The sequence below is a fragment of the Carcharhinus amblyrhynchos genome, chromosome 35 (assembly GCF_965287045.1).
Source record: "Carcharhinus amblyrhynchos chromosome 35, sCarAmb.v2.hapA, whole genome shotgun sequence".
NCBI lineage: Eukaryota > Metazoa > Chordata > Chondrichthyes > Carcharhiniformes > Carcharhinidae > Carcharhinus > Carcharhinus amblyrhynchos.
The window spans coordinates 17,573,621-17,645,709 of NC_137358.1; the positions used below are offsets into that span (position 1 = coordinate 17,573,621).

At 46.9% G+C, this 72,089-nt stretch overlaps 1 protein-coding gene across 2 annotated transcripts; it reads right to left on the reverse strand.

Moving 5' to 3' along the window:
- Positions 1 to 2,540: 2,540 nt before the first annotated feature.
- xrcc6 (X-ray repair cross complementing 6) lies at positions 2,541 to 40,592 on the reverse strand. 2 transcript variants are annotated; one of them, XM_080217621.1, is made up of 13 exons: positions 40,509 to 40,592; positions 36,725 to 36,822; positions 31,814 to 31,923; positions 31,046 to 31,184; positions 28,233 to 28,487; positions 22,242 to 22,425; positions 19,621 to 19,807; positions 14,980 to 15,148; positions 10,665 to 10,826; positions 8,960 to 9,089; positions 8,315 to 8,415; positions 5,851 to 5,967; positions 2,541 to 4,035 (listed from the first exon to the last, which is right to left on the reverse strand). In XM_080217621.1, exons 2-13 carry the CDS (start codon positions 36,792 to 36,794, stop codon positions 3,833 to 3,835), a joined length of 1,827 nt encoding a protein of 608 aa, XP_080073747.1. In that variant the 5' UTR covers positions 36,795 to 36,822; positions 40,509 to 40,592; the 3' UTR covers positions 2,541 to 3,832. The 2 variants fall into 2 exon arrangements, with proteins under 2 accessions (XP_080073747.1, XP_080073748.1); XM_080217622.1 differs by lacking the exon at positions 40,509 to 40,592 and adding an exon at positions 39,731 to 39,774.
- Between the last annotated feature and the right edge of the window lie 31,497 nt (positions 40,593 to 72,089).

Sequence of the window (72,089 nt, forward strand, 5' to 3'; positions counted from 1 at the left end):
GGCAATTTCAGCATGGCCAATCAACCAAACTCACACATCTATGGGCTGTGGGAGGAAACCGGAGCACCCGGAGGAAACCCACGCAGACATGGGGAGAACATACAGTCTCCACACAGACAGCGACTCAAGCCAGGAATTGAACCCGGGTCCCTGGCGCTGTGAGGCAGCAGTGCTAACCACTGTGCCACTCTCTTACCAAACTTTACAGAGTCCCTCACATCCTTTAATACTAAGAGATTGAATATTTGTGGGGATTCTCTGGACTGCCCTCTGTAGTTTTGGTGGGAGTTGCTTGGAACCTCAGTGTGAGGGTGGAACTTCTGCTGTTGTTATGCAGGATAATCGACGAACAAATTCATTCCCTAACTATCTGCAGTGCTCAGTAACGCAGTGGACTGTGTAGCACCTAAACCTCCGCCCTAAACGCAATCTCTCGGTCTTAGTTTGCAGTGTATATTTACCTATTCCCACCAGTGCCATCTGCCCAACACAGAAATACTTGTTTACATATTTATGTAGCTATAAAAAGACAATGAAATCTACAAACATTTTATAAATACACATTCGTAAAAAGCATCGCAGGTTCTACCAAACAGCAGGAATTTAGGTTGGTCAGATGGGAGGTTAGATTGAACACTGTCCCCCCACCACCACCCCCCCCTCAACCCCGACCCCCCTACACCCTCCCCTTCCCCCACCTCTTCCGCCCAGCCTCCATTAGGACAGTAGCTTGGTCAGCTGTTACATGGGGGTCAAAGCGATGTTTTCCTGTTTGTCCAAACTTTGGAGCATTGCCGAGTGGTACAGTGGTTAGCACTGCTGCCTCACAGCTCCAGGGACCTGGGTTCGAGTCCCAACTTGGGTCACTGCCTGTGCGGAGTCTGCACATTCTCCCCGTGTCTGCGTGGGTTTCCTCCGGGTGCTCCGGTTTCCTCCCACAGCCTGAAAGACGTGCTGGTTAGGGTGCATTGGGCCGTGCTAAATTCTCCCTCAGTGTACCCGAACAGGCGTCGGAGCGGGTGACTGTGGGATTTTCACAGTAACTTCATTGCAGTGTTAATGCAAGCCTACTTGTGACATTAATAAATAAATAAAGTTCAAAACACTGCAGGAATCTTAAGAAGTCAGTTTCAGATGAGCTGAATTCAGATCCGACGCCCCTTGGTACCCTGTTGGTCTGGAGGTTTTGACTGCTCCGCATGGGACATGTCCTGAAGGCACACACACATTAGGTACATCAGCACAGAAACAGGCCTTTTGACCCAGCCAGTCCATTCTGGTTCTCTCCTCAAGGGAGAACAAGTTATATTCCACTGGGAAAGGTGCTGATTTGTTTGGCAAGTCAATTCTGATTGGTCAGGGCATTACCACGGAGAATGCACCAGGGAAGTAATGACCTGCCACCACCATGCCCCTCACCCGCAATGTTTCTGTATAAGAGGTTCAACGCCTGGATCTTTACCTGCAGAGGACAGGTCCCTGTGTAGCTTCCAGCAAGTGTGAGTCACAGTGCGAGCCTGAGTGATAATCTGGGAACGGTCATTCGTGTAATTCTTAGAGCGTTCAGGATTGTTCGATAAGTGCTGCCCAATCAGAGGACCACATCTAGCGTCAGGCACTAACTTCTGGGCTTTGCAAGCAGGGGTTGGCTGAGTATGGTCAGTACTCTCTCCGCCTATTACGATTCGCAAAGGGATGTGCTGTTTGATACGATCCACCGGTCATTGCAATGTACAGACAGGCTTAGCACGCACAGCACTGGCAGTAAGATTCACAGGCTATGTTCTTCGTTTCCTGATGATTTATCCGAAAGTGGAAACAGTGACAGGGTTTCAAGCAAGAATTTGTTTTAAAAACCCTGAAAAGAAATGGAAGTATGGGGATAATTTTGAGACTTTCCCTCCCAAGTTGAAAGCAAACGTGATGAGATTTTGGCACCAATTCACTGTGAAGTCTGTCAATGAAAGACAACGGAGGGAACTGTCCCGTCCTGCCCACCACGGGAACTGTAGCGGGTGGGGGAGGACCATGCAAAGATCCATTGACCTTGAATGGGATTTTCCGGTTTTGGGGCGAGCGGGCTGGATAAAACTGCCCAGTTGATGGGCAGGACGAGGCTGGTTACTCCATCAGACCTGTCCCTCACTTTGGAGTGTGACGATACTGCTGCGAGGGAGCTGCAGTGAAGGGGCTCTGAGAGTGGTGCTGTGGAACTCAAGGCAACTATGATGGAGCTCTGAGGAAGCTGCAAAAAAATGTTTAAGAGTATGGTTCAATTAAACACTGAGCGAGCGATGGTGGTGGTCTGCGGATGGTGATGTGGAACTCTCAGGAGGCTGAGGTCTGAAAGAGGAAGTGAAAAAATAAAGGGCGGGATTTTATAGACTTGTCCTAAAATTCCGTCCGAGGTCAACGGACCTTTTCGTGTTCTGCCCCTCGCCCGCTCCGATTCCTAAACCGGGCAGGAAAATTCCGGCCATAGAGTATCGAGAAGAAAAACACACAGGAGCAGCAACAAAACAGGCAGGAAGTATCCAAAAAAAAATCATCCACATTAAACTCTTTATTTTTGTCACTTATATAAAAATACAGACAGCCAAAATCAGGATTGGAGGTCGGTTAGTGAGCTAGGGAAGAGATGGTTTGTGTTTGATTTGAATTTTTCACCAGAGAGGAACCCTAACTGCCTTCACCCGGAACAGGCTCGAGGGGCTGAATGGCCTGCCTTCTGTTTCTGGCGAGAGATTACGATAACTGTTCCTATCAAAGCAGGGTCCCAAAACCTCATTAACACTTTGTACTATGCTTAAAAAAAAATTATAGAATCCCAACAGTGCAGAGAAAGGTCTTTCGGCCATTGAGTGTGCACTGACAACAATCCCCCCCAGACCCTATCCCTGTTACCCTGCGTATTTACCCTGCTAATCCCCCGGCATTATTTAGTACGGCCAGTCAACCTAGCCCGCACATGAACCTTGCGTGTTTAGGTTAACCTTCACAACTCTGTGCTGGTGCACCCAGTTGCCTATTTCTCTCTCCACACACTCACTAGAACCACAAGTGTAAAGAGTGCAGCCAAGGGTCATTGTATTACTCTTGCACGGTGCCAACTGGTTATTAACAGGTACCTTTCTGCTGTGACCAAGTCCGAGGTTTTCTCACCAACCCCCGGTAAAAATAACAGCTGGAAATTAATATTCAGACACGGCACTGACTTATCCCAAGATTGGGTTTTGTTGGATGTGTGTAGGTTACAGGTGGACTGTAAAACACAAAGTATAAAATAAACTTGTGACAAATTCAGCAGGTACGAAAATATCCCGGGCGGCAAGGTTTCTGAGTTTCTTGTCAGCGAGGGCTGGTATATCCTGGAGGCCTCAGAAGGAGTGTCTGGGCTTTCCTCATTAACAAGTCTCACAACACCAGGTTAAAGTCCAACCAGTTTATTTGATAGTAAACCCACAAGCTTGAAGTTTACTATCAAATAAACTGGTTGGACTTTAACCTGGTGTTGTGAGACTTGTTGCTGTGTTTACCCCAGTCCAACGCCGGCATCTACACATCACGTCTTTCCTCGTTACGCAGTTGGTCGGACTCACGGAGTCAGAGCGAGTCCCGGTTCTGTTGTATTTGGATAAGTGCTGATTTGGCTGTTTGCTGCCGGGTGGGGGTGGTTGCAGGTTGAAGATTCCTGTGAGGTTTCCATTTGGTCGGGAAGGCCTGCTGGGTCTTTTCCCCAGCTAAACCCGACAGCGCTTCCGCTGCTCGTACAGGACACACCTCCCCCCCACCCCTCCCTCCTTCCAAGGCCATGGCCTGAATTCCGCCGCGATCAGTTCTCAGCGAAGTGACTGGCGATGGCATCGATCAGCTCCTGCTTCTTGCTGCCCCTCAGCCCATACTGTTTACAGATTTCCTTCAGCACTGGCACAGTCAGCTTGCCCAGTGTCCCGCTCCGCAGGTACTGCCTGACCTCCTCCTTCTCCAGCGACGCCTCCACTTTTGGCTTCTTCTCGGCTCCCCCGGCTGCGACGCCTGATTGCAGAGAACAGCAGAGTTCATTCTTCAGACGGTCACCGTGAGAATTCTCAGCACCGAAGGCAAACAACGTTCGGCTAATGAGAAACAGAACCGCGTAATTCCACTTCAATTAATTATGGCTTGGGTCACTGTCTGCGTGGAGTCTGCACATTCTCCCCGTGTCTGTGTGGGTTTCCTCTGGGTGCTCCGGGTTCCTCCTACAGTCTGAAAGACGCGCTGGTTAGGGTGCATCGGCTGTGCTAAATTCTCCCTTCGTGCACAAACAGACGCTGGAGTGTGGCGACTAGGGGATTTTCACAGTAACTTCATTGCAGCGTTAATGTAAGCCTTACTTGTAATACTAATGATAAACTTTATTTTTAAATTTACTTTACACCTGTTCATTGTTTATAAGGGACAGTAAAACAATCATTCTGGAGGAGTGGCATCGCTGGCATTTATTGCCCTTCCTTAGTTGCCATGAATAGGGCAGTTTTGCGTGACTTACCAAGTTAATTCAGAGAACATTCAACTGTCAGCCACATTGGGGCTGGAATCACCAGGCAGGCAGGCTGGTAAAGACAGCAAGTTTAAAGTTTATTTAATGTCACGAGTAGGCTTACATTAACACTGCAATGAAGGTACTGTGCAAATCCCCTAGTCGCCACACTCTGGCACCAGTTCAGGTACACTGAGGGAGAATTTAGCACAAGCAATGCACATAACCAGCACGTCTTTTGGACTGTGGGAGGAAACCAGAGCACCCGGAGGAAACCCACGCAGACATGGGGAGAATGTGCAGTCTCCACACAGACAGTGACCCAAGCCGGGAATTGAACCCAGGGTCCCTGGCCTTGTGAGCTGTTGCCATGGTGAATGTGCCAGGGAACTATTGACCCCCATGCTATCATTTAATCAAAAAAGGCAATGCCTGGACATGTTCCTTTTGCCTGCAGATGACAGGTCCCTCCGTATTAATACATGTAACTTCTGGCCACATTGCAAGCTTGATTGATAATCTTTAATTGCTGCTCTTTGAAATTTGATATTCTTGCATCTGCCCTGTTATAATAAAACAACTATTTATTCCCTGGATTATCTATAGTGATCCACCCCAGAACGTTGAGGCCAAAAGCAGTCAACAGAATTGCGTGGAAGCTCTGAGGAGCTAGTTGGGTACCTGCCAACTACCAGAACAAGGAGCTGAGCCTCCACAGTTGTGTGGTGTTAAATAAAACTTGGAAGGTCGCTGAACCAAAAAGCTTTGGGCAGGATCCCCATAAAATCTTACCTCAGGAAATAACTAACAGGGAGGAATGACAAAGTGAATTCTGGAGGGCTGTGGCATACCTCGCAGGCTGGTTTCTACATAAGTGAAGGCACCTTCAATATTCTTGCCACATATTGGGGAATTCTTGGGCAGGAAGCACAAAGTGGAACTGAGTTCAGAGGCATGAGGAATGATAAGCTGTGGTGTTGAGTTAGTAGTGGTTGTTTGTTTAAATCTAAAATACAATAAAGTTTGTTTTTATTTGAAAAAGTGAAATCTAGTGACGTAGTTCTGTCAGTTAATTATGGGGTATTTGGATTTCTCTATAAATGTTCCTAACAGGGCTATAATAAATTACAGCAGCCACTACGCTTCACTGACTGTAACATTTTACAATGTCCTGAGAAAAGGCGCTAAAGAAATGCAATTCTTCGTTTGTCTTGGTGCCCAGCTGGTTCAGTTCTGAGAGAATTGGGCAGAGATTTCCGTGTCTGTGAGGCTCACGTATCCTGCATTTATTGACCCGATGTTTAATTGGCTCCCCTTGCTGGAGTACTCACCAAGCTTCCTCTTCTGTTGGTTCTTTGCATCTGGGTTATAGCCCGGGGGATAAACTAGCTCCAGGAATTCCTCTGCCAGGTGTCCGATTCTCCTGTCCATAACATCATTCTTTGGCACTGTGTGGGGAAAAGACCATTTCCCCTCTTACGTTCCTCTATCAAAGTCATTTATTTGCACCTCTCCAGCTCCCTCTCCCACCCCTCCAGCTTCTCCCCCCTTCCCCGGCTCTCCCTCTCCAACCCCCACCCCCCCCTTCTCCACCTCCCCCTCTTCCCCCAGCAGCCCCCTCCCTGGCTCCCCCCCGCCGCCGACTTCTCCTCTCTTCCCCAACTCCCCCTCTGTCTCCCAGCTCCCTCTCCCCCAGCTCCTCCTCTCTGCCTCCCAACTGCCCCTTTCTGCACCCCCCAGCTCAGAATCACAGAATCCTACACTGCAGAAGAGGCCCTTTGCTACACTGAGTCTGGATCGATGCATGAAATGCTCTGACCTGCCCACCTAATCCCAGTTGCCAGCCCTTGGCCCATAGCCCTGAATGTTATGGTGTGCCAAGTACTCATCCATTAAAGGATGTGAGGCATCCCACCTCCCCCACCCTCTCAGGCAGCACATTCCAGACCCTCACCACCCTCTGGGTAAAAATGTTTTTCCTCAAACACCCCTTTAAACCTCCCACCTCCCACTTTTAACTTGTGTCCCTTCATAACTAACCCTTTAACTCAGGGGAACAGCTGCTCTCTGTCCACCCTGTCCCTGATAATCTTGAACATCTTGATCAGGTCGCCCCCCCCTCAGCCTTCTCTGCTCCAGAGAAAACAACCCAATCCTATCCAACCTCTCTTCATAAATTAAATGCTCCATCCCAGGCAGCATCCCGGTGAATCTCCTCTGCACCCCCTCTAGTATGTTCACATCCTTCCTATAATGTGGCGACTAGAACTGCACACAGTGCTCCAGCTGTGGCCTCACCAAAATTCTATACAGCTCCATCATAATCTCTCTGCTTTTGTAATCTATACCCCGATTGATAAAGGTGAGTGAGCCATGTGCCCTTTTCACCACCCTATTAGCCTGCCTTTCCGCCTTCAGGGACTTTTCGACAAACACACCAAGGTCCCTTTGCTCTTCGGAACTTCCGTGTCAGACCTTTCACAGTATACTTCCACCCTCTCCCCACCCTCAACTCCTCCTCTCTATCCCAATTTTCCCTCCCCCCTCTCAGCTCCCCCTGTCCAACCCTAGGACCCCTCTCTCCCCCCCCCTCCAGCTTTCCCTCTCCCCTCCACCAGCTTCCCCTCTCTCCCCCCCAGCTCCCCTTCTCCAACATCCCCATTTCTCCCTCCCCGTCAGCTCCCCCTCTCTCCTCCCCAGCTCCCCCTCTCTCCTCCATAGCTCCTCCTCTCTCCCCTCCAGCTTCCCCTCTCTCCTCCATAGCTCCCCCTCTCTCCCCCCCAGCTCCCCCTCTCTCTCCCCACAGCTCCCCCTCCCTTCCCCACCAGCTCCCCCTCCCTTCCCCACCAGCTCCCCATCTCTCCCTCCAGCACACGCCAGCTCCCCCTCTCTCCCCCAGCTCCTCCTCTTCCCATCTGCCCCTCTCCCCAGCTCTGACCCCTCCTCCTCCGAGCTCTGCACCCCCCCACCCCAACCCTCTGAACTCCCGCTTATTAACAATGGAGGAATAATACTGCAGCCGCTCTTTTTCCTTCAGCAAGTTTATTCTACATACAGCTCAGTACAGATACAAGCTCCTTTGATTGCCCCACAGTATCTGTTCCCACTGTGTCCAGTTATACTCTTTCGGAGGACGAGTCAATAACCATCGCCTGTCTTTAATAAGGCAATTACTGTAATTGCCACAGTATGCATTTGCTGATACACTGACTCTCATCTCTGCATTCCTCAGCTCCCCCCCCACTTTGCCATATTTCTCCCCTCTTCATGCCTCCAGCAACCCCTCTCTGCTCCCCCCATGGGACATTACAACTGGATTCAACAATTACCCAATATTCATACCGCCTTGGGTCCCTGAATCCAATGGGAAATATTCCCAATATACTGCTCTGTTACAGACTACGGGCTTTTTCAGTCTTTACGATCACTATCACCATTCCTTATCATAATCAAGGACCCCACGCACCCCGGACATTCTCTCTTCCACCTTCTTCTGTCGGGAAAAAAATCCGAGGTCACATACCAACCGAGTCAAGAAGAGCTTCTTCCCTGCTGCTGGATGGACCTACCTCGCATTAAGTTGATCTTTCTCTACACCCTAGCTATGACTGTAACACTACATTCCGCACTCTCTCCTTTCTTTCTCTATGAACGGTATGCTTTGTCTGTATAGCGTGCAAGAAACAATACTTTTCACTGTATGCTAACACATGTGACCATAATAAATCAAATCAAATCAAACTAATTCCTTTTGCTGCTGGGCAGTGGGTACGAGCTGTACAGCAGGATACTCACGGGTCAAGTCTTCAACTTCTTCTGGTTCCTTCAAATCGAGGGCCAGTGCCTCCAGATTACGGAAATGGCGCTGAATAACCGGATTCTCAAAGCTCTCAGGCCTGATCCAGAGGAATAGAAACGGTCACCATTTTATTTTAAGGAGAATTTGCAAAGATTTCCTATTCATCTGCATGGGGGAAATCACAGAAATCCTCCAGTGCAGGAGGAAGCTATTCAGCCCATTGAGTCTGCACCGACAACAATCCCATCCTAGGTCCTATCCCCATAACCCAATGTATCTACCCTGCTAGTCCCTCTAATCTACACATCTGGGTCGCTAAGGGGCAAATTAGCATAGTCAATCCCGCAGACTGTGGGAGGAATCTGGAGCACCCGGAGGAAACCCATGCAGATATGGGGATTATGTGCAATCTCCACACAGTAAGAAGTCTCACAACACCAGGTTAAAGTCCAATCAGTTTATTTGATAGTAGACCCACATTACTATTTACTATCAAATAAACTGGTTGGACTTTAACCTGGTGTTGTGAGACTTCTTACTGTGCTTACCCCAGTCCAACGCCGGCATCTCCACATCACAATCTCCACACAGACACTGATCCTCTAACGGTGCAGAAAGTGTAGCTCAAACCTCCGACTGACCTGTATTTAAACCGGAGCTTCTGCACCACCGATTTCATCTTCTCGATCTGATCCTCGCTGGCCACTTGCTTCTCTGTAACGTCGATCTTCCTGATATCGTCGGCGTAAGACAAAAAAATCAGGTGGAATCCTGATGGGAAAATGATGGAAAGGTTTTGTTTGTACCAGGAATCAGTGAGCATTTCACACGCACTCTCTGTCCGAGTCAGTAGTTGCCTGGCCTGGGATGAACATTCACGTTTTTGCAGAAATCAGGTTAAAGTTATGACTAGTAGAGAGTTTTAAAGTTTATTTTATTAGTGTCAGAAGTAGGCTTATGTTAACACTGCAATGAGGTTACTGTGAAAATCCCCTAATCGCCACACTCCTGTTCAGGGGCACTCAGGGAGAATTTAGCACGGCCAATGCATCTAACCCACATGTCTTTCAGACTGTGGGAGGAAGCTGGAGCACCCGGAGGAAACCCACGCAGACACGGGAAGAATGTGCAGACTCCACACAGACAGTGACCGAAGTTGGGAATTGACCCAGGTCCCTGGGTGGGTGTGTGGGTGCACGTGTGCATGCGTGGGTGAGTGCGTGTATGCAGGGGGGGGGGTGATGGTGATTGCAGCTCTGCAGGGCGTTTGGATTCTTTGCGTACTTTAATGCTTTTCAGACATGACAGGAAACTGTGGTCCCCACGTCCCTCTGAGGCGGACGTTAACGATCCTGTTCTGGAGAACAGCAGTATTCATCCCTCAATCAACATCGCTTAAAAAACACTCTGCCTATCGTCAGGTTACTGTTCCCAGGGAGGAAACCACAAGTGAAGACCCACATCTAAAATCACCGCACTGCCAATGCAAAGCAGGGCTACAGCGATGGTAAATGATTCACTGAATGACACTGCATAGAAGCCATTCAGCCCATGGCTATACTGGCTCTTTTAAAGAGCTTATCCAATGCAAATAAAGAGCTTTCTCTTTCCCCCAGCCCTACAATCTTTTCCCCTTTATCCCCTGGATCAATTTCCTCTCAGCAGTTATTATGTAATCTTCAATTTTCATCCATCCACTGTAACATCACTGTAACACGTACCCGCTGTAACTCTGAACTATAGAAATTTGAAGTTAGTTCATCTGCGTCCAAACCCAGGCTGTGGTGCTATCTTTCTCTTAAGTTGATCTTTCTCTACACCCTAGCTATGACTGTAATACTACATTCTGCACTCTCTCCTTTCCTTCTCTATGAACGGTATGTTTTATCTGTATAGAGTTCAAGAAACAATGCTTTTTACCGTATACTAATAAACATGACAATAATAAATCAAATCAAATATCTGGTTTCAGTTCCTCTCTGTATTGGAGCTGCACACAAGCAGCCAGACTCCACTGTGTGTGTATATGTGTGCATACGTGTGTGGAGTGTGTGTACGTGTGTGGAGTGTGTACGTGTGGTGCATGTACACATGTGGTGTGAGTGTGTGTGTGAGTGTGTGTGTGTGGGGAAGGTGAGTGGGGGTAGGTTAGGCAACAGCTATGATGCCTTCCGTAGACAAATAGTGAGTGAAGAGTTATCAGCTGTACCCTCGCAGAAAAGGTGCTGGAGATTCTGTGGCACTGGTGTGACCATAACTCAGATAGGAGAGACTGAGGGTAGAAAATTGCAAGTCAAATGTACTTACCCAGTCAGTGAGCGATCGGAGAGAGACAGTGTCACTGACCTGGAGGGATGGTCTGCACTTTCTGATCATCCAGCACCTCCTCCTGTGGGACCAACGCCACAAATCGGGGCGGGGTGTTCCTCCGGGGAGTGTAGCGGCAAACAGCATGCACATCCTTCTCCAGGCACTTGGTGAGCAGTGCGCTAAATAACGTGGTGCTTCCTGTTGGGAATGTGAACATAAACACAGCTCAGAACAATAAGTACCTGGCACCAGGGCTGGCCCAAAGGCTGCTGGAAAGGACCAGAGAGACTGACCTCTCTGAGCTGCTTAGCAAGTGGCAACGATAGAGTCAATTTGTTACTTCATCACCTATAACACGATAGAATTCTTCATCAAGCTGGACAGTCAGGTAGTTGATTTTGAGACTAGGGGTCCTGAATCTTAATAAAGGAAACTACGATGATGTGAGGCACAAGTTGGCTTTGATAGATTGGGAAATGTTATTTAAGGGGATGATGGTGGATAGGCAAACATTCAAAGAGCGATGACTTAATCCTGTCTGGCACAAAAATAAAACTAGAAAGGTGGCCAATTCAAGGCTTACAAGGGAAATTAGGGATAGTATTAGATCCAAGGGAGAGGTGTACAAATGAGCCAGAAAAACTACAGACCTCAGGATTATAATTCAGCAAAGGGACTAAGTAATAAGGGAAAAATAGAGTACGAGAGTAAGCTAGTGGGGAACATAAACATTGACCATAAAAGTTTTTATTAGGTATGTGAGGCGAGAAAGATTGCTAACGACAAACTAGGTGCTTTACAGTCAGAAACAGGGGAATTTATAATGGGGAAACAAAGAATTGGCCGACCAGCTGAATGCTTATTGTAGTTCTGTCTTCACAAAGGAGGATACAAATAATGTACCAGAAAAGTTGGGGCCTATAGGGCTTAGGAAGAGGGAGGAACTGAAGGAAATCAATATTAGTAGAGAAATGGTGTTGGGGAAATTGAAATTGAAGACTGATAAATCCCCAGGGCCCGATAAACTACACCCCGGAGTACTGAAGGAAATGGTCTGAGAAATAGTGGGTACGTTGGTATTCATCTTCCAAGGTTCTACAGACTTTGGAACAGTTCCTATGGATTGGAGGGTAGCTAATGTAACCGCACTATTTAAAAAAAGAAGCAGGGAGAGAACAGGGGATTATAGACCTGACGTCGGTAGTGGGGAAAGATTTAATAGCAGAGCACTTGGTAAACAGGGGATGGACAGGATGGAGGCAGCATGGATTTGTGAAAGGGAAATCATGCTTGATAAATCTACTGGGATTCTTCAAGGATGTAACTAGTAGAGTTAATGAGGGGCAGCCAGTGGATGTGGTTTATCTGGGCTTTCAGATAAAGCCTACATAAGAGGTCAGTGTGTAAAATTAAAGTGGGATTAGGGGAAGTGTACTGGTTGGCAGGCAGGAAATAAAGATAGGAATAAACATGTCTCTTTCCAAATGGCAGACAGTGATTAGTGGGCTATCGCGGGGATCAGTGATTAGTGGGTTATCGCAGGGATCAGTGATCAGTGGGCTATCACAGGGATCAGTGATTAGTGGGTTATCGCAGGAATCAGTGATTAGTGGGTTATCGCAGGGACCAGTGATTAGTGGGTTATCGCAGGGATCAGTGATTAGTATCGCAGGGATCAGTGATTAGTGGGCTATCGCAGGGATCAGTGATTAGTGGGTTATCGCAGGGATCAGTGATTAGTGGGTTGTCGCAGGGATCAGTGATTAGTGGGTTGTCGCAGGGATCAGTGATTAGTGGGTTATCGCAGGGACCAGTGATTAGTGGGTTATCGCAGGGATCAGTGATTAGTGGGTTATCGCAGGGATCGGTGATTAGTGGGTTATCGCAGGGATCGGTGATTAGTGGGTTATCGCAGGGATCAGTGATTAGTGGGTTATCGCAGGGATCAGTGATTAGTGGGTTGTCGCAGGGATCAGTGATTAGTGGGTTATCGCAGGGATCAGTGATTAGTGGGCTATCGCAGGGATCAGTGATTAGTGGGTTATCGCAGGGATCAGTGATTAGTGGGCTATCGCAGGGATCAGTGATTAGTGGGCTATCGCAGGGATCAATGATTAGTGGGTTGTCGCAGGGATCAGTGATTAGTAGGTTATTGCAGGGATCAGTGATTAGTGGGTTATCGCAGGGATCAATGATTAGTGGGTTGTCGAAGGGATCAGTGATTAGTGGGTTGTCGCAGGGATCAGTGATTAGTGGGTTATCGCAGGGATCTGTGATTAGTGGGTTATTGCAGGGATCGGTGATTAGTGGGTTATCGCAGGGATCAGTGATTAGTGGGTTATCGCAGGGATCAGTGATTAGTGGGTTGTCGCAGGGATCAGTGATTAGTGGGTTATCGCAGGGATCAGTGATTAGTGGGTTATCGCAGGGATCAGTGATTAGTGGGCTATCGCAGGGATCAGTGATTAGTGGGCTATCGCAGGGATCAATGATTAGTGGGTTGTCGCAGGGATCAGTGATTAGTGGGCTATCGCAGGGATCAGTGATTAGTGGGTTATCGCAGGGATCAGTGATTAGTGGGCTATCGCAGGGATCAATGATTAGTGGGTTGTCGCAGGGATCAGTGATTAGTAGGTTATTGCAGGGATCAGTGATTAGTGGGTTATCGCAGGGATCAGTGATTAGTGGGTTATCGCAGGGACCAGTGATTAGTGGGTTATCGCAGGGACCAGTGATTAGTGGGTTATCGCAGGGATCAGTGATTAGTGGGCTATCGCAGGGATCAGTGATTAGTGGGTTATCGCAGGGATCAGTGATTAGTGGGTTATCGCAGGGATCGGTGATTAGTGGGTTATCGCAGGGATCAGTGATTAGTGGGTTATCGCAGGGATCAGTGATTAGTGGGTTGTCGCAGGGATCAGTGATTAGTGGGTTATCGCAGGGATCAGTGATTAGTGGGCTATCGCAGGGATCAGTGATTAGTGGGTTATCGCAGGGATCAGTGATTAGTGGGCTATCGCAGGGATCAGTGATTAGTGGGCTATCGCAGGGATCAATGATTAGTGGGTTGTCGCAGGGATCAGTGATTAGTAGGTTATTGCAGGGATCAGTGATTAGTGGGTTATCGCAGGGATCAATGATTAGTGGGTTGTCGAAGGGATCAGTGATTAGTGGGTTGTCGCAGGGATCAGTGATTAGTGGGTTATCGCAGGGATCTGTGATTAGTGGGTTATTGCAGGGATCGGTGATTAGTGGGTTATCGCAGGGATCAGTGATTAGTGGGTTATCGCAGGGATCAGTGATTAGTGGGTTGTCGCAGGGATCAGTGATTAGTGGGTTATCGCAGGGATCAGTGATTAGTGGGTTATCGCAGGGATCAGTGATTAGTGGGCTATCGCAGGGATCAGTGATTAGTGGGCTATCGCAGGGATCAATGATTAGTGGGTTGTCGCAGGGATCAGTGATTAGTGGGCTATCGCAGGGATCAGTGATTAGTGGGTTATCGCAGGGATCAGTGATTAGTGGGCTATCGCAGGGATCAATGATTAGTGGGTTGTCGCAGGGATCAGTGATTAGTAGGTTATTGCAGGGATCAGTGATTAGTGGGTTATCGCAGGGATCAGTGATTAGTGGGTTATCGCAGGGATCAATGATTAGTGGGTTGTCGAAGGGATCAGTGATTAGTGGGTTGTCGCAGGGATCAGTGATTAGTGGGTTATCGCAGGGATCTGTGATTAGTGGGTTATTGCAGGGATCAGTGATTATTGGGTTATCGCTGGGATCAGTGATTAGTGGGTTATCGCAGGGATCAAGGATTAGTGGGTTGTCGCAGGGATCAGTGATTAGTGGGTTATTGCAGGGACCAGTGATTAGTGGGCTATCGCAGGGATCAGTGATTAGTGGGCTATCGCAGGGATCAGTGATTAGTGGGCTATCACAGGGATCAGTGATTAGTGGGTTATTGCAGGGACCAGTGATTAGTGGGCTATCGCAGGGATCAGTGATTAGTGGGCTATCGCAGGGACCAGTGATTAGTGGGTTATCGCAGGGACCAGTGATTAGTGGGCTATCACAGGGATCAGTGATTAGTGGGTTATTGCTGGGATCAGTGATTAGTGGGCTATCACAGGGATCAGTGATTAGTGGGTTATCGCAGGGATCAGTGATTAGTGGGCTATCACAGGGATCAGTGATTAGTGGGTTATCGCAGGGATCAGTGATTAGTGGGCTATCGCAGGGATCAGTGATTAGTGGGCTATCGCAGGGATCAGTGATTAGTGGGCTATCGCAGGGATCAGTGATTAGTGGGCTATCGCAGGGATCAGTGATTAGTGGGCTACCGCAGGGTTACCTGTTATCAGCGTCTCATCTGGGTAAATGAACTGTGGGGGTTTGATGTGGTGGTGCTTCTTTAAGAGTGACATTGGCTTGAAACCAATGAGAACCAAGCCTGGGTCATCAAATCTCTTCAGTTCCTCGGTTTCATCTTTCTCCAGAACAATCTGCTTCTGTCCATAAACCTGGGAACCACAACGAACAAGAACAGGCTTAAATTATATGAAAGAGTAACACCTTTCGAGGTACTCAAAAAAGCCTCCCAAAACCTGTCCAGCATCGACAGGGCACAAGTCAGGAGTGTGATGGAATACTCCTCACTTGCCTGGATGGGTGCAGCTCCAGCAACACTCACGTAGCTCGACACCATCCAGGACAAAGCAGCCCACTGGACTGGCACTCCTTCTACAAACATTCACTTCCTCCACCACAGACACATTGGTAGCCAAGTGTACCATCGATAAGATGCACTGCAGGAACTCACCAAGGTCCCTTCAATAGCACCTTCCAAACTAATGATCACTTCCATCTAGAAAGGTCAGGGCAGCAGATACCTGGGAACACCATCACCTGCAAGTTCCCCTCCAAGCTACTCACTATCCTGACTTGGAAACATATTGACTGTTCCTTCACTGTCGCAGAGTCAAAATCCCTGATCTCTTTCCCTAACAGCACAGTGGGTGTACGTACACCACATGCACTGTAGCGATTCAAGAAGGAAGCTCACCACCACCTACTCAAGGGCATAGAATCCCTACAGTGCAGAAGGAAGCCATTCAGCCCATTGAGTGTGTACCGACCACAATCCCACCCAGGCCCTGTAGCCCCATGTATCTATAGAGACGTATAAGATAATGAAGGTGATGGATAGGGTAGAGGTAGAGAGATTCTTCCCACTCAGAAATGACAGCAGGACTAGAGGGCACAGCCTCAAGATAAGGGGAGGGCAGTTTAGAATGGAGTTGAGGAGGAACTTCTTCACCCAAAGGGTGGTGAATCTCTGGAATTCTCTGCCCGTTGAAGTGGTGGAGGCTACCTCGCTAAATATATTTAAGACACGGGTAGATAGGTTTTTGGTAGGCAAGGGGATTAAGGGTTATGGGGAAAAAATGGGAAAGTGGAACTGATCCACTTCAGATCAGCCATGATCTTATTGAATGGCGGGGCAGGCTCGAAGGGCTAGATGGCCTACTCCAGCTCCTATTTCTTATGTTCTTATCCTGATAGTCCCCCTGACACTAAGGAGCGATTTAGCATGGCCAATCAACCTAACCCGCACATCCTTGGAGTGTGGAAGGAAACCGGAGCACCCGGAGGAAACCCACGCAGACACTGGGAGAACGTGCAAACTCCACACAGACAGTGAGCCAAGCCGGGAATCGAACCCGGGTCCCTGGCATGTGAGGCACCAGTGCTAACCACCGTGCCGCCCTAATGGTCCTCTTCCGGATTAGATCACATTGTGTGATATGAGTGATCACCGTCATGAATTAGCGCTCTTGTTAACTAACACTGAGAGGTTCAAGCATGTCCTGTCCATTAGGCTGGACATATTTTGTGGAATAATTCATCAATACAGTGGTCATGTAACCACATCAAGCAGATAAACTCAACAAAGTGAAAAACAAAATACTCCGGACACTGGAAATCTGAAATAAAAACAGAGAATGCTGGAAAAGCTCAACAGGTGTACGGAGAGAGAAGCAGAGTTAACATTTCAAGTCCATATGCCTCTTCTTCTGAAAAATGGAAAATTAATCTCGGAATAAAAAGAACAAAGGGATGGAAAACTCTTCCCACTGGCTGTCCGGATACAATGGTACAAAATATTCAGGACATTGTAAGAGGGTGATGTATATCCCAGAAATGGGGTGGCACAGTGGGTTAGCACTGCTGCCTCACAGCACCAGGGATCCGAGTTCGATTCCCAGCTTGGGTCAGTGTCTGTGTGGAGTTTACACGTTCTCTCCGTGTCTGCGTGGGTTTCCTCCGGGTGCTCCAATTTTTTCCCACAGTCTGAAAGATGTGCTGGTTAGGTACATTGACTATGCTAAATTCTCCCTCAGTGTGCCCGAACAGGCACCGGAGTGTGGCAACTAGGGAATTTTCACAGTAACTTCATTGCAGTGTTAATGTAAGCCTACTTGTGACACAAATAAGTAAACTTTTAACTTTTTAACTTTAACCAGGTAAAGTCAGAGCAGAAAATAAAAATGATACCTCTCACTGATCCTTATTTTAAAATAAAAAAGCAAGTTACAGGGAGGGAATCAGTTTGTAAAAGAAAGCGATGGAGACTCTAATATTAGTAGGAAGATTGCTACATTATAGCAGTGGCTAAACTTCAAAACTAACGCTGAATAAAGAGACAGGTTGTCGAAGCTTTTTGTCTTGCACTCATCAGGAAAAACACCAGAATGCCAAATTTCAAACAAATGTGACAATTTATACCACAGGAGAAAAGGGTGTTGATAGGTTGACAGATCGACTCTGACTGGCCAAGGTTTTGCCATGGAGAAAGCAATGGGAAGCTATAGGCTCCTCAAGCTTCCAGATAATTCAAAACAAACTTAGGCACATCCCTTTTGTCTGCAGAAAAGTTCAGAGTACTTCACTGGCTGTGAAGTGCTTTGGGCCATCTTGAAGTTGTGGAAGGTGCTATTTTAATTAATACAAGTTCTCCTCTTCTTTATTTACTCATCTCATTACCATTCTATCTTTGCCTTGCACCATTGTCTCTTCTGTTATTTAATCTCTGCTGACTCTGCTTTCATTCTTTCCAGCCCTCCACGCACACTTTCCTTCTGTAACTGTTTGTACCCTGTGGCATGTCTAACATGAACTAGTTCTAAAGGAAAGTCATCGATCTGAAACATTAACTCTGGTTTCTCTCTGTACAGCACATGCCCAAGGGATACAATAACAGGGGTGTCAAGTTACTGGATGAGTAATTCAGAGGCTTTGAATAATGATAGAATCATTGAATCCAACAGTGCAGAAGGAAGCCTTTCAACCCCTTGAGTCTGCACCGACCATAATCCCACCCAGGTCTTATCCCCATGCATTTACCCTAGATAGTCCCCCTGACATGAAGGGGAAATTTAGCACGGCCAATCCATCTAACCCGCACATCTTTGGACTGCGGAAAGAAACTCGAGCACCCGGAGGAAACCCACACAGACACGAGGAGAATGTGCAAACTCCACACAGACAGTGACCGAAGCTAGGAATCGAACCTGGGTCCCTGGCACTGTGAGGCAGTAGTGCTAACCCACTGTGCTACCGATCTAGAGGCTCAAGTTCAAACCCCACCACAACAACTGCAGGAGAAAAACAGAAAATGCTAGAAAATCTTAGCAGGTCTGGCAGCATCTCTTTCCAATGCTATCGTGAAGGAGATAGAATTATGATCGCCATCCCCGAGATGCTCTCCCACCAAGAGATCCGACACCTGTCCTGGTTCATTAGCCAGCACCAGGTCAAGTACAGCCTCTCCTCTCGTAGGCTTATCCATGTACTGTGTCAGAAAACCCTCCTGAACACACCCAACAAACTCCTCCCCATCCAAACCCCTTACCCTAGGGATATTCCAGTCGATGTTTGGGAAGTTAAAATCTCCCATCACGACAACTCTGTTATTACTACATCTCTCTAGGATCTGTTTCCCTATCTGCACCTTGAGAGGTGACCTGATAGTGGTTTATAAAATGTTGAGAGGAATAGATAGGGTGGATTCTTGGAGGCTTTTTCCCAGGGCTGAAATGGTTGCTACGAGAGGACACAGGTTTAAGGTGCTGGGGAGTAGGTACAGAGGAGATGTCAGGGGTAAGTTTTTCACTCAGAGGGTGGTGAGCGAGTGGAATCGGCTGCCGTCGGTGGTGGTAGAGGCGAACTTGCTGGGGTCTTTTAAGAGACTTCTGGATGAGTACATGGGATTTAATGGGATTGGGAGTTACAGATAGGCCTGGAAGGTATGGATATGATGGGCGCAACTTGTGGACCGAAGGGCCTGTTTGTGCTGTAGTGTTCTATGTTCTATCTGTGGAGAAAGAATAAAGTAAGAAGTCTCACAACACCAGGTTAAAGTCCAACAAGTTTATTTGATAGTAAACCCACAACCTGGTGTTGTGAGACTTCTTACTGTGTTTACCCTAGTCCAACGCCGGCATCTCCACATCGAGAGAGAATAAAGCCAACGTTTGAGGTCTGGGTGACCTTTCTCTAACTCTGTAAATAAAGGTGATATTTGTCTGTGATCATGAAATTACCCGATTGTTGTAATGCTCATTAATGCTTTTTAGAGAAGGAAATCTGCCGTCCTTACCCAGTCTGAGGACCCAGAACTGCGCGGCTGAGTCTCAACTACCTTCTGATTAATTTAGAAAGCCACTCAGTTGTATCAAAAGTCATGACAAAAACCAACAATACTGCACACGGGTGTGCCTTCACATCCCAGAGCGCAGAGGTTTTAGAAAATGCCTCCTCATTGCCTTCTCGAGGGCAATTAGGGATGCACAGTAACTCATATCTCGTTAGTGAATTAAGAAAGGGCCTTTTCAGTTTGTATTTCAGATTACCAGCATCCTCAGTGTTTTGTCTTTGGTCAGGCAGGAGTTAATGTTTTAATTCAGCACGGTATAGGCTCACCGTCCGTTACCTGGGCTTTCTTGGTGTCGCTGGGCAGGAGCAGGCTGCCTGTCTCCCCGTTAAACCAGCGGGTTTTGGTTTTGACGGGCTCGTTGGTTTCTCGGTACAGGCGGATGGCACTGGGCTTCCTGGCACTCCGCATGAGATTGTAAACTCCGACTGAGAGTTCCACACTCTCTCCCAGCTTCAGGTTCAGCCTGGCCAAAACAAAACCAAAAAAAGAGACGTCAAACACAATTGGAATAGAGGGGCAGAAACACAAAGACATTCTGATGCACATTAAGCGGTTGAAGAAGGTGGCAGTTTAGGGATGGGGTCAGTGGGGTTTAAAAGCCAAGGTCCTGACGACTTGGTCAGCTGGACGTAAAAGGTCCCACAGCACCACATGGTGGATGGCAGAGTGGTTAGCACTGCTGCTTCATAGCGCCAGAGACCCGGGTTCGATTCCCGGCTTGGGTCACTGTCTTTGTGGAGTTTACACGTTCTCCCTGTGTCTGCGTAGGTTTCCTCCAGGTGCTCCGGTTTCCTCCCACAGACATGCAAGTTCAGTGCATTGACCCGAATGGGCGCCAGACTGTGGCGACTAGGGGAATTTCACAGTAACTTCATTGCAGTGTTAATGTAAACCTTACTTGTGACTAAAAAATAAACTTTACTTTGGAGAGCAGGGAAGCTCTGTCCTGTCAAATTAACCTCCAAAAAACAGATCTGGTCATTCATTTCACTGTTCAAGAGTGTGTGGAAAATAGTTGCTATGTTTACCAACGTTTGTGAGGAGGATTGTCAGAGGATATAGCAGGATATAGATACACTGGAGACTTGGGCAGACAAATGGCAGATGGAATTTAATCCAGACAAATGCGCCTCTAGTTTCTCAGAAGACTAAGGAAATTTGGTATGTCTGCTATGACTCTCACTAACTTTTACAGATGCACCATAGAAAGCATTCTTTCTGGTTGTATCACAGCTTGGTATGGCTCCTGCTCTGCCCAAGACCGCAAGAAACTACAAAAGGTCATGAATGTAGCCCAATCCATCACGCAAACCAGCCTCCCATCTATTGACTCTGTTTCTACTACCTGCTGCCTTGGCAAAGCAGCCAGCATAATTAAGGACCCCACGCTGCCCAGACATTGCCTCTTCCACCAAAGGATACAAAAGTCTGAGGTCATGTACCAACTGACTCAAGAACAGCTTTTTCCCTGCTGTCATCAGACTTTTGAATGGACCTACCCTGCATTAAGGTGATTGTTCTCTACACCCTAGCTATCACTGTAACATTCGATACTCTCTCCTTTCCTTCTCTATGAATGGTATGCTTTGTCGGTATAGTGCGCAAGAAACAATACTTTTCACTGTATACTAATACATGTGACAATAATAAATCAAATCAGAATCAAAGATCATGCATTTTGAAAGGTACAATGCAGGAAGGAAATACACAGTAAATGGCAGGACCCTTAGAAGCATTAACATATAGAAGGATCTGGGCGTACAGGTCCACAGTTCCCTGAAAGTGACAACACAAATGGGTAAGGTGGTCAAGATGGTGTACGGCATGCTTGCCTTCATCGGTTGGGACGTAGGGTGCCAAAATTGGCAGGTCAAGTTGCAACTGTACAGAACTTTAGTGAGGGCATGTTTGGAATATTGCGTACAGTTCTGGTCGCCACATTAGAGGTTTAGCAGGATGATGCCTGGTTTGGCGGGTATTAGCTATGAGGAAAGGTTGGACAAACTTGACTTGTTTTCACTTGAACGTCAGAGGCTGAGGGGTGACCTGATAGAAGTCTACAAGGTTCTGAGACATGAATAGAATGGATATTCGGAGTCTTTTTCCCAGGGTAGGAATGTCAATTACTAGGGGACAGAGGTTTAAGACAAAAGGGGGAAAGTTTAAAGGAGATATGGGGGGGAGGTTTTATTTACACAGAGGGTGGTAAGTGCCTGGAATGTGCTGCCAGAGGAGATGGTAGAAGCAGATACAATAGCAACATTTAAGAGGCATCTGGACAGATACATGAATAGACAGGGAATAGAGGAATTTGCTGTGTAGGGACAAAAGGTCTTTAGTTTAGAAAGGTGAGCTGTGCCGACGCAGGGCTGAAGGGCCTGTTCCTGTGCTGTACTATATTCTTTGTATGGCCAATTCCTGTCAAAGTAACATGATGCACTTTATGATGTTTCAACATAAGAGATGAAGCAGAGAAACAGGCCATTCAGCCCAACAGCCGCATGCTGGTATTCCCACTTCCCATGAACTTTCTTCCTCCCCTCTACCTATCAGCGTAACCGGCTAATGATACTCTCTCTCATGCTCATCCAGCTTCTCCTTAAACCAGCTACACCATTCATTACAACCCTGTGTTAGCCAAGTTCCACATTCCCATCACTCTCTGGGTTATGAAATTTCTCCTGCATTTCTAGCCTAGTCACAACCTGGTGTTGATGGCTTCTGGTTTTGCTCTTCCCTGCGAGTGAAAACGTGCCCCGAGTGCCTAACCTATGAAGATCATCCATACATTTGAGCAAATGAGCGCACGAACATGGACGCTCTGTCTGCCAATGTCTGCAGGGAGCACATTAGAAACTCTCCGAGGAGATGCGGTGCTGTTCTGAGTGACTGCTGACCTGGTGACGGCCCTCTTCTTGTAGTCCTTGGCCCACACTTTCCGAAGCAGATCGTCCAACCTGGCTGACCCCTCGCCTTGCACAGCTGCATCCCCATCCTCTGACACACTGACAATGTCGCAGTAAAATAGAGACATGTCAAACCCACCAGGCTTCTTCAGATGCATCAGGTCAAGGACGATACCTGTACCCAGACACGGGCAGAGACAAAGACACACCATTCACAACATAGCAGCAAAAGGCAAAGCTTCTGTTATTATTGCTTGTCAGATAATGGGTGGAATTTTCCAGCCATGCTCACTCCCAAGGTTGGAAAATCTCGTCTGAGGTCAACGGACTGTTGCATGCTCCATGTCCCGCGCGCTACGATTCCTGAGGTGGGTGAGAAGGGAAAATTCCGCCCAGTCTTTTGACAGAAATGATCGGCAATTTTCCCTGCAACATTTCTCAGATTCTTTAAGTTGGAGCTGGACCCAGTTCTTGACGAGGGTAAAACTTGTGAAGTACAGAAAATCAGATGCGATCTGTGACCTCTTAGACTGGTTTTGATTGCCTGATGGGATTGACTTTTATTCTTGTTTTTCCCACGTGCACAGATCCCTGAAAGTTGGCACCCAGATTGATAGGGTTGTTAAGAAGGTGTACGGTGTGTTAGCTTTTATTGGTAGAAGGATTGAATTTCGGAGCTGTGAGGTCATGTTGCAACTGTACAAAACTCTGGTGTGGCCGCACTTGGAGTATTGCGTACAGTTCTGGTCACCACATTATAGGAAGGATGTGGAAGCATTGGAAAGGGTGCAGAGGAGGTTTACCAGGATGTTGCCTGGTATGGTGGGAAGGTCTTATCAGGAAAGGCTGAGGGACTTGAGGCTGTTTTCGTTAGAAGAAGGTTAAGAGGTGACTTAATAGAGGCATATAAGATGATCAGAGGATTAGATAGGGTGGACAGTGAGAGCCTTTTTCCTTGCATTGTAATGGCTAGCATGACGGGACATAGCTTTAGATTGAGGGGTGATAGATAAAGGACAGATGTCAGAGGTAGGTTCTTTACTCAGAGAGTAGTAGGGGTGTAGAATGCCCTGCCTGTAACAGTAGTGGACTCACCAACATTAAGAGCATTTAAATGGTCATTGGATAAGCATATGGATGATATTGGAATAGTGTAGGTTAGATGGGCTTTGGATTGGTTTTACAGGTCGGCGCAACATCGAGGGCCGAAGGGCCTGTACTGCGCTGTAATGTTCTATGTTTATTTGCCTTGATTAGCAGACTATGTCAGTGACTGTGGGGGAGGAGGGGGGTTGGAGGGATAGAATGAGGAAAGAGAGGAAGAAGTGTTTAGTTCTGGTCTTTGTACCATCGTGTCACAGGGCAGGCTGGCGTGGACTGCAGGTCTTACCCTTCCCTTTAGTTTCGGATGCTGGCTAGCAGAACACCAACCCATGTTGGGAAACAGCCTTCTGGCCATCCCTACGGAACCACGCTTCAGGTGACAATCAGGACAGTGGAAGCAGTGAAAGGATTGTTCGATAAAGCTCCAATGCACTGTACAACACTGGTCTGATCACTATACTGTCTAACCCTGCTTCAACACGACTGAATAGTTACAAAGGGAGAAGAGTGGGTCTAAGGCTAGTATTTTAAACTTAAATAAAGGCAACTATGTGGGCATGAAAGTTGTGCTAACTAAATAAACTGGGAGATTAGGCTAGGGGACAGTTCAATAGACAAGCAGTGGCAAACATTTAAGGGGCTATTTCAGAATATTCTGAATAAGTAAATTTCTATTATTAAAAAGATTTGGAGGGGAGGACCCACTTCCACGGTTAACTAAAGAAGTTAAAGAAACTGTCAAACTTAAGGAAAAAGCATATAACTGCAGGTCAGGTGATTGGTTAGAATGTGAAGAACAGCAGAGAATGACCAAAGGTTAATCAGGAGAAAGAAATTACACTATGAGAGGATGATGGCTAGAAATGTAAAAACTTCTAGCATGTGTTTCTGCAGGTGTTTAAACAGGAAAATAGCAAGTTAAGTGAGTCCTCTAGAGAGTGAGAATGAACAATAGAATCCCTACAGTGCAGAAGGAGACCATTCAGCCCACTGAGTCTGCACTGACTCTCCAAAAAAGCATCTTACTCAGGTCCACCCCATCGATTTATCTTGTAACCCCATGCATTAACCATGGCTAATCCACCCAACCTATAGTATCAGGGAAATTAGCTGGGTAAATACATAACGTTATAGGGATAGGGCCTGGGTGGGATTGTCAGTGAGAGACTCAATGGGCTGAATGGTCTCCTCCTGCACTATAGAGATCCTATGATTCTACACATCTTTGGACACTAAGGGGCAATTTTAGCATGGCCAATCCATCTAACCTGCACATCTTTGGACTGTGAGAGGAGACCAGAGCACCCGGAAGAAACTCACACGGACATGGAGAGAATGTGCAAACTCCACACAGGCTTCACCCAAGCAAGGAATCTGGTGCTGTGAGGCAGCAGTGCTAACCACGGTACCACCACGTTGCCCAACGGATAGACAATAGTAGATAATAAGGAGATGGCCAACAAAACGAATAGGTATTTGTATTCTGTCTTCACTAGAGAGGATACACAAACCATTCCAGAAATAGCTGTGAATCTGGAGGTGGAAAGTAGAGAGGAACTTGGTGAAATTACAATCATTAGAGAAGTGGTTTGAGCAAACTAATGGAGTTAAGGCTAGCAAGTCTCCGGGTCCTGATAGACTTCATCCTGGAGTCTTGAACAAGGTGGCAAATGAGGTGGTAGATACATTGGTGTTAATTTTGCAAAATTCTTTAGATTCTGGAAAGGTTCCATCAAATTGGAAAGGGGCAAATATAACCCCTCTATTTAAGAAGGGAGGGAGGCTAAAAATAGGAAATTATAGGCCAGTTAACTTGACATCTGTCGTGGGAAAATTGTTAGAATTGATTGTTAAGGAGGCCACAGCTAGACACTTATAAAATCCCAAGGTAATTGGTAAAAGTTGGCATGATTTTGTGAAAGGGACATCACGTTTAACCAACTTGATGCCATTCTTTGAAGGAGTACCATGTGCTGTGGATAAAGGGGAACCTGTGGATGTACTGTACTTCAATTTCCAGACAGCAAAGCAAGAAGTACAGCACAGAAACAGGCCCTTCGGCCCTCCAAGCCTGCACCGATCACGATAGCTGCCTAAACTAAAACTGTATGCACTTACGGGGTCCGTATCCTTCCATTCCCATCCTATTCATGTATTTGTCTAGTTGCCCCTTAAATGTGACTGTTGTATCTGCTCCCACCATCTCCCTGGACAGCACATTCCAGACATTCATGACCCTCTGTATAAAAAAAATTGCCTCGCAGATCTCCTCTAAACTTTCCCCCATGCACCTTAAACCTATGTCCCCTAGTACTTGACTTTTCTACCCAGGAAAGAACATAAGCATTTGATAAGCATCAAAGATTATTGTGAAAAATAAAAGCTCAAGATATAAGGGGTAACATTTGAGCCTAGATAGAAGACTGGCTGGCTGGCAGAAAACAGAGAGTATGCATAAATGGGTCACTGTCTGATTGGCAGGGCAGGAGGTGATAAGCAGAGTCTTGTCGGGTCTGTGCTGGGGCCTCAACCTTTTACAACAATGGCTTAGATGGGGGAAGCAAAGGCATGGGAGATACATTTGCAGACAGTAAAATGGCAGGGAGCTGGAAGGGCAAAGACAGGAAGGGTCAGCAAGTAGAATGAGTGATACGTGGGAGACGGGCAGAAAACCGGAGCGAAGTATATTTATATCTTTAAATTTATTTCATTTCAAGTTATTTCATCGACTGCTAGAGTAATTTTGCAATGTTACATATTGTTCACTCACAGGTTTTCATGTTGAGAAATATCCTTCAAACTCTAAAGACATTGGTTTGAATGGGAAAACCTGATCGATAGGAAAATATGTTGTGAAGAAGACGTGAGTTTGCAGATGAATACAGATAGGCAAAAATCTGGCAGATGGAGTATAATGTGGGAAAATGTGAAGTTATTCACTTTACCAGGAAGAATAAAAAAGCAGCAGTACTTAAATGGAGAACAATAGCAGAGTGCCGAGGTGCAGAGGGATCTAGTGGTTCCTGTGCTTGAATCACAAAAAGTTAGTATGCAGGTACAGCATGTGAATGAGAAGGCTATTAGAATGTTATCCCCTATTACAAAAAGAATTGAACATAAAAGTAAGGATGGTATGCTTCAGTTACACAAGGCATTGGTGAGACCGCATCTTAAATACTGTGTGCAGTTTCTGTCTCATTGAAGGTATGGTGGCACAGTGGTTAGCACTGCTGCCTCACAGCGCCAGGGACCCGGGTTCAATTCCAGCATTGGGTGACTGCCTGTGTGGAGTTTGCACATTTTCCTGTGTCTGTGTGGGTTTCCTCCGGGTGCTCCGGTTTCCTCCCACACTCCAAAGATGTGCAGGTTAGGTTGATTGGCCGTGCTAAATCGTCCCTTGTGTCAGGTGGATTAGCAGGGTAAATATGTGGGGTTACAGAAATAGGACCTGTGTGGGATTGTGGTTGGTGCAGGCTTGATGGGCTGAATGGCCTCCTTCTGCACTGTAAGGATTCCATGGGATTCTAAGGAAGTGTGTTCATGAGTTGGAGATGTTTCAGAGGGGGTTTACTGGATCGATAGCTGGAACGAGCGGGTTATCTTATGGGGAAAGGTTGGGCTTATTTCCACTGGAGTGTAGAAGGGTGAGGGGGTGACTTGATTGAAGTAAATAAGATGCTGAACAGTCTGGACAAGGTGGGCATGGAAAGGATGCTTCTCCTTGTGGGAGAGTCCAGAATGAACGGGCACTGTTTTAGAATTAGTGATGATGTGGATATGCTGGCGTTGGACTGGGGTAAACACAGTAAAAGGTCTGACTTTTTACTGTTAAATTAGTGGTCACCCTTTTAGGACAGAGATGGTGATAATCTTTTTCTTTCAGAGGGCTGCATGACTTTGGAACTCTTCGGCCGAAATTTACTGGCACGTCTGCTCGAGGTACGTACGATCCCACCCGAGGCCAATGGAGAATGCTGTTTTGCGAGCCTCACCCACCCCTGGAATGAGGACAGGTGTGCCGGTAAAATTCTCTGTCTCAGAAGGCAATGGGGTCACTGAATATCTTTAAGGCAGAGGTAGAGAGATTTGTGTTAGGCGAGGGAATCAAAGACTATTGTGGGTAGATGGGAATTTGGAATTTGAAATACAAACGTACAAGGCATGATCTTATTGAACGGCACAGCAGGCGGGAGGGGCCGAATAGCCTACTTACGCTCCAATTTTCTGAAAAGCACTATTTTCAGTCTTGTTAAGTCCATCCATTGCCTCGGCCCTCCCCATCTCTGCAACCTCCACCAGTCCGATAACCCTCTGAAATCTCTGCTCTCAGGTTACAAGCTGAGGGAGGGTCTGCAGTGACCCAGAGGGTCAAGGATTGGTGGGGGTTGGGGGGGGGGAGCTAGCCATAAGTTGGAAGCAAGACGAAAGGTCAGGGAGTGGAAGAGGCGGCGAGCTGGATGAGGAAACGACAGGGAGGGTCAGTGAGTGGAATGTGTGGCACGTGGGAGATTTGGCAAGCATGATGGGCAAAAAAGCGGAGTGAAGTCTATTTAGATCTTTAAATTTATTTTACTTCTAAAGTTATAGGAATTTAGTAACTACTATAATAATTTATATTATAGCAATATAACATAATACGTTAGTAATTTAGCAACGTTAAATATTTTCACTCACAAGTTTTCATGTTGAGAAATGACCTACAGATTCTAAAGAAGCTTTCACATTAGGTCTTCCCATCAAAACAAATTTGTTTAAAGTTGTTTCACATAAAGTTGCACTTCACGGCAATGCAACTGCAATCTTAAGTGAGGACTTTGTGATTTAACGTCTTTGAATCAGTCACTGACAAATGCTTGATGGTAAAAACGGTTTGCCTACCTGTCTCTCGCAGATCATTGGCTTTTGTTCTGGCCAGTCTTGCTTTGGAGCTGTCTTTAGCATGTGGGTTGTCATTGTTGGTGAACAGCATGATGCGCTTGTGGCTCAGTTTCAGCGTGACGTCACTGAAGAGATTGGAGCAGACCCAGAGAGCATTGCTCAATGAGCCATCGGTACTGTGGCCTATGTTCTTCTTGAAGGACATGTTCCCTTTCTCCCCCTCGTACTGGTCCAATTCCAGTACTCGCTTAGCACCTGAGCCCAGACAGAGAGAGTCAGATTAGAACATCAATCTATTAAACACACCAGGGGAGGCGATGGCCTAGTGGTATCATCGCTAGACTAGTAACCCAGAAACTCAGCTAATGTTCTGGGGACCTGGGTTTGAATGTCGCCATGGCAGATGGTGGAATTTGAATTCAATAAAAAAAAAATCTGAAATTAAAAATCTACTGATGACCGTGAACCATGGTCGATTGTCAGAAAAACCCATCTGGTTCACTAATATCTTTTAGGGAAGGAAATCTGCCGTCCTTACCTGGTCTGGCCTACATGTGAGTCCAGAGCCACAGCAATGTGGTTGACTCTCATCTGCCCTCCAAGGGCAACTAGGGATGGGCAATAAATGCTGGCCAGCCAGCGACACCCCTGTCCACAAATGAATAAAAAACAGGAAATGGCTCATGTTCTTTTTAATATAGACACAAGATATAACCTATCAGGGAGACAGGCCTCAGAAACCTGCTCTTACACTTTCAAACTTAAACATCCTGGGGCTAAAATTCTCCTCCTCTCAGCTTTTTAATTTTTCTTTTACAAGATGTGGGTGTTGCTGGCTAGACCATCTCTAATTGCCCTTGAGAAAGTGGTGGTGAACCACCATCTTGAACCGCTGCAGTCCCTGTGGTGTAGGTACACCCACAGTGCTGTTAGGGAGAGACTTCCAGGATTTTGACCCAGTGACAGTGAAGGAATGGCTGATATATTTCCCAGTCAGGATGGTGAGTGACTTGGAGGGGAACTTGCAGGTGGTGGAGTTCCAAGATATGTGCTGCCTTTTTCCTTCCAGAAGTCAAGGGTTTGGAAGGTGCTGTTCATAAGTTCATAAGATATAGGAGCAGAATTAGGCCATTCAGCTCTACCATTCAATCATGGCTGAGATGCTCCTCATCTCCATTTTCCTGTCTTCTCCCCATAACCTTTCAACCCATTACCAATTAAAAAAATCTATCCAACTCCTCCTTAAGTTTCCTCACTGTTCCAGCATCCACTGCACTTTGGGGTAGCAAATTCCAGAGTTTCACAAGCCTTTTGGAGAAGTAGTTTCTCCTCAACTCTGTTTTAAATTTGCTACACCTTATCGTAAGACAATGACCTCCCATCCTACAATGCCCCACAAGAGGAAGCATCTGCTCCGCATCTGCTTTATACTGTTGAAGGCGCCTTAGGCGAGTTGCTGCACAGCATCTTACAGATCTTACTGCTGCCACTCTGTGGAGGAGAGTGAGGGTGTTGAAGGTGGTAGACGTGATGCCAATCAAGTGGACTGCTTTGTCCTGGATGGTTTCTTGAGTGTTGTTGGAGCTGCACTCATCTGGGCAAGTGGGGAGTATTCCATCACACTCCTGACTTTTGCCCTGTAGATGGTGGACAGATATTGGGGGAGTCAGGAGGTGAGTTACTCCCCGCAGAGTTCCCAGCGTCTGACCTGCACTTGTAGCCACAATATTTCTACTCCACCAGGACCTCAAAACAATGCATCCGAGGACTTGTGCCTTTTGAACCTCAGTCTGAGCCGTTCTGCAAAATGGTGCCTCACGCCAGCCAGAGTTCCCCACACCTTCAGTGGAAGTGGGCTCGAGGAGATGCAGATTCTGCTCCACGGAAACAGAATCTCACCTGGACTTGAGCTGTCCGCTTAGCGGTTCTGGGCAAATTGAGATTATGGTCATTAGCAATTAGATCTGAGGAAAGTTCGAAAGTATGGAGTTTCAAATAGACTATTCTTATTAGCAAAATATTCATTCTGTTCCTGCGGTCCAGGCAAGTCCTGGAGAATTGAGAGTTGTAAACATGTGAAATTTATTTTCAGGTTTTGTGGCTGAGACAGAAAGGATGTTAATCCAACTGGTCAGAGGGATCAAGGAAATATAGAATCTTACATACACGGTGGCAAAGTGGCACTGTGGTTAGCAGTGCCGTCTCACAGCGCCAGGGACCCGGGTTCAATTCCTGACTTTGGTCACTGTCTGTGTGGAGTCTGCATGTTCTTCCCGTGGGTTTCCTCCCATAGTCTGAAAGATGTGCATTTAGGTGGAATGGCCGTGCTAAATTAATCCTTAGTGTCAGGGGATTGGCATGGTAAAGACATGGGGTTGTGGGGATAGGGCCCGGGAATGTTGTCAGTGTTGACTCGAATGGCCTCTTTCCACACTGTAGGATTCTATGATGAGGAGGCCATTCAGTCCATCATGCCTGTTGCCTGCTCTTCATATCAGTGATCCAATGAGAAGATGATGGGTAAATTGAAAAGTGCAACTAAAAAAGCACCAACTGAATTGATATAGCACCTTTCCCAATCCCAGATGTCCCAAAATGCTTTACAGTCAATACTTCTGAAGGGTAGTCCCAGTATTCCGGCCAATAGTTACTTCTCAATCAAATTCACTAAATCAGATTGCCTGGTTATTATCACTTTACTGCTGCCAACCGTGTACCTACACCACAACTTGCACTGAGCAGAGACCCAAAGTAAGGACATACTCCACAATGAGGTAAAGTGGACTTGCTCCAGGTCTGGGGGATAAACTTGCCTGGTGTGTCCAAGTCATGGAGGACATAAACATGCTTGAAGTCAACAGAGTTCTTGTGCTTCTGAGTCCCAAAGAACACGACAGCCAGAAGGTCACGGTCGCTGCTAATAATCTTACTGGTGTAAACCCTGTGGACACACTGCAAGCAGACAGAATCTAATCAGTCAGCAGCACTATCAACCGACCAAAACACTCAGCACACACAGACACAAGGAGAACGCACAAACTCCATACAGACAGTGACCCAAGCCGGGAATCGAACCCAGGTTCCTGGCACTGACAGGCAGCAGTGCTAACCACTGTGCCATCGTGCCAACCCCTGCGCCACTGTGTTAACCACTATGCCATTGTGCCAACCACTGTGCCGTCCTGCCGTCCCTTTGCACGGTAGATTTTCTTCACAGTATTTTCGAAAAACAGCGGAACAAATCTCAAAAATTTCAATTTCCTGAAGTAAAAATGTGCCTTGAATGTTTTTAAGAAGAGGGACTGTGTGTGTGTGTTTCTCAGAGACGTAAGGAAGAGGCAGACACTTGGTTTTATAGGATTATTAGAGTACCAGACATAGGAACAGAACAGAGACCATTCAGCCCATCGAGTCTGTTCCACCATTCAATGAGATCATGACTGATCTGATGTGATAATCCTCCACTTTCCCGTCTCATCCCCATGACCCTTGATTCCCTCACTGATTAAAAATCTGTCTACCTCAGCCTTGAACATACTTAACGGCTGTCGCCTACAGCACTGTCACTGGTCTCCTCTCACCTGAATAGTCATGTTGAATGCTGAAACGTCCTCACTGTTCGTTTCAAACATGGACTCCGAGGCATCGATGAGGAAGACTAAGCTGTCCCTGCCTGTGTATCGAACTTCCTCTGAAACATAAATCAACATGTCACACCCTTAACTGACAGGAAAAAAGTGACAGGTAACAAGACTGAGTAATCACAGCCTGTGATCATTCTCCAACCACTGCACGCTTCTTTGTATAGGAGGGATTTATAGTGTTTGTAACAGTTGGGCGTCTCTGTGAGTGGATGTGATACATTCTCCTCTGTAAAAACAAAAACCGATAGCCGTGGCTGAATGACCTTCTAACTGATAGAACCTCAGCGACTTCACTCAGAGAAGGCCCTGGAAAGACTGCAGTGGGGAGTGGTGTGTGGTTGGGTGGGGTGTTGGAGGAGGGGGGGAGTCACCCTGGTTTGATTTGATTTATTATCGTCAAAGAGTCATAGAGGTTTACAGCATGGAAACTGACCCTTCGGCCCAAATTGTCCAAGCCGCCCTTTTTTTCTTAAACCCCTAAGCTAGTCCCAATTGCCTGCATTTGGCCCACATCCCTCTTTACCCATCTTACCCACGTAACCATCTAAATGCTTTTTAAAAGACAAAATTGTACCTACCTCTACTACTACCTCTGGCAGCTTGTTCCAGACACTCACCACCCTCTGTGTGAAAAGAATTGCCCCTCTGCACACTTTTGTATCTCCCCCCTCTCACCTTAAACCTCTAGTTTTAGACTCCCCTACCTTTAGGAAGAGGTATGATCTGTGCCCCACATTATTTTATAGACCTCTATAAGATCACCCCTCAGCCTCCTATGCTCTAGAGAAAAAGTCCCAATCTATCCAGCCTTTTCTTATAACTCAATCCATCAAGTCCCAGTAGCATCCTAGTAAATCTTTTCTGTGCTCTTTCTAGTTTAATAATATCTTTTCTATAATAGGGTGACCAGAACTGTACACAGTATTCCAAGTGTAGCCTTATTTATGTCTCGTACAACTTCAACAAGACAACCCAACTCCTGTAATCAATCTGAATGCTTTCTTCACCACTCTGTCCACCTGTGACTCCACTTTCAAGGAGCTATGAATATGTACCCCTAGATCTCTTTGTTCTGTAACTCTCCCCAATGGCCTACCATTAACTGAGTATACAATGAAAAGTCTTGTTTCTTGTGCGCTATACAGACAAAGCATACCATACATAGAGAAGGAAAGGAGAGAGAGTGCAGTCAGAGCCAGAGTGTAGATAAAGATCAACTTAATGCCAGGTAGGTCCATTCAAAAGTCTGATGGTAGCTGCCTCAGTGCCAGGGACCCGGGTTCAATTCCAGCCTTGGGTGACAATCTATGTGGAGTTTGCACATTCTCCCTGTGTTTGCATGGGCTTGCTCCAGTTTCACTTACCATTTATATAGATGATCTGGAGGAGGGAACCGAGTGTATGGTGTTGAAATTTGCTCATGACACCAAGATTGGTGGAGCGGCAAATTGCGCGGAGGGTGTGGAGAGTCTGCAGAAGGATCTAGATAGGCTGGACGAATGGGCCAGGAAATGGAATTTAATGTTGGCAAGTGCGAGGTGGTCCACTTTGGTAGGAATAATGGTAGGAAGGACTATTACTTACGTGGTGAAAAACTGCAGCAGGCGACGGTGCAGAGGGACCTCGGGGTCCTTGTGCATGAGTCGCAAAAACCCAGCCTGCAGGTGCAGCAGGTGGTCAGGAAGGCGAATGGGATGCTGGCCATCATAGCGAGGGGGATTGAATATAAAAGTAGGGAGGTCTTGCTGCAGCTGTATAGGGCATTGGTGAGGCCGCAGCTGGAGCACTGTGTGCAGTTTTGGTCGCCGCACTTACGCAAGGATATTTTGGCCTTGGAGGGAGTGCAGAGGAGGTTTACTAGGCTGATACCGGAGTTGAGGGGATTGAGCTATGAGGAGAGGCTGAATAAACTAGGCTTGTACTTGTTAGAGTTTAGAAGAATGAGGGGAGATCTCATTGAGACGTATAAGATGATGAATGGGATGGATAGGGTAGAGGTGCAGAGGCTCTTCCCGCTTAGAAAGGACAGTAGGACTAGGGGACACAGCCTCAAGATAAAGGGGGGGCGGTTTAGAACGGAGATGAGGAGGAACTTCTTCACTCAAAGGGTGGTGAACCTCTGGAATTCCTGTTGAGGTGGTGGAGGCTGCCTCGCTAAATATTTTTAAGACGCGGGTTGATGGGTTTTTGATAAGCGAGGGGATTAAGGGTTATGGGGAGAGGGCGGGAATGTGGAACTGATACACAACAGATCAGCCATGATCTTATTGAATAGCGGGGCAGGCTCGAAGGGCTGGATGGCCTACTCCTGCTCCTATTTCTTATGTTCTTATGTTCCTCCCACACTCCAATAATGTGTCGGTTAGGTTGATTGGTCATGCTAAATTGTCCCTTAATGTCAGGGGGGTTAGCAAGATAAATATGTGGGGCTATGGGATAGGGCCTGGGTGGGATAGCTGGCGGTGCAGGCCTGATGGGCCAAATGGCCTCCTTCTGCACTGTAGGATTCTAAGAAACTGTTTTTGAGTCGGTTGATCTCAGACTTTTGTGTCTTTTTCCTGACAGGAGAAGTTGAAAGAGAGAATGTCTGGGGTGCGTGGGGTCCTTGATTATGCTGGCTGCTTTGCTGAGGCAGCAGGAAGTGTAGACAGAGTCAATGGATGGGAGACTGGTTTCAGTGATGGACTGGGCTACATTCATGATCTTTTGTAGTTCCTTGCGGAACTGGACAGAGCAGGAGCCCATACTAAGCTGTGATACAACCAGAAAGAATGCTTTCTATGGGGCATCTGTAAGAATTGGTGAGAGTCGTAGCGGACATGCAATTCTCACCAATTTCTACAGATGCATCATAGAAAGCATTCTTCCAGTTGTATCTCATTAGTCTCCTGAGAAAATAGAGGCATTGGTGGGTTTCTTAATGATAGCATTTTACTCATCTAATAAAATCAAATTACTGGGGATTGTGGAAATCTGAAATAAAAATGGAAAACACTGGAAAAATTCAGCAGGTCTGGCAGGGTCTGTGGAGACAGAAAGGATTCGGATCTTTCTGAAGTTGTGGCTGAGTCATATGGGAGGAATACCTCCACTGTGCCACCCGTCATGAAGCTGGAAATGTGTTTGCAAAAGTTGAATTAAGAAAGACTTGGAAGTACTGTGAACTATCAGGGAGATAGTGTTAAACTTGAAGAGGACAAAGATGGGGCTGATGGAATGGACAAGTGTCAGATTAAATGTAATGCTGAGAAATGTGAAATGATTTGGCACGGTAGCACAGTGGTTAGCACTGTTGCTTCACAGCGCCAGGGTCCTGGGTTCGATTCTCGGCTTGGGTCACTGTCTATGTGGAGTTTGCATATTCTCCTCGTGTCTGTGTGGGTTTCCTCCGGGTGCTCCAGTTTCCTCCCACAATCCAAAGATGTGTGGGTTAGGTTGATTGGCCATGCTAAAGATTGTTCTTAGTGTCCTGAGATGCATAGGTTAGAGGGATTAGTGGGTAAATGTATAGGGATATGAGGGTAGGGCCTGGCTGGGATTGTGTTCTGTGCAGACTCGATGGGCTGAATAGCCTCTTTCTGTACTGTAAGGATTCTAAGATTCATTTTGGTAGGAAGAATGCATAGACACAATACAAAATAAAACAAACAATTCTAAAGTGGGTGCTGGAGAAGAGAGACCTGGGTGTATATGTGCATAAATCACTGAAAGTGACAGGACAAGTTGAGAAAGTGGATAAAAAGGCACATGGGATCTTGGTCTTTATAAATAACAGCACAGAGTACAACAGCAAGGAAGTAAAAATGAATTTTACAAAACACTGGACCAGAATCAACTGGAGTATTGCATCCAATTCTGGAGGTTGCAATTTAGGAAAGATATGACAGCTTCAGAAAAGGTCCAGGCGGTTCCAGGGATGAGGGACTTTAGTTATGTGGATAGACTGGAGAAGTTGGAACTGTTTTCCTTAGAAAATCATTAGGAATCTGGACACAGTCAAGAGGGAGAAACTGTTCTCATTGGTGGAAGGATCAAGAAACAGAGGACCAATGCTCCTAACCCGCATGTCTTTCCGGAGGAAACTGGAGTAGTTGGACGAAACCCACGCAGACATGGGGAGAATGTGCAGGCTCCGCACAGTCACTCAAACCGGGAGTCAAACCCGGATCCCTGGCGCTGTGAGGCAGCAGTGCTAATCACTGTGCCGCCGTGTCACCCTATATAACATAAGAACATAAGAAATAGGAGCAGGAATAACATCTGGGTGAAGCACTGGTGAGTACTGTTCTGTCACTCATTGTGGCTATGGCTTCAGGTCAGGGTTAGAATTATCAAAACGTGTTGTACTTAAACATAATAAATAGGAACAAGAATGCTCCGCCATTCAATAAGATCACGGCTGATTTGATTGTGGCCTTAACTCCACTTTCCTGCCCTATAACATTTGATTCCCTCTACTACTAAAAACCCATCTCACCAGCCTCGAATGTTCTTATTATCGAGAAGTGTACACCATATTAGAATCACAGTATCCTACGGTGCAGAAGGAAGCCATTTGGCCCATCAAGACCACAATCCCACCAGGCTCTTTCCCTATGTATTTACCTAGGTTGCCCCCCTCCTAACATTAAGGTGTAATTTAGCATGGACAATACATCTAATTCACACATCTTTGGACTGTGGGAGGAAACCGGAGCACCCGGAGGAAACCCACGCAAACACAGGGGGGGAAATGCGCAAACTCTACCCAAGCTGGGAACTGAACCCGGGTCCCTGGCGCTGTGAGGCAGCAGTGCTAACCAGTGTGCCACTGTGCCATTGTAAACCTAGGATTCACATTTGAGCTACCTTCGGTTTCCTCTGTCTCCTCCGGATCCTCCTCATCTTCATTCCGAAAGTGTGACTGCCAATCCGCCATATCTACTGTGGAGGAAGTGCCAACTCCCCTGTCAGGTAGAAGTACAAGGGACAACATTAGCCAAAGGAGACATTCCTGGATCACGGGATTAGCCCAGATAAGTGACAGAGAGAAGGTGGCAGAATAATTCAGTCACTTTGGACTCAAAAAGATTTAAAAACAAAACTGCCTTGATTGGTTTCACTTCTTCAAGGGCATACAGCTCTCTCAATCGGAGCTAATGTAGACCATTCGGCCCTTCGAGCCTGCCCTGCCATTCAATAAGATCACGACTAATCATCTATCTCAACTCCACTTCCCTGCATTATCCCCATCTCCTTTAGCACCCAAAGTCCTATCGATTTCTGCCTGGACGATGCTCATTGAGTGAACATTCACAGTCCACAGTGGGGTGGAGCGTTCCAAACGAAGATATATAGCTCCCAGCCACATCCGGTGCTAGCCTCACTGTGGTTGATTAATTTTCTCCAGGCAAAGAGTATTAACAGAGTCAAAGTAGATGACCCAGATCACTCGTGAATTAGCTGAATGATGGAACAGACTCGAGCGGCTGAATGGCCTCCTTCTAGATGGAAAGTGAGACTTGATTTTGGAAATGTGCCCAAGTCTCTTTTAAATTACACATCTAGATTTTAAATGTTTGGAACGATATCCAACAGTGAAGAGCAATGGGAGAAGAAATAAAAGTTAGTATTAAAGCAGCAGTTATTGAAATGTGTTCCCCTGGTGGGAGCTGTCCCTTTAAGAGAATATGGCGCTTTAAGAAATGCAATAAGAAGTCTCACTACACCAGGTTATTTGTTAGCAAAAGCCACTAGCTTTCAGAGCGCTGCTCCTTCATCAAGTGAGTGGGATTTCAGTTCACAAACAGGGCATATAAAGACACAAACTCAATTTACAGAATAATGGTTGGAATGCAAGTCTTTACAGGTAATCAAGTCTTAAAGGTCCAATGTGCAGGGAGAGAGAGTTAAGCACAGGTTAAAGAGATGTGTGTTGTCTCCAGCTAGGACAGTTAGTGAGATTTTGCAAACCCAAGCAAGTTGTGGGGATTACAGATAGTGTGACATGAACCAAGATCCTGGTTGAGGCTGTCCTTGTGTGCAGAACTTGGCTATCAGTCTCTGCTCAGCGACTCTACGTTGTCATGTGTTGTGAAGGCTGCCTTGGAGAACGAAGATCGGAGGCCAAATGCCCGTTATCGTTGAAATGTTCCCCAACAGGAAGAGAAGTCTTGCCTGGTGATTGTCGAGTGGTGTTCATTCATCCGCTGTCGTAACGCTTGCATCATCTCCCCAGTGTACCATGCCTCGGGACATCCTTTCCAGCAGCGTATCAGGCAGACCACATTGGCTGAGTTGCAAGTGTAAGTGCCGTGTACCTGGTGTTCTCATGTGAGATGATGGTACCCGTGTTGATGATCCGGGATGTCTTGACGCGGTTGCAGTGGCAGGCTTGTGTGGCGTCGTGGTCACTGTTCTCCTGAAGGCTGGGTAGTTTGCTGCGGGCAATAATCTGTTTGAGGATGTGCAGTTGTTTGAAGACAGGAAATGGGGGTGTGGGAATGGCCTTGGTGAGATGTTCGTCTTCATCAAAGACATGTTGAAGGCTTTGGAGAAGATGTCGTAGCTTCTCCACTCCGGGGAAGTACTGGACAACGAAGGGTACTCTGTCCACCGTGTCCCATGTCTGAGGAGGTCAGTGCGGTTTTTCACTGTGGTGCGTTGGAACTCTCGATCGATGAGTCAAGCTCCTTATCCTGTTCTTATGAGGGCATCTTTCAGCGTCTGGAGGTGTCTGTTGCGATCCTCCTCATCTGGGCAGATCCTGTGTATATGGAGGGCTTGTCCGTAGGGGATGGCTTCTTTAACGTGTTTAGGGTGAAAGCTGGAGAAGTGGAGCATCATGAGGTTATCTGTGGGCTTGCGGTACAGTGAAGTGCTGAGGTGACCATCCTTAATGGAGATATTGTGAGTGCAAGAATGCAATCGATTCTGGAGAGGAGTCCATGGTGAGCCTGATGGTGGGGTGGAACTTGTTGATGTGATCATTTAGTTGTTTCAGTAATTGTTCACCATGAGGCCAAAAGAAGAAAATGTCATTGATGTATCTAGTGCATAGCATTGGTTGAATGTCCTGTGCAGTGAAGAGGTCAATTTCACTTGGCAAGAGTGTTCTCTTCCTGTTGGGGAACACTTCAGCAGTTACGGGCATTCAGCCTCCAATCTTTGGGTAAGCGTTCTCCAAGGCAGCCTTCACGACACACATGACAACGCAGAGTCGCTGAGCAGAGGCTGATAGCCAAGTTCCGCACACGAGGTCAGCCTCAACTGGGATCTTGGGTTCATGTCACACTTTCTGTAACCCTCCACCACTTGCCTGGGCTTGCAAAATCTCACTAACTGTCCTGGCTGGAGCCAATACACATCTCATACAATTTGGCCCATCGAGTCTGCACCAACCACAATCCCCTCCACGCCCTAGCCCTGTATCCCTACAGGTTTACCCACTATTCCCTCTAACTTACCCATCTCAGGACACTATGGGCAATTTCTTAGCATGGCCAATCAACCCAACCCGCACATGTTTGGACTGTGGGAGAAAACCAGAGCATCTGGAGGAAACCCTCGCAGACACGAGGAGAATGTGCAAACTCCACACAGTCAGTGACCCGAGCTGGGAATCGAACCCAGGACCCTAGAGCTGTGAAGCAGCAGTGCTAACCCACTGTGCTAACTTGTGCTTAACCCTCTCTCATTGTCTGTATCTTTAAGATTTGATTACCTGTAAAGACTCACATTCCAACCATTATTTTGTAAATTGAGTTTGTGTCTTTATATGCCCTGTTTGTGAACTGAACTCCCACTCACCTAATGAAGGGGCAGCGCTCCAAAAGCTAATGGCTTTTGCTACCAAATAAACCTGTTGAACTTTACCCTGGTGTTATGAGACTCCTTACTGTGTTTACCCCAGTCCAACCCCAGCATCTCCAGGTGTACTTTAAGATACCCAGGCGGTAATGACCGCACTAGGTTTGATTGACAGCCGAACAGGAGCTATCAACCAATCGGAGCCCGGAGAGACCAAAGGCAAGAAGCCAATCAACAGAAAGGTGGGCGGGTTCCCCGCGTTACAATGATTGATGGCCAATTAAACCAATCGGGTGCGGTGTAGGGAGGGAGGGAGCCAATCAGTTTCCGTGGAGAGGAGAGGGAATGAGCCAATCAGCAGCAAAGATGGGCGGGCGCTAGCGACAAACTGATTGACGGCCGGACTACCCAATCGGAGGCAGAAGGGAAGGCAAGAAGCCAATCACGAGCGAAATCGGCGGACCTCGGCGCTATGAATCACACGTTACCTAACCAATCAGAAGCAGGAGCGAAGGGAACAGGCCAGTTAGCATCAATAGAGGCTGGCTCTAGGGGACAGATTGATTGACAGACGTGATAGCCAGTCAAAAGCAGAGAAAAACGGAACAGGCCAATCAACAGCGCGATGGTCCGCCTTGGTGCCTGTGATTGACACCCGCATTAACCAATCAAAAACGAGCGGACTAATGAAGGCTGCAGTCGGCAGACGGCCGGTTGGGACACGAATCTATTTGCCGGCCCGCGGATAAAGTTTGAGTCTGGCCAGGGAAAGGGTAAATCAACGGTAAACCCTGTTAGAATTCCCGACGGGAGCGGAAAATAATAATAAAAACTCCGGCCTCACGCGTGGGGTTGATCGCCAGTTTGTGAAGAGAGAGTGAGAAACGGCCGCCGGCTGCTCGCGCCTGCTCAGTTCCGGTCTCGCGAGAGAGAGGGGGCGCGCAGGCGCAGTGCCACTCCCTGTGGGGACAATAGGTTGTTGCACCAGTAGAGACCAATGGGTAAGGTTGGTTAGGGTTTCCAGAAACATGGTTACGGGAGGACCAGAACTGGGAATGGAATATCCAAAGGTACTTTCTCATTGTAGAACGATGGACAGGGTAGAGCAGGAGGTGGAGTTGCTTTATGGGTTAAGGATGACACCAAGGCTGTATTAAAGTTTTGAAGTATATTAGTCACAATTAAGGCTTACATTGACAATGTAATGCCCAGTTGTTGATCAGTTTGTCCCTAGTTGCCACACTTTGGTACCTCTTTGGGTACACTGAGGGAGAATTTAGTACAGCCAATCCACCTAACCAGCACGTCTTTCAGACTTTGGGAGGAAACCAGAGCACCTGGATGAAATCCACGTAGACATGGGGAGAATGTGTCAACTCCACACAGACAGCAAGCCAAGCCGGGAATGGAACCTAGGCCCCTGGCAGTGTGAGGCAGCAGTGCTAACCGCTGTATCACCCGTGTTGCCCCATCAGAAGCAGGAAGGAAGTGAACAGGTATTATTTCCCTGGCCCTGCACTCAACCCTAGAACAACTAGATAACAAAGACTTCTATTTATTGAGTACAGCTCATCCCCCAATACCATTACTCCAGTGGACTGCAAGAAACTACAAAGGGTTGTGAATGTAGCCGAATCCCATCACGCAAACCAGCTTCCCATCCATTGATTCCATCTGCACTTCCCGTTGTGTCGGAAAAACAGCCAGCAAAATTAAGGACCCTATGCACCCTGGACATCCTCTCTTCCACCTTCTTCCATTGGGGAAAAAGATAGAAAAGTTGAGATTGTGTACCAACGGACTCAAGAACAGTTTTTTCCTTGACGCTATCAAACTTTTGAATGGACCAACCTTGCATTAAGTTGATCTTTCTCTATACTCTAGCTATGACTGTAACAGTACATTCTGCCCTCTCTCTATGAATGGTATGTTTCGTCTGTATAATGTGCAAGAACCTATACGTTTCACAGTACAAAGCAAATTACAGTACAGGAACAGGCCCTTCGGCCCTCTGAGCCTGCTCTGACTGTGTGCCCGGCTGATCGTCTAGCTCAATAATCTAATCCTGTTTTTCCCCCATAATCTTTGATCCATTTGTCCCAAGTGCTATATCCAGCCACCTCTTGAATACATTCGATGTTTTGGCATCAACTACATCCTGTGGTAATGAATTCCACAGGCTCACCACTCTTTGGGTGAAGAAATTTCTCCTCACCTCCGTCCTAAATGGTCTGCCCTGAATCCTCAGACTGTGACCCCTGGTTCTGGACTCCCCCACCATCGGGGATATTCTTTCTGCATCTACCTTGTCTAGTCCTGTTAGAAGCTTCTAAGTCTCCATGAGATCTCCCCTCATTCATCTGAACTCCAGCAAAAACAATCCTAAAGTCAATAAGACGCGGGTTGATGGGTTTTTGATAAAAGAGGGGATTAAGGGTTATGGGGAGAGGGCGGGAAAGTGGAACTGAGCCACGACAGATCAGCCATGATCTTATTGAATGGCGGGGCAGGCTCGAAGGGCTAGATGGCCTACTCCTGCTCCTATTTCTTATGTTCTCAGAAAAGGAGACCAAAACTGCACACAATATTCTAGGTGTGGCCTCACCAAGGCCCTGTATCATTGCAACAACACATTCCTGCTCCCGTACTTGAAACCTCAGCAATGAAGGCCAACATGCCATTTGCCTTCTTTACTGCCTGCTGCACCTGCATGCTTCCCTTCAGTGACTGGTGCGCAAGGATACCCAGGTCCCTCTGCACACTCCCCTCTCCCAATTTACAGCCATTCAGGTAGTAATCTGCCTTCTTGTTTTTACTTCCAAAGTGAATAACCTCACATTTATCCAAATTATACTGCAACTGCCATTGATTAACCCACTCACCCAACCTGTCCAGATCATACTGAAGGATCTCTACACCCTTGTCACAGTTCACCCTCCCACCCAACTTGGTATCATGTGCAAACTTTCAGATGTTACATTTTATTCCCTCATTCAAATTATTAAGATATATTGTGAATAGCTGGGGTCTCAGCACCAATCACTGCGGCATAAGAACATAAGAAATAGGAGCAGGAGTAGGCCATCTAGCCCCTCGAGCCTGCCCCGCCATTCAATAAGATCATGGCTGATCTGAAGTGGCTCAGTTCCACTTTCCTGCTTTCTCCCCATAACCCTTAATCCCCTTGCCTACCAAAAACCTATCTACCCGTGTCTTAAATATATTTAGCGAGGTAGCCTCCACCACTTCAACGGGCAGAGAATTCCAGAGATTCACCACCCTTTGAGTGAAGAAGGTCCTCCTCAACTCCGTTCTAAACTGTCCCCCCCTTATCTTGAGGCTGTGCCCTCTAGTCCTGCTGTCCTTTCTGAGCGGGAAGAACCTCTCAACCTCTACCCTATCCATCCCCTTCATCATCTTGTATGTCTCAATAAGATCCCCCCTCATCCTTCTAAACTCCAACGAGTACAAGCCCAGTCTATTCAGCCTCTCTTCATAGTTCAACCCCCTCAACTCCGGTATCAGCCTAGTGAACCTCCTCTGCACTCCCTCCAGGGCCAAAATATCCTTGCGCAAGTGCGGCGACCAAAACTGCACACAGTACTCCAGCTGTGGCCTCACCAGTGCCCTGTACAGTTGTAGCAAGACCTCCCTACTTTTATATTCAATCCCCCTCGCTATGAAGGCCAGCATCCCATTTGCCTTCCTGATCACCTGCTGCACCTGTAGGCTGGGTTTTTGCGACTCATGCGCAAGGACCCCCAGGTCCCTCTGCACCGTAGCATGCTGCAGCTTTTCGCCCTTTAAATAGTAGTCCCTCCTACTATTAGTCCTGCCAAAGTGGATAACCTCACACTTGCCAACATTGTATTCCATCTGCCAGGTCCTCGTCCACTCGCTTAGTCTATCTAGATCCCTCTGCAGACTTTCTACACCCTCCGCACAATTTGCTTTTCCACTTATCTTTGTGTCATCAGCAAATTTCGACACCCTACACTCAGCTCCCTCCTCTACTCACCCCACTAGTTACTGCCTGCTAATTTAAAAGCACTCATTAACTCCTACTTTTTGCTTCCTCTGTGCTAACCAGTTTTCTATCCATCTCAATACACTTCCCCCAATCATATGCACTTTAATCTTGCATGATAATCTCTTATACGAGACTTTGTTAAATGCTTTCTGAAAGTCCAAATATACCACACTGATTGGCTCCCTCTGGTCAACTCCACTAGTTACATTTTCAAAGAATTCCAACAGATTTGTCAAGCATGATTTCTCCTTCTTAAATCCATACTGACTCTGATCCTGCCACTGTTTTCTAAATACTCTGCTATAAGGTCCTTGATGATAGATTTGAGAATTTTCCCCACTTCTGATGTTAAACTTACAATTCCTTAGAACCATCAACATTACCACACAGAAACAGGCCTTTTGGCCCTTCTTGGCTGTGCTGAACCATTTTTCTGCCTAGTCCCACTGACCTGCACCTGGACCATATCCCTCCACACCCCTCTCATCCATGTACCTGTCCGAGTTTTCCTTAAATGCTAAAAGTGAGCCCGCATTTACCACTTCGTCTGGCAGCCTATTCCACACTCCCACCACTCTCTGTGTGAAGAACCCCCTCCCAATATTCCCTTTAAACTTTTCACCCTTCACCCTTAACCCATGTTCTCTAGTTTTTTTTTCTCCCCTAGCCTCAGTGGAAAAAGCCTGCTTGCATTCACTCTATCTATACCCATCAAAATCTTATACACCTCGATCAAATCCCCTCATTCTTCTACGCTTCAGGGAATAAAGTCCTAACCTATTCAACCTTTCTCAGTAACTCAGTTTCTCAAGTCTCAGCAACATTCTTGTAAACATTCTCTGTACACTTTCGATCTTATTAATATCCTTCCTGTAACTAGGTGACCAAAACTGCACACAATACTCTAAATTTGGCCTCACCAATGTCTTATACAACCTCACCATAACATCTCAAGGACCTACATTTGCCTTCACCAACATGTTTCTCTTCATGAATGTGTAGGCACTCTTAGTGCCAGTCTTTATGTTTCGTGCAAGCTTACTTTTGCACTGTGTTTTTCCCTTAATCAATCACTTGGTCTTTCTTTGTTGAATTCTAAACTGCTTCCAAATTTCAGACCTATTATTTTTCTTGGCCAATCTATAAGCTTCTTCCTTAGATTGGATACTCTCTCTAATTCCCTTTATAAGTCATGGATTGGCCCTTTTACCCATTTTGCGTTTGTGCCAGACAGGAATAAAGAGTTGCTGCAGTTCCCCCATTTGTTCCTTGAATGTTTGCCATTGCCTATCCACTGTCATCCCTTTTATGTAATTCTCCCCAATCTATCAAAGCCAACTCACACCTTATATCCTCATAATTTCCTTTATTAAGATTAAGCACCCTAGTCTCCGCATCAACTATTTCACTCTCCACCTTAATAAAAAAATTCCTGACGTTATGGTTGCTCATCCCCATGGGGTCTCGTACAGCTAAACTGGGAATGATTCTCTTCTCATTACACAGTACGCAGTCTAAAATGGCCTGCTCTCTGGTTCCTCCACGTATTGATCAAGAAAACCAACCCATACGCAGTCCAGGAATTCCTTCTCTACGGCATTGTGGCTAATTTGATTTGCCCAATCTATGTGCAGATTAAAATCAGCTGTGATCACCGATATTCCCTTAGCACTTGCATCTCTAATTTCGTGTTTAATGCCATTCCCAACATCACCACTGCAGTTTGGGGGTCTATAAATGACATCCAATAATGTTTTTTGCCCTTGGTATTTCTCAACTCTACCCATACAGTCTCCACGTTGTCAGAGCTGATATCCTTTCTCACTATTGTATTAATTCCCTCTTTAACCAACAGTTTCACTCCACCACCTTTTCCTTTATGCCTGTCCTTCTTAAATATTGAATATCCTGGGACATTCAATTCCCACCCCTGGTCACTCTGTAGCCTTGTGTCTGTAATCCCAATTATATAGAACATAGAACATTACAGCGCAGAACAGGCCCTTCGGCCCACGATGTTGCGTCGACCAGTTAAAAAGCAATGACCCTCTAACCTAAACCAAACCCTTTCCATCCATAAACCTATCCACAGATCTCTTAAACGCCCCCAACATTTACAACGCCCCCGCATTTACAACTGCAGCAGGCAGGGCATTCCAATCCCTCACCACCCTCTGGGTAAAGAACCTACCCCTGACATCCGTCCTATAATTTCGAGGGAGAGGGAGATTTCATAGAGTATATGAGTGATTGTTTTTTTAGAGCAATATGTTATGGAACCAACCAGGGAACAAGCTATTTTAGATTTAGTAATGAAGGAGAGTTGATAAATAGTCTTGTTGTTAAAGATCTTTAACAAGTGCCACACCAGAGTTTTAGCATTGGGCCGAGTTCTGAGGAAGGAGTTGGCCCAAGTAAATTGGACACAAATACTTGAGGGCAGGACCGTTAGGGAACAATGGCAATGTTCACGGAGATATTGAATATCTCTCGATTAAAGTATATTCCTGAGAGGAAGATGAATTGTTAAAGTAAGGAAAACATTCCATGGCTAGACAAGGAAGTCAAAGAGGACACAGAATCATAGAATCTACGACATGGAGACAGGCCCTTCGGCCCAAACTGGTCCATGCTGATCACAGTGCCCATCTAAGCTAACTCCATTTGCCTGTATTTGGCCCATACCTCTCTAAATCTTTCCTATCTATGTATCTGTCGAAATGCCTTTTAAATGTTGTCAGTGTCCCTACCTCAACCACGTCCTCTGGTAGCTCATTCCATACACGTACCACCCTCTGAGTAAAAAGAAAAGGTTGCTCCTCAGGTTCCCATTAATTCTTTCCCCTTCTAACTTAGGTCATAGATCCCTACAGTGCAGAAAGAGGCCCTTCGGCCCATCAAGTCTGCACCAATCACAATCCCACCCAGGGCCTACCCCCATATCCCTACATATTATACCCACTAATCCCTCTAACCTATGCATCCCTAGACACTAAGGGGCAATTTCTTAGCACGGCCAATCAACCTAACCCACACATCTTTGGACTGTAGGAGGAAACCGGAGCACCCAGAGGAAACCCACGCAGACGCGAGAAGAACATGCAAACTCCACACAGACAGTGACCCGAGCTGGGAATCGAACCCAGGACCCTAGAGCTGTGAAGCAGCTGTGCTAACCACTGTGCTACCGTGCCACCCACATATTAAACCTATGCCCTCTAGTTCTCGATTCCCCAACCACGAGAAAAAGACTGAGTGCACTCACCCTATCATATTCACCCTACATAAAGGCAAAAACTAGGGAAACTACTGCAAAGCTAGTGGCAAGCTGGAGGATTGGGAGAACTTTAACGTTCAGTTAAAGACCGTTAAAAATAGAATCAAAGGAGCTAAGATGAACTGCGACTGGAAACTAGCAGAAAACATAAATATAGATACTAAAAGCTTCCACAAGTATGTAATGAGGAAGAGAATAGCTGAACTAAATGTTGCTCCTTCAGAGGACAATACTGATAAAGTATTAATGGGGAATACAGAGATGGCGGAGGCACTAAACCAATATTCTGCCTCTGTCTTCATGGTAGAGAATAATGAAGATTTTGCTGTTAATGCAGAACAGCTTGGGGCAATAAATATCACTAAGGAGATGGTATCGAATAAACTAATGGGATTAAAGGCAGATAAGTCCCTGGGGCCAGATGGCCTGCACTCTAGAGTATTAAAGGAGGTGGCAGCAGAGATAGTGGATGCATTGGTTGTTGTATTTCAAAATTCCCTGGATGCTGTAAGGTCCTGATGGATTGGAAACACGCTAATGTGATGCCTTATTCAAAAAGGGACTGAGGCAAAAAGTAGGAAATTATAGGCCTGTTAGCTTGACCTGTGGGAAGTTGCTGGAATCAGTCATTAAGGGTGAGATGACTGAGCATTTGGAAGGACAAAGCTCAATCCACCATTGTCAGTATGGTATTACGAAGGGTGAGTCACGCTTGACAAACTTGCTTGAGTTCTTTGATCTGCAAGAGCGGACGGAGTGTAACACGGCAAAATTTGTGGATGAGACTAAAATAATGGGAAAGCAGGCAGTGAAGAGGATATAAAGATTCTACAGGTGGATACAGATAGGCTAGGAGAATGGGCCAAAATTTGGCAGATGGAGCTTAATGCGGATAAGTGTGAGGTTGTCCACTTTGGCAGAAAAAATAGAAAAACAAATTACCACCTAAATGGAAAGCAGATTCAAAATGCATTTGGACAGAGGGATCTGGGTGTTTTTGTTCATGAATCGCGAAAATTGGTGTGCAGCATGTCTTAAAAAAGGCAAATGGAATGTTGCCATTTATTGCAAAAGGACTGGAGTATAAAAGTAGGGAAGTGTTTTTGCGATTGTATAGGGTGTTGGTGAGACCATGGTTGGATTTGTGTCCAGTTTTGGTCTCCTTATTTGAGGAAGGATGTGTGATATTAGAGACAGCTCAGAGGAGGTTCACCAGATTGATTCTGGGAATGAAGGGGTTGACATATGAAGAACAGTTTGGGCTTGACCTCGCTGGAGTTTACAAGGGTGAAGGGGATCTGATCGAGGTATATAAAGTTTTAAAAGGGATTGATAGGGTAAATGTAAACCAAATGTTTCTTCTTACGGGGCAATCTCGAACAAGCGGTCACAGAGTGTAGGTTGGGAGGCGGCAGATTTAAAACTGAGATGAGGAGGAACTGTTTCTCACAGAGGATGGTGAATTTGTGGAACTTGCTGCCCCATAGCGCAGTGGAGTCTGAATTGTTGCATGATTTCAAGAAAGGGATAGATATATTTCCAATAAGAAAAAACAGAAAGAAGGAGATGGGAACAGGTAAGGTGGTGGATTTGAGACCAGATCTGATTGAATGGCGGAGCAGACTCAAAGGGCTGAATTTGCCAACTTCTGCTCCTAATTCCTATGTTCCTATGACAACCTGGGTCAGGGTGTCCCACTCCCAATGAAGACAACTCCCATCCCTGGGTCAGTGCGTCCATCTCCCAGTGAAGGCAACTCATATCCCCGCGTTAGTGTGTCCTATTTCCAATGGAGACCACTCCCATCCCTGGGTCAGTGTGTCCTACTCCCAATGGGACCTTTCCCATCTGTGCGTCAGTGTGTTCTACTCCCAGTGGGGACCCCTCCCATCCCTCCATCAGTGTGTCCCACTCCCAATGGCAACCACTCCCGTTGCTGGATCAGTGTGTCTCACTCCCAGTGGGAACCCTTCCCATCCCTTCGTCAGTGTGTCCACTCCCAATGGAGACCACCCCCACTGGGGACTACCCCTAATGGAGACCACTCCCATTTGAGAACTCCCCCAATGGAGACCACCCCCAATGGAAACTACTCCCACTGGGGAATACTTCCAATGGAGACCACTCCCGTTCCTGGATCACTGTGTCCCACTCCTAATATGGACCCCTCCCAATGGGTTCTACCCCCAATGGAGACCACTTCTAATGGAGACTACTCCTAATGGCGATTACTTCCAATCCTGGGTCAGTGTTCCACCTCTAATGGGGACTAACCCCCAATGGGGACCATGCCCAACGGGAACTGCTCCCATCCCTGGATCACTATGCCCTGACTTCAAGTTCCACTTCAGAAATCATAAGCACAAAATCCAAAATTGGTGCAGTATAGTGGAAGTGCTGCACTGCCATAGGTGCTGTCTTTTGATTGGGATGTTAAACCTTCTTGGGTGAGCATGGTAGGTAGAGATGAGGAAACTTTGTTTCTATCAGAGGGTTGTGTGATTTTGGAACTCTGCCTCAGAAGGCAGTGGAGGCGAGGTCACTGAATATTTTTATGGCTGAGGTAGATAGATTCTTGTTAGGCGAGGAAATCAGAGGTTATCATGGGTAGGTGGGAACGTTGAACTTGAAGCAGAAATAAATTAGCCTGATCTTTTGAATGGTGGAGTAGGCCTGAGGGGCCGAATGGCCTGCTGCTACTCCTATTTTGTATATTTATTTGATCGCACTGTCACCTATTGTTCCCAATCCTGCCATTTCTGCCCTTCATTTTTGCAGAGACATGCCTGACCTACAGTTCAGTCAACTGGCCTATAAAGACCCCCCGCATGCCAGATGAGGATTTGCCCTCAAATAGCCGCTTCCAACCCACATTCCCCAGTTCCTGTCTAATTTGCATGTATTTAGCCCTTGCCCAATTAAACATCCTCACTCGAGGGCCACTCTTGTCCTTATCCAAGACTACCCAAAATCTTATGGTCGCTAAGCCCAGAGTGCTCCCCTGTTGAAACATCGATCACCTGGCTTGGCTCATTCCCCAATATCAAGTCTAATATGGCCCCCTTGGTTCATCAACATACTGTGTCAAAAAACCCTCCTAGACGCGTCTAACAAATTGCTCTCCATCCGAGCCCCTGTTTGTAAGGGAATCCCAGTCAATGTGGGGGAAACTTAAAGCTGCCCACCACAACGACCCTGCTTTTTTCACACCTTTCTAGCATCTGACTGCACAACTGCTCCTCTGTGTCCTGTGGGCTGTTGGGAGGTCTGTAGCACACTCCCAACATTCACCCTTCCTATTCCTGAGCTCCACCCATAATGCCTCACTAGAAGATCCCTCCAATGTGTTCTCCCTCAACACAGCTGTGGTGTGCTCCCTATTCAGCAATGCGACACCCCACCCACCCCTGGCTCCTTTTGTTTCCCCCTCTGTCCCATCTAAAACAACAATATCCCAGAATGTTAAGCTGCCAATCCTGTTCCTCCTTTAACCATGTCCCCATAATTGCAATAACATCATAATTCCATGCAGCAATCCAGGTTCTCAGTTCATCTGTCTTACCTGTTATACTTCTTGCATTAAAGCACATGCACTCCAAACCTCCAGTCTCGCCGAGCCCCTCTGCTCTTACTCTGCGATGTGTTTATCTCTGTCTTATTTTTTTCTCCCAGTCCCTACACTTACTGGCTTGCTGTTCTAGTTCCCCCATCTGCCACACCAGCTTAAATCCTCCCGAATAGCACCAGCAAACCTCCCACCCAGGATATTGGTACCCCTCCAGTTCAGGTGGAACCCATCCTTCTTGTACAGATCCCACCTTCCCCAGAAGACATCCCAGTGATCCATGTATCTGAAGCCTTCCCTCCTGCATCAGCTGTTTCCATGTGTTCAACTGTACTGTCTCTCTGTTGCAAGCCTCACTAGCATGTAGCATGAACCCTTTATTGCATATATGTACCTGGTTCTTGTAGTTAATCAATGCATACAGTTAATCTACTTAAGATGATGAAGGTTTCATTAAGACCTACCATGGCAACGTGAACTGCATGGGATACACCGTAACTCTTGATTCCCTTACTGATTAAAAATCTGTCTATCTCAGCCTTGGCTAGGTGCTGGATAGCCAATGCAGACATGATGGGCCGAAGGGCCTCTTTCTGTATTGTAAAACTCTACGATTCTACAATAACAAGATTCTGTAGTAGTTTTTCTACATCTACCCCATCACTGATCTGATCTCCCCTCACACTCCTGTTTTCCAGAGAAGAGCTTGCTAAATTGTTCCTGAGAGTTGGATCCGCTCAGTCCCACTAGTACTCTTAATCTTTCCTGTAATTTTTCTGCACCTTTTTATAAGGAAGGGACCAGGAATGTACACACAACTGCCAGGCACAGTTGAACCAGACTTCTGTGATAAGTTCAACATTATCTCCTTGCTTTGGTATTGAGGTGGCCAACCTTGGCTCAGTGGTGGTCCTCACATCTCTGAGACAGAGAGTTGTGAGTTCCAGTCCTACTGCAGGGATCTGAGTTACTACATAACCCAAATTTACCTTAATGTTGAGGTTGGAGATCTGGAACCTCAACTCCTGACAGACCTTGGAATTTCAGCACGTGTGCAGACCTGGGAGTGGGCTTCCCACACTCAGTTCAGCATAAGTTGTCCTGGTCCACGACATGCCCAAACTAGCTGCACATAAAGAGAAAGAATATAAATAACATGAGAGTCCGGGTGCGGATTGCCAGTGTCCCAGATGGTGGGGAGAGCACAGAGAGAGGTCCCACAAGGAAGTCCCAAGTAAGAGACCTCAGACAGGGGCAGTTCAGTTCAGTTAAAAGAGAAACAGCTTCCAAGTTATAGCAAGGGCTGTGAAGAGCAGACTATAGGTCTGGAGGGCTCAGAAAAAGCCTTGGGCCATCGGAGCAAAGGTGTTCTGCTTGGCGTGGCCAAAGGTCTGAAATTCTGTCTGTATTTTGGTGTTGAGAATCCAGGGGAACAAGATCTTGGAAGGTGAGACTGAAACCCAGTAAGGTGGGCTACCATTGATTGCTGCCTGAATCAGGTAATTGGAGAGGGTTCAAAAGAAGCCCTGAAGGTCCAAGAAGGCAGCCAAATGTTGGTGACTATGCTGTGGGCCTTTGGGATAAAGGTACCACTTTTGAAGTTATGTTCTGCTCAGCATGGTTGAAGAGCTGAAATTATGCTGTTGAATAGCTGTTTGAGTGTACTTGGGAGTCCAGAGGGATGTGATTTCTGGAGACGAGATTAAAATCTTGCAAGTTGGGGCGTCATTGAAACTGTCTGAGTTGGAGCAAGTTTTTGAGATATTTCCAAGGTAAGATCTTTTAAGATGAAAATTGGAAACCTTTGTGAGTGAGACAGAATTACAGTGAGATCAGTGTTACTAATGTCTGGGTGTGATGTTGAGAAATGTGTGCTCTCAGTTTTGGTCACACCTGTCATTTGTTGTGTTGTGTTGCGTGTCTGACCACAATTTGCCTGTTAATTTACATATACCTCATAGTTACCCTGAATGTTAGCATGTAGGATACATGTTGTAAATAGTTTTATCTTTCTGATCTTGCATAGTAAAGTTAATTTCTCCTTGTTCAAACTCTGTGGAATTTTGTGACTTTATTCACTGAACAAGTGTCTCAAATTTCAAACTTTGTCTATGTAAAGTAAAATGTCATTGGTCACTAACCGGATCTTGCCAACACTTGGAGTTCTGGCCAATGGTCATAACAAAGTAGATGATGATTCAGACTGATGTTCCCAGTGCGGTACTGAGGGAGTGCTGCAGTGCTGTCCTTTGGGATGAGATGTTTTCCCTCTCAGGTGGATGTAAAAGATCCCATGGCACTGTTTCCAAGAAGATGTACAAGATTATGAGGGGTTTGGACAGGGTGGATCGGAAGCAGCTGTTGTCCTTAGTTAAAGGGTCAGCAATGAGGGGGCATAATTTTAAGGTGGCTTAGAGGGGATTTACTAGGATGCTACCAGGACTTGATGGTTTGAGTTATAAGGAGAGGCTGGATAGACTGGGACCTTTTCTCTGGAGCGTAGAAGGCTGAAAGGTGATCTTATAGAGGTCTATAAAATAATGAGGGGCACAGATCAGCTAGATAGTCAATATGTTTTCCCAAAGCTAGGGGAGTCTAGAACTAGAGGGCATAGGTTTAAGGTGAGAGGGGGGAGATACAAAAGGGTCCAGAGGGGCAATTTTTTCAGACAGGGGATGGTCTGTGTCTGGAACAAGCTGCCAGTGGTAGTAGTAGAGACAGGTACAATTTTGTCTTTTAAAAAGCATTTAGACAGTTACATGGGTAAGATGGGTATAGAGAGATATGGGCCAAACGTGGGCAGTTGGGATTAGCTTATGGGTTTAAAATAGTATTAATTCAAAGACCCTGCTTCCACCACCATTTCAAGAAGAGATTTCCAAAGATTCTGAACCCCTAGAGAGAAAATATTTCACCTTATCTCCATTTTAAACGGGTGACCACTTATTTCTTTAACAGTGAGTCTCCAGTCTATGTTCTCCCACAAGAGGAAATATCCCCTCCACACCCACCCTGTCAATACCTCTCAGGATCTTATATGTTTCAATCAAGTCGCCTCTTATTTTCCTAAACTCCATCAGATTCAAGGTTTACCTCTCCAAACCTTGCTCAAAAGACAATCCACCCATTCCTGGCATTAGTCCAGTAAACATTCTCCGAGCTGCTTCCAACTCATTTACATCCTTCTTTAAATAAATAAACAAGAGGAAACATTCTCCCACTAACAAAAACTTTTCATAATTTTAAAGATCCTATTAGTGATGGTATGGATCATCGCTTATCCCACCACCAGCATCACAGATTGTTGGTTCGTTTATTTCATTGCCATTTATGGGAGTTGCGGTGCACATGACACGTTCCTCCCTGTTTCAGAATGGTGAGCATGCCTTCTCTGGCTGTGAGGTTGGTCAGGATGGCCTTAGGCCCTGAGTAATCTATTTTTATTTAAGGGGTGGCATGGTGGCACAGTGCATTAGCGCAGCTGTCTCACCAGCACCAGGGATCTGGATTTGATTCCCAACTTGAATCACTGTCTGTGTGGAGAATGCATGTTCTCCCCGTGTCTCTGTGGGTTTCCTCTGGGTGCTCTGGTTTCCTCCCACAGTCCAAATGTATGTGGGTTAGGTGAATTGGCCATGCTAAGTTGATTCTAATGTTAGGGGGACTAGCTAGGGCAAATGCATTGGGTTATGCGTTTAGGATCTGGGTGGGATTGTGATCGGTGCAGAATCGATGGTCTGAATGGCTTCTTTCTGCACTGCAGGATTCTATGATAATTGGGAGTTATGTTGAGCTGAGAGTGAGACTGCGGGTGGCAATGCAGCTGAATACCAGGAGATGGCAGAGGCAGACAAGGCTAGTTTGAGGGTGGAATTACAAGGCCAGGAGCGGCGGGGAGATATAATCCTGACAGTAAAATCAAACCGACTGCTGCGAATAAAATGCTTCAGCGGAACTGAAAAAAGAAAGAGGACCTTTTAAGTATTAACATATTTGCTCACTTAAACAACTCTCCATTTCTGATATAATCTCTCTCTGACCCACTTTGAATCATTGAATCTCTACAGCGCAGAAGGCAGCCATTCAACCCATCGAGCTTGCACTGACAACAATCCTACCCAAGCCCTATCCCCATACCCCATGTATTTACCGTCGCTAATCCCCCTGACTCTAAGGGGCAATTTAGCATGCTTAACCCACCTAACCCGCACATCTTTGGAGTGTGGGAGGAAACCGGAGCACCCGGAGGAAACCCACACATACATGGGGAAAATGTGCAAGCTCCACACAGTTAGTAACTCAAGGCCAGAATTGAAGCCGGGTCTCTGGAACTATGAGGCAGCAGTACTAACCACTGTGCCACCATGCCGGCCAAGGTACGGTGAGGTTGGGAGCGTGTTAATCTGATTTGAATGGCAGCTTCAATACAGCTTGTCTTTCATTCTCAATAAACACGTACCGTTTCCTGGAATCCTTTGCAGTGTAATTAAGAATGTGCATTTTGTTGCGTTAAATCCTGTTTCCATTTGTTCATTCTGCTCCAGATAGTTTTGAGTGCAGTTGCTAACTGTGGTGATTAACACTCAATTAGCTTGCAAATATTGGTGCTGGGGAAATGGGAAACTTTTCCCATTTCAAATACCCAGAGCACTGACTGGGGGAATGGAGGGGCAATGTCACTCACTCAATTTGGGGGTGCTTCAGGGGGCTCACAGTCTTACCTCCATTTTGGTTGGCTGTGGTTTCAGTCCCACTCCAGAGGCTTGGGTGCAAAAGGCAAGATTGGAGCATTTTGGATGAGACAGTAAAGGGAGGCCATGTACCTGCCCTCTCAGATGGCACTCTGTTTGGAAGAGTCGTCCGGGAGACTTCTAGCCAAGCCCTGAACCAACATCACTAAAACCTGGTCATCTGCTGGCTGTTTTATGGGACCTTGCCATACCCAAATGAGTGACTATCTTCCCTACATTATAATATTGGCTATACTTCAAAAGTATGTTGCTGATGGTGGGTGTCCTGATATTATGAAAGGTGCTGTGCAAAGAGACACCTTACAGTGTTATTCTAACCCTGTCTTGGGTAAGGGAGAAGCAAGGTAAGGATGTTCTGAAGATATTGATGACCCACCGTTCTTCCCCACTGAGTTAGTCAATTGGGTGGCACAGTGGTTAGCATTACTGCCTCACAGTGCCAGGGACCCGAATTCGATTCTCGGCTTGGGTGACTGTTTGTATGGCGTCTGCACATTCTCCCCGTGTCTGCGTGGGTTTCCTGTGTGTTCTCTGGTTTCCTCCCACAGTCTGGAAGACATGCTGCTTCGGTGCCTTGGCCATGCTAAATTCTCCCTCAGTTTACCCGAACAGGCGCCAGAGTGTGGTGACTAGGGGATTTTCACAGTAACTTCATTGTAGTGTTAATGTAAGCATACTTACGACATGAATAAATAAACATTAAACAGATTTTAGGACAACAGACCGATGCTCTTTCTCTCCTCACCTAGAGGTGCTGACCTGTGCTCTGGTCACAAGTGTTGGCAACAATTGGTTCCTTGCTGAAAGTGTGGTTTTCACGAATGAGGCCATACAGCGAGCCCTATTTTACCATTTTGATTCTAAGTGCTGGACGGACTTGAAACTGGGAGTGTTTCAGATTCGACTTTTAGACCTGTTCTCAGGTGCCTCCATACACACTCTGCCTACGAAAATATCAGTGATTCCGAATTGTGCTGTAGAAACCTGTGGGCGGGTCTTAATGCGCCCAAAACCCTGCAGCTCCAATCAGTGCTCCCAACTGCACACGCGCAGTAAAAAAATACTGACAGAATGCCCCTCCCCACCACATCCCTCCCAGGCCGGATAATGCCTCCCCCGGCAGTCCTAATTGTAGCCATTTTCAGACCTTGGTAAAGGGGGAACTGGCATAGCGGCGGGTGCAACATGATGGTAAAATTGGGCCCAGCATGTATTGACAGGTAATTTGACTGTGAGAGGTATCGCAGCCTGTACATACCCAACACACACTCTCACTGTTAGTTAGAGACTGATTTTATTTACTGCTCCCTAAGCTAGAGGTTCCTGAGGGTAGTTGTGTGTAACTGAGCGAGTCAGAATCGTCATGACACAGAGAAGGACCATTGAGTTAGTGCCAGCTCTCTATCAAACAGTCCAGTCAGTCCCACTCCCCTGCTCTATCCCCATCTCCCCACAAGTTTATCTTCTCCCAAGTGCCCATCCAATTTCAAAATCTTTCATTATATCTGATTTCAACCTCTTCCTCATTTTCCTCTGCACATCTTGCCCGAAACCTCATCTTTGTCTCCTCCAGTCCTTGTACCCTCAACTAACGGCAATAGCTTTTCTTTGTCTACCTGATCTAAACCTTGTACACCTCTGGCAAATCTCCTTCACTCCAGGGAGAACAACCCCAACTTCTCCAACCTAACCCTGTAGCTAAAATCCCCCCCATTCCTGGCACCATTTTGATAAATCTCCCTCTTAACTGTCACAAGGACCCTCATACCCTTCCTAAAGCAACCAGAACTCAGTGAAGTCTTTTAATTGATGCTTAATCCAAGCTTTATACAGGTTCAGCATAACTGCCCTACTTTTGCCCTCAGTGCCTCTAATAATGAAGCCCAAGATGCTTTGCGAACCGCTCTCAATATGTCCAGCCACCTTCAAAGATGCATATGAACCCACAAGAGTCTCTGTCCCTGCTCACTCTCCCAATTTCTGCCATTAAGGAATATCCATCTTGAAAGTCTCTTCTTTCCAATAGAACTTCCATTTGTTCCTTTCACCTTCTTCCCTGGTTCTGTACGTGCTTAAAGACTGTTCATCATCAACAACTTCTTGTTCTAATCTATAGAAATACATCAAATGTACAAGATCCTGTGGCACAGTGGGTTAGTGACCCTGCCTCTGATTCAGAAGCTCTGGATTCAAGTCCCATTCCAGGACTTAATGTCCAAGAAAGGTGCGCTCATAAGGCAGCCAAACAAGTTGAGAATCAACCTCAAAATCCTTCCAAACCAATGTCAGGCAGTGAGAGTGGGAGAGATTCCTGGCCAGACATGTGATGGAAAGAATGCTGGAGTCTTGACCCTCACTGACCATAGCTCCAGACTATGCATGGGAAAGTGCAGGTTATCACGGAAACTTGGAGTCTCTGAGTGAACTGTAACATTCAGGTAAACAAGGTTGTGCTAGTTTGTAAGTTCCACTCAAGTTACTGCCCACTCTGCTTCCCCTCCGCTCGTCAATATACCCGTTCTCTCTCAGGTGTTTATCCAGCTTCCCTGTTTGAAATGAATTTATGGAAGGCTCCTGATCTGGAACATTGGGCTGGAAAGTCATCATGCAGGCGAGAATTGGGAGTTGAGTATTTTCCCTCCATCCCTGTAGTGCCCCTCTGTGGGATATTCATCTGCCTGAGACAGAAATGGAGGTAGTGGATGCTAAGGTGGCATTCACAGAGACACTAGCCCATTCTGTTCTAAAGACCATTGTAAAGCCCCCCCCTCACCCCTTTCACCACCCTGCAGCAACTTGAGTGCCCTCACTCACACACAGTGTTCACTTTACGTACGTACAGTCATAGAGACATGGAGTTTTACAGCATAGAAAGAGGCCCTTTGGCTCATTGTTTCCACGCTGGCCATCAAACACTTATCTATTCCAATCCCATTTTCCAGCACTCAATCTGTCATAGAATCATAGAAAACCCTATAGTACAGAAGGAGGCCATTCAGCCCATCGACTCTGCACCAATGACATTCCCACTCAGGCCCCACCCCCTTATCCCTACACATTAACTCGCTAATCCCTCTAACTTATGCATCTCAGGACTAAGGGGCAATTTTAGCATGGCCAATCAACCTAACCCGCACATCTTTGGACTGTGGGAGGAAACTGGAGTACCTGGAAGAAACCCACACAGACACGGGGAGAATGTGCAAACTCCACACAGACAGTGACCCAAGCCGGGAATTGAACCCAGGTCCCTGGAGTTGTGAAGCAGCAGTGCTAACCACTGTGCCACCATGCCGCAATCTGTAGCCTTGCATTCTATGGTGTTTTGTGTGCTCATCTAAATGCTGGCGGCGTCATGGTGATGGGCGGCATCATGGGGATGGGTGACATCATGGGATTGGGTGTTGCCATGGTGATGGGTAGTATTATGGGAATGGTTATAAAAATCAGAATAAAAACAGAAAATGGTGGAAACACTCTGCTGGTCTGGCACTGTCTATAGAATGAATTCTGGTGAAAGGCCATGACTGAATGTTTCTCTATAGATACTTCCCGACCTGCTGAGCATTTCCAGCATTTCCTGTTTCCATTTCAGATTTCCAGTACCCGCAATATTTCACTCTGTCTGCCCATCTCTGCACCTCTCAGCTCCAGCAATGATGCAAGTTGTACCAACAAATGGTATATTACCAATGTGCACTGACATGGCCAAATCACCCCCATATCTTTTCTGATTTAAGAGGACCTTTAAGATCACAGATATTGGAGAGAATACAGAGGAGATTCACAAGAATGATACCCGGGATAAAAGAACTGTAGCTACGAGGATAGATCGGAGAGGTTGGATCTGTCTACCTTGGAGAAAAGACTGAGAGGAGACTTGATAGAGGTATTCAAGATCCTGAGGGGTGTGGACAGGGCAAATAGTGAGAAATTGTTCCTATTCAAGGAAGCATCAAGAATTAGAGGGCACAGACTCTAAATAAAGGGCAAAAGGAATAGAAGTGGTGTGAGGAAATTATTTTCACCCAAGGAGTGGTTGGAGTCTGGAACAAACTTCCTGAGAAGGTAATGGAGACAGATTTGATCGAGGATTCAAAAGGGAATTGGATTGTTATCTGAAAAGAGAGAATGTTCAAGGTTATGGGAATAAGGCAGGTAGTGGGAGTTGGTAGAATGCTCTTTTAGAGAGTCAGTGCAGACTCGATGGCCTGAATGGCCTCTTTCTGCACTTGTCGAGATTCTGCAATTTTGTGAAGTATGTCTTTTAACCCAGACCAATCTCACCCAGCACCTCCTCTCATACCTCTTAATCCCCTCAGGAGCCTATTAAAAGCTCATTGTCGTGCCCTTCCTTGAGAACATATTCCATAATCTTCTTGAGGTGAAGCCCCCTCCGATTCCCGCAACCTTTCCTGTTCCTAAGGCCAGGTCTTTGTGACCAATGAAAAAGGCTGATCAGAAAATAAATTTCTCCAGCTCTCTCTCGGTGAGCACTGTTCAGTGTAATGGGCCTGTGCAGGCTCATTGAACAAGTGAGCCAATTGGTCTCATTTCCTTGCCCTTTGCTCCATAGCTGTCTAGCCCAGTGTGCAGGCACTTGCCTGCCCCTCTCATGGGAAATTAGGGATGTGCTAGGCCCAGCCCGCGATGCCCACATCCCATGAATGAATAGACAAATGTAGACAGACACTGCCTTCTTGACGTTCACTCGTCACTGACATCTCACCGGCTGCTCCCAGTCCTCCAGAAAACCAAATGCGATTCTGAATCAAAGTGATAGGAATGCCTGAGGCTGAGTGCATCGTTTCCCACCAGGAATAGTTCCAGCTCTCCACTTGTGTGTTGATCAGATTGACAGGTGGCATGTTGTAGGGACTCAGCCGTAAGCTATCTATACTCTCTCAACAGGCAGCCCCCTTGCCAGCAACCTCAGCTTGCTCTCCTGTCTCCCTCAGCTGATTCTGAGTCCAGTTTCTCCTCTGCCCACAGCCTGTGGGCTTAATGTGGGTAATAAAGGTACAAATCCTGCATACGAGAAGCCGTTCGCATCCTCTTTAAAGCTCCAAGTTTTAAAAGAAAGTATATAACAAGGCCCAAGCAAGCTTAGCAGGATCTGGAGGGCTGTCTCTCTCACTGTGGGCAGCATGGTGGTATAGTGGTAGCATGACTGCCTCCCTGACAGTGCCAGGGACCCAGATTCAATCCTGGCCTTGAGTCACTGTCCGTGTGGAGTTTGCAAGTTCTCCCCATGTCTGTATGAGTTTCCTCTGGGTGTCCCGGTTTCCTCCCACAAAAGATGTATGGTTTAAGTTGATTGACCATGCTGAATTGCCCCTCAGAGTTCTGGGATGTGTAGGTTAGAGGGATTAGCGGGATAACTGTGTGGGTTTATGGGGACAGGGTCTGGGTTGGGATTGTTGCAGACTCGATGGGCCGAATGGCCCCCTCCTGCACAGTAAGTAGTAAGAACATAAGAAATAGGAGCAGGAGTAGGCCATCTAGCCCTTCGAGCCTGCCCCGCCATTCAATAAGATCATGGCTGATCTGAAGTGGATCAGTTCCACTTACCCATCTGCTCCCCATATCCCTTAATTCCCTTATCGATTAGAAATCTATTCACTGTGACTTAAACATATTCAACGAGGTAGCCTCCACCACTTCAATGGGCAGAGAATTCCAGAGAATCACCACCCTTTGAGTGAAGGAGTTCCTCCTCAACTCTGTTCGAAACTGTGCTCCCCTTATTTTGAGGCTGTGCCCTCTAGTCCTGGTTTCCTTTCTAAGTGGAAAGAATCTCTCTACCTCTACCCTATCTAGCCCCTTCATTATCTTATATGTCTCTATAAGATCCCCCCTCAGCCTTCTAAACTCCAACGAGTACAGGCCCATAGTCTCACAACAGCAGGTTAAAGTCCAACAGGTTTATTTGGTGGCACGTGCTTTCAGAGTGCTATCCCTTCACCAGATGAGTGAAGGAGCAGTGCTCCGAAAGTTCATGCTAACAAGTAAATATGAGGGCTTTAGCCTGAGGTTGCGAGACTGTGCCTACCCCAGTCCAATGCCGACAACTCTACGTCCTTCTGCACTGTAGGGTTACTATGATTCTAATTGAATTTTCAGTGAAATACAGGTCCCTCCTGTAACTCAAGAATTCTATATCCTAGATGGGGGTCTTGTGGGTCCCCCCTGCCTCCCACCACCCAAAACCTTGGTCTAAAATCCCTGAGCCTCCAAGTGTTTGAATAAAAGCCATCGCTGGAAAATCTAATCCAGCATTCAGGGCTTTTAAACTCAGAGCCCAAAGGGACATGGATGGACACCAAATCCCATCTGGGTCATGTTCTGTGATATAATTTGGTGGAGGTTTAGAATCAGAGGCTGAATGAAGGGAATTAGAGTGAAGGGAATGTGTGGAGAGAAGGTTGTGACAGACCCACTGAGCCAATTAATTACAATTTGTACAATCGCGGCATCTTGTCTCATTATCATGTTAATTCTGCTCCAGTCCCTTATCTTCCCCACTGAGGTGTAGAGCAGCATGCTCCTTTCTCCCGCATGTGCCTGCAATTGTTCACCGTTTTGACGTCTCTTTTTGTCCCTTCTTTACCCAATTTGCAGTTTTAATCAAGGCTGCATGTAGTGACACCGCGCACGCTGGTCAGAGGGAAGGTAATTGAGTTCAGCTTCCTCGTCAATCATGTCCGGAGATGGCACAGCTGCAAGTGACTGCAATTGGATTCACGCGTAGAGAATTTACATCCTGGAAATGTTCCTCTTTCGGTCTTAATTGTGGAGCACAGATTCTGTTTGGGGATCAGGCACCAAAACGAAAAGGCGCATGGATCACAATTGATGATTAACCTGTGTCCATTTCTTCCGAGACAGGTGGCATGCAGATTTGGCACAGTAGCTGTAGGGTGCGGCCCATCTCCAGCAAGGGGGCAGAGGTTAGCATCCATTCTAGACGCCCTGTGTCTCAAAGTCCAGGTGCCCTTTTTACGTCCCAGCGGGAGGTGGAGGTCCTCCAAGCAGCGGATTAGACCCACAAACGACATGGTGGCACAGTGGTTAACACTGCTACCTCACAGCGCCAGGGATCTGAGTTCGATTCCCGACTTGGATCACGGTCTGTGTGGAGTTTGCATGTTCTCCCCGTGTTTCCGTGGGTTTCGTCCGGGTGCTCCGGTTTCCTCCCACAGTTCTAGATGTGTGGATTAGCTGCATTTGCCATGCTAAATTGGTTAGGTTAGAGGGATTGGTGGGGTAAATAGGTGGGATCACAGGGATAGGGCCTGGGTGGGATTGTTGTCGGTGCAGGTTTGATGGGCCAAATGGCCTCCTTCTGCAATGTAGGGTTTCTGTGATCAGAACAACACAAGGTTGGCAGGACACAGGAAGGAGCCGAGTCTCGCTATCTCTGACTCAAGACCTGGAGGTGAGGTGGAGATGGGAGGACAGACGGAGACCCCACTGCGAAGGCAATGGGAGCCAGATGGTCATCAATGATCAGTGCCAGCCAGTGTGGAAACACATTAGGGATGTCCTCAAAGCACCCCTGAAGAGGTCAAACGCTTCCACCTGGGAGAACCTGCCTTGTGTATGGAGAAGGTACATTTGGGAAGGCAGCAATCACAGTCAAGAGACTTTGTCAGCGATGCACAGAAGTGAAATTAAGGCATCAGAGAGAGGGCACAAACCTCCAGGGAACCTAGCTACCCCGCCCTTCAATTACCACCTGTCTCACATGTGGCAGAGTCTGTACATTGCACTTATCAGCCATCTCAGAACTCATTGAACTAGAGGGATTGCTTGATAAGGAGGAGATGGAGCAGTGTAACACCAGGGGCCTGAGTGCACTGCAGCAAGAAATTTAATAAGCTCACTTGGGTGGTCAAATGTCATATCCTGCTAACTACACCTCTAGCCTCAGCCACTGCTCCAGTTATCATACCCCCAATGCTTACCTATCAATAATCTCTATCAATTGCCACTCATCCTTTACACTAATACCTTCACCTCTCCCTCAAAGAGTTTAGCACAGTTGCTAACCTCATGCCGTCAGCTCTCACAGGGCAAGACTGTGGCACAGTGGTTGGCAGTGCTGCCTCACAGGGCTGGGGACCCGGGTTCGATTCCCGGCTTGGGTCACTGTCTGTGTGGAGTCTGCACATTCTCCCTGTGTCTGTGTGGGTTTCCTCCGGGTGCTCTGGTTTCCTCCTGCAATCGGAAAGCCGTGCTGGTTTGGTGCATTGACCCGAACAGGTGCAGGAGTGTGGCGACTAGGGGATTTTCACAGTAACTTCATTGCAGTTTTAATGTAAGGCTACTTGTGATGAATGAATAAACTTTAACTTTAACAATGCCAGCTATTCAACCATGACAACCACATCACCCATCCTCACTGATATACCTCCCTCTCACCTGCAAGACAACCACCAACCGCAGGATTGAACTGATGAGGGGAAGGTAGTACTCACCCTCATTGAAGCAGCCATTTCCTGGGGCTGTGGCCTGCAATGCAGCTGAAACCATCAAAAGTGACAGTATTCTCATAACCGATCCTTCCCTCTCAACCCATCTTAATCCACAATCTCTTCTGATTTACTTTCTCCCCCTCATTGTAAATCCCCACTTGTGCCTATTTCCTCCATTCAGATGCCCAAGAATCATAGGATAGTTACAGCACAGAGGAGGCCATTTGGCCCAACATATTTGTACTGGCCCCACTTTCCTTTGTAGCCCTGCAAAATCCTTATCTTCAGGTTTTGATTCCATTCCCTTTTGAAGACCTCAATTGAATCTGTCTCCACCACACTGTCAGACAATACATTCCAGATCCTAACCACTCGCTGTGTGAATCTGTCTCCACCACACTCTCAGACAATACATTCCAGATCCTAACCACTCCTGTGTGAGTCTGTCTCCACCACACTCTCAGACAATACATTCCAGATCCTTACCACTCGCTGTGTGAATCTGTCACAACCACACTCTCAGACAGTACATCCCAGATCCTAACCACTCACTGTGTGAATCTGTCACCACCACACTCTCAGACAGTGCATTCCAGATCCTAACCACTCACTGTGTGAATCTGTCACCACCACACTCTCAGACAATACATTCCAGATCCTAACCACTCACTGTGTGAATCTGTCACCACCACACTCTCAGACAATACATTCCAGATCCTAACCACTCACTGTGTGAATCTGTCTCCACCACTTGGAAGGATAGTGGTTGCGATAGAGATCACCTTCAATGACTCTCCTTCTCTGGAATGTGGCAATACCTTCTCCCTCTTTTCAGACAGAACATTAGTCACTTCCCTTATACAGTAATGGATGATGATCTGTGAGGTGTCGGAAGTGTCTCTGTGCCAGTCTGGGAGGCACCTGATATGAAGATGTTCTTTGCCATGATCAGTTTTTCAACCATTGGCAATCTTGTTCTTGCCCTGTCCTGAGGCTGCAGCTCTGTCTGAATCAAAGGGGGTGGCATAGTGGTTAGCACTGCTGTCTCACAGAGCCAGCGACCTGGGTTCAATTCTAGCCTTGGGTCACTGTCTGTGTGAAGTTTGAACGTTCTCCCCATGCCTGCGTGGGTTTCCTCTGGATGCCCCGGTCTCTTCCCACACTCCAGAGATGGTCAGGTGGATTGGCCATGGTAAATTGTCCCTGAGCGTGAGGAAGATTGGCAGGTTAAATACATACGGTTACGGAGATAGGGCCTGGACGGGATTGTTGTCGGTGCAGGCTAGATGGGCCGAATGGCCTCCTTCTGCACTGTTGGGATTCTATTCTACAAATGACAGTTTTCAGTGAGTATCTCTTTATCGAAAGCGGAACATCACACACAGTTCCTCACTCAGAATGAGATAACAAAAATAACTACCTGAACACAATGGATGGATATGACCTCCTCCTACTTCCAGGAGTTTGTCCTACTCTTTATCACCTCTACTCATTTTCCCTGTCATGTTGTAGCTCAGTGGGAATGGAAGCTACAGCAATGGGAACAAGTGGTCAGTGCAGGATACCTGAAGTGAGAACCCAGCCCTTAATCACAAGCTCCAAGTAAACATTGCTGTGAATTGCAATACAAGTCTCCGTGCATTTCTCCTGAGTCAGCAGCACCCTGCAGATATTAAGCAGCAACTAACCTGAAAGTGATTGATGAGAGTTTGCTTGTGGCTCTGGTGAGGGCTCCTTCCTGCTGCTCAACATATGTTCAGCTGCCCGAGGTTAGGAGAGGATGTTAGCTGCAGAGCTGAGGGAGAAAATATACAGCTGCTGATGTCAACTAAGAGTCACCCACTGTCTGATCACAATCAACCAACTCTGTGCAATTCCAGTACCTGTGCTAGTGACCCACCCAAAGTGCTGTGGGCTGCACCAGAAGTGTCAGGCACAGATGCCATTTTGGGACAGAAACGCTGCCCATAGATCTTAGCACCGAGCACCCTAACATTGCGGCATCTGTTATAACGGTGGTTAAACTGAACCTGTTTGCCGCAGATCTTGCTGTAAATCCTCCTGCCAACACACGGGCTGACATCATGTCAAATCTTCCCCGGCATTAGCTATTGTCCAGGTTTCTGTCGCTGTTTTCTAAGCCAGGAACTGTTGCATCAAACAACCTGGTTCTCCCGAACTGGCAGAATGATGCTCAATGACCCATTAGAGCTGTCCCTCGCCACCGATGCTCTGTGTCAACGTTTCGAGTCCACGGGTGGAATTTTACACTCTGCCACCAGCAAGTTCGAAAGTGATGCTGATAAAATGCATTCCTGTCACCTCCCCACCTGCCCTGACCTCTCTCCCATTTAACAGGAGGGCGGTGGAGGAGTCATCGCCTGCTGCCCCAATTGTTGGCGCCCTGAAGAATCCAATTAATGACAACCAAAGTGTGATATCCCACCCCTACTGGTACCTCATCCATGGAGGGTGGGGGAGCGGGGAGGGCACAGGCTAGGCGTGCCTAGAGTGGGGGAGAATGAATTCCCTGAACTCTTCGGAGGCATCCATCCTCAATGGTCCGACCACCTTTCACCTCAAGCACTGCACCCTCCCCTGCTACGGCCTCACAAACCAGTAGGGGTGGTATATCACACTTTGGTGGTCATCAAATGGCTACTTCAGGGTGCCAACAATTGGGGCAGCAGGCGATGACCTAACACCTCCACTGCCCCCCTGTTAAATGGGAGAGAGGTCGGGGCAGGTGGGGAGGTGACAGGAATGCATTTTATCAGCCTCCCCTCATCACTTTCAAACTTGCTGGTGGCAGAGTGTAAAATTCCACCCATGGACTCGCCGGGGTACAGCCAGACTTTAGCAAATCAGATTGGCAGGTGGTTGGTTCTATAAAGTGGCACCTGCTCCCCTGGGTGAGGCAGAAGTTTTCCATGAGCCAGTTAATGGCCATTGAACATAAGCTGACAGCGGGACAGCTGCCATTGGTGGGGATGTGGCCCCACCAACTCCTCAGGGTGCCAAGGCAGATATTAGGGTCATGTGCCCAAAAGCGAGGTCAAAGGAATGAAATTTTTTTTTTAAAGTTTAAATTTATTTATTAGTGTCATAAGTAGGCTCACAACACTGCAATGAAGTTACTGTGAAAATCCCCTAGTCGCCGCACTTTGGCACCTGTTTGGGTACACTGAGAAGAATGTAGCATGGCCAATGCACCTAACCAAGCACGTCTTTTGGACTGTGGGAGGAAACTGGAGCACCCAGAGGAAACCCCGCAGAAGTGGTGAGACCCCACACAGACAGTGATCTAAGCAGGGAATCGAACCTGGGTCCCTGGCGCTGTGAGGCAGAAGTGCTAACCACTGTGCTACCGTGCCACCCATACTCTGAAAATCCCCCAGTTGTCACACTTGGCGCCTGTTTGGGTATACTGAGGGAGAATTTAGCATGGTCAATGCATGTGACCAGCACGTCTTTCAGATTGTGGGAGGAAACCTGAGCACCCGGAGGAAACCCATGCAGACATGGGGAGAAGGTACAGACTTTGCACAGACAATGACCCAAGTCAGGAATCGAATCAGTTCCCTCGCGCTGCGAGGTAGCAGTGCTAACTACTCTGCCGCTGTGAAGGAGCTGAGTTTTTAAAGAATAATCCAGCAGCTTTATAGTTGTTGAGCTTAGTTCAACTTTATTGAAGCTGTAATCGGTTTCTTAGACTGCAATGGTATGATTTGAAATGATGCTTGTCAGAGTAGGAGGCCACTGCTCCATACTTGAGTGGTGACTTTTAATTGAAAATATATACTTTTGTTTCAAACTTGCTGCTGATTAAGAGGGACCACTTGCTATTTAGGCACAGAAACACAGTAATGGAGTGTGAGGGATTGCCCGGGTGGCAGTGTTTTATTGTCGTACCAGCAGGGAGGCTGTGATGGAGCAGATTACACTGCCCCTGACAGCTAAATAAAGGGCTAGTGCCACAGGAGTTGGCAGTAATGACGGCGCGATGGGATCCTGCCCACTTGGGGAGGATGATGATATTTAGTCTGATGAATGGCTCTGCTTTCTCCCTCCTGGACTGAGGGCTCCAGCTATTGGTGCCATTCTGGGCACAAGGGAAAATGCGATGGTTATATTTAAACCTCCTGCCGGCTCATCGAGTTAACTCAGAGGCTTTTTATATCTTGTACCTGGTTACTGTCATACCAGCAGTACAGAATTGTGTCCCCCCACTTTTCTCTCTTTGCTCCCCCCTCTTTTCTGATTCGCACTCGGTCACAGAAAGTCTAGGGGGAGACAGCAGTGTAAGACTGTATGAGACATTCAGGATTCGCCCCTCCCCCTACTCCCACAGCATTATTGGAACCTGGGATGTTAAGGCTATTTATTAAAGGTTTTTGTTTATTGGGATGTGGGCAGCACTCAGCATTTGTTGCCTATCCCTGGTTGCCCTTGAACTGAGTGACCTCCTGGGTCACTTCAAGCATGGAATCACATGTAGGCCAGACCAGGTAAGGCTGGCAGATTTCCTTTGCCTGAAGGCAACCAGAGGTGTTTTTACAATAATTGAGAATAATGGTCACCATTACTGGACTAGTTTTCAGCTCCCGGTTTTGTTAATTGAATTCACCCCAAGTGGGATTTGAACCCATGTCCCCAGAACATTAACCTGAGTCTTTGGGTCAACAGTCCAAAGTGCTAACCATTAAATCAGAGGACCACATGCCACGTTAACACACTTATCTGTTGTTTCAATGGAAGTCAGAAGTTAATAAGAACATAAGAACCGGAGCAGGAGTATGTCATCTGGCCCCTCGAGCCTGCTCCACCATTCAATAAGATCATGGCTGATCTTTTTGTGGGCTCAGCTCTACTTACCAGCCCGCTCACCATAACCCTTAATTCCTTTGCTGTTCAAAAATTTATCTATCCTTGCCTTAAAAACATTCAATGAGGCAGCCTCAACTGCTTCACTGGGCAGGGAATTCCACAGATTCACAACCCTTTGCGTGAAGAAGTTCCTCTTCAACTCAGTCCTAAAGCTGCTCCCCCTTATTTTGAGGCTATGCCCCCTAGTTCTAGTTTCACCCACCAGTGGAAACAACTTCCCTGCTTCTATTTTATCTATTCCCTTCATAATTTTATACGTTTCCATAAGTTTCCCCCTCATTCTTCTGAATTCAAAGTTAATGCACTAAGCGTGTTCTCCCACTCCTGGAACGCAAGCCCAAATTGAACTGAGGGAGTGCAACACTGTTGAAAGGATGGGACCTTAAAGTGACGCCCTTACCCCCCCCACCCCCACCCCCCCTCCCCTACACCCCCTCACCCTCCTCTGCCCTCTTGGGTGGATGTAAAAAAATCTCTTGGCGTTATTCCGTGGAGTTCTCCCGAGTTTCTAGGTCATTTTTTTGTGAGAGCTTGCTTTGCAAAATGGGCTGCCACAGTGCCTACGTTAAGACAGTGACTATACTTCATAAAGTGTGCCATTGGCTGTTAAGTACTTTGGGACATCCTGAATTCCAAAAGGTGCTACATAAATGCAGGTCTCTCTTCTGTGCTTTGCTGAATGTGTCGAGATGTTGGTTGATCATAAGCTGCTTACAGACACAAAATCCTGACGGGGAGCTGGTTTTGACAATTCTGATATTTTATGTAAGAAGGTAAAAACTTAGGGAAACAAGTTCAGCCCTCAGGCTGCTTCCTCAGTGTTTCCAGCAACGTACAAACATATGAAATAGAAGTAGGCCATTCGGCCCCTCGAGGCTACCCTGCCAGACTATCAGATCATGGCTGACCGGTTTGTGGCCTTAACTCCGCTTTCCTGCCCTATAACCCTCGATTCCCTTGGCGATTAGAAACCTGTCTCACTCAGCCTCGAACATATTCAGTGAGCTGCAGCCCTCGATGTGGGGACAGAATCCCAAACACCAGTGACCCTCTGAGACAAGAGATTCCTCCTCAACCCCATCCTGGGAGGCCCCTTATTTTGAAACTGCAGTCCCAGGTGTCAGATTCCCCCACGTGAGGGTCCACACCCCCCCCCTCAGCGGGTCCACGTCTACGGTTTGGGTGCGCAGCATTTACAGTAATTATGGTAAGGCTACAAGCCTCGCATGTAATTTAACCCAGACGGGATAGATTACTGCGCAAGGTGGAAGCACAAATTAAGACAATTACAAAGGGCAGGAGCTGAGTGAAATAAAGTACATCGAGTCTTGCCCTCTGGAGCTCTGCCCAGGGTTTGATTGGTACCGCCAGCATTATCCTGAGCCCGTAGCCAGGCGAACAGCTACAGAACGAATTCACTACCAGTGCCTGCCCTCAGAATTAAGCGAGCTATCTGTGTGCCCTTGGAGAGATAATCAGCCAATGTTCCGAGGCCTGATCACTCACTCACAGCAGAGGCAGCCTTAATGACTGGGGTTTTTTTTTCTCTTGCTGTTTAAGTAGGTTATGTTATTTTTCATCCTGTTTTGGGATTGTCATCGGAAACTAGTTGGGAGGTTTCCATGGAAACCGAAACATCCAAATATTGTAATTAAACCATCTGGAGGAATTTAGAAAGAATAAACCAGCTTGTATTTAATTAGCATCTTTCGTGACCTCAGGACATCACCAATCACTTTGCAGCCAATGATGTTTGTTTGAAAAATGGTCACACTTAGTTACTCAGCCACTCTGCACAGCAAGATCCCAAAAGAAACATTGTCATGGAAGACATTTGTCCACTGTTGGACGAGGGGTAAATCTTGACCAGGCCATCAGACCTTGTTCTCTTTGATAAATGATACCACAGGATACTTCCCGTCCACCTCAGAGAATTGACTGCTTTTAATATCTCATCTGAAAGACAGCACTCCAACAATGTAGCACTCCCTCAGCACTGACCCTCTGACAGTGAGGCACTCCCTCAGTACTGATCCTCTGACAGCATGGCACTCCCTTAGTACTGACCCTCTGACAGTGCGGCACCCCCTCAGCACTGACCCTCTGACAGTGCGGCACTCCCTCAGCACTGACCCCTGACAGTGTGGCACTCCCTCAGCACTGACCCCTGACAGTGCGGCACTCCCTCAGCACTGACCCTCTGACAGTGCGGCACTCCCTCAGCACTGACCCCTGACAGTGTGGCACTCCCTCAGCACTGACCCCTGACAGTGTGGCACTCCCTCAGCACTGACCCTCTGACAGTGCGGCGCTCCCTCAGCACTGACCCTCTGACAGTGCGGCACTCCCTCAGCACTGACCCTCTGACAGTGCGACACTCCCTCAGCACTGACCCCTGACAATGCGGCACTCCCTCTATATTACAATGTAATTCCAGCCTTGATGCTTCTTACACAGCCTCTTGGGAACTGGACTTCAGCCATGACTTTCCAACTCAGAGGCAAGAGTGCCTCCCATGAAACTCGATACCAGCTGGAGGACGGCTGGAATGTAATGATGAGCATTGCTTTTGACAGATCGCAATAGTATCATCTCGTGATCCTGGTGGCACACTATATTTTTTTAATTGTCCTGGGGATGTGGACGTTGCTGGTTAGGCCAGCATTTGTTGCCAATCCCAAATTGTACATTGAGAAGGTGGTGATGTAGTGCTATTTTGAACAGCGGCAGTTCATGTGGTGTAGGTACTCCCACAGTGCTGTTGGGAGGTAGTTCCAGGATTTTGACCCAGTGACAGTGAAGGAATGGTGATATAATTCCAAGTCAGGATCGTGAGTGGCCTGAAGAGGAATTTGCAGATGCAGGTGTTTGAATGTGTCTACCCCCTCGTCCTTCTAGATGGAAATGGTTGTGTGTTTGGAAGGTGCCGTATGAGGAGCCTTGGTGAATTCCTGCAGTGCATCTTGTAGATGGTACACATTGCTGCTCCTGAGTGTCGGTGGTAGATAAGGTGCCAATCAAGCGGGCTGCTTTGTCCTGGATGGTGTCAAGATTCTTGTGTTGTTGGAGCTGCACCCATCCAGGCAAGTGCAGCACATTCCATCACCTTCCTGACATGTGCCTTGTAGATGGTGGACAGGCTTTGGTGTGGCAGGAGGTGAGTTACTCATTGTAGGATTCCCAGCATCTGATGTGCCCTTGTAGCCACAGTGTTCATTAAGCTGGACCAGTTCAGTTTGTGGCCAATGGTCACCTTAGGGTGTTGATGATGGGGGAAGCTAGAATGCTGAATAATTATACAACCAATTATCTCTACGGGGCTGCCATGGCAAGCAAGCCATATCCAGGCTTGGGCTGACAAGCGGCAAGTAACATTCACACCACAAAAGAACCAGTCAATGACCATTTCCAACAAGAGAGAAATTAACCATCACTCTT

Bases quoted from the DNA above. Each gene is read 5' to 3' on its own strand.
- xrcc6 (XM_080217621.1), bottom strand. From the start codon at position 36,794: ATGGCGGATTGGCAGTCACACTTTCGGAATGAAGATGAGGAGGATCCG. The intron at 31,924-36,724 runs GTAGCTCAAATG...TTTATGTTTCAG, and splicing joins GGAGACAGAGGAAACCGAAG to AGGAAGTTCGATACACAGGC. The intron at 5,968-8,314 runs GTGAGTATCCTG...TTCCCCACACAG, and splicing joins AGAAGTTGAAGACTTGACCC to TGCCAAAGAATGATGTTATG.